At 30.7% G+C, this 71,026-nt stretch overlaps 4 protein-coding genes across 13 annotated transcripts; 2 read left to right on the top strand and 2 right to left on the bottom strand.

Annotated features, from left to right (window-relative positions):
• The first annotated feature begins 2,122 nt into the window (after positions 1 to 2,122).
• Positions 2,123 to 17,382, top strand: LOC130800784 (aminodeoxychorismate synthase, chloroplastic). 2 transcript variants are annotated; one of them, XM_057664453.1, is made up of 14 exons: positions 2,123 to 2,471; positions 4,262 to 4,603; positions 5,150 to 5,281; positions 5,941 to 6,008; positions 9,591 to 9,655; positions 9,826 to 9,892; positions 10,784 to 11,065; positions 11,201 to 11,318; positions 11,563 to 11,831; positions 13,844 to 13,923; positions 14,171 to 14,258; positions 15,378 to 15,460; positions 15,545 to 16,159; positions 16,545 to 17,382. In XM_057664453.1, exons 2-14 carry the CDS (start codon positions 4,267 to 4,269, stop codon positions 17,035 to 17,037), a joined length of 2,697 nt encoding a protein of 898 aa, XP_057520436.1. In that variant the 5' UTR covers positions 2,123 to 2,471; positions 4,262 to 4,266; the 3' UTR covers positions 17,038 to 17,382. The 2 variants fall into 2 exon arrangements, with proteins under 2 accessions (XP_057520436.1, XP_057520435.1); XM_057664452.1 differs by having other exon boundaries at positions 4,234 to 4,603.
• Positions 17,383 to 41,994: 24,612 nt separating this feature from the next.
• On the top strand, positions 41,995 to 44,617 carry LOC130800782 (uncharacterized). 2 transcript variants are annotated; one of them, XM_057664448.1, is made up of 3 exons: positions 41,995 to 42,172; positions 42,264 to 42,780; positions 43,617 to 44,617. In XM_057664448.1, exons 1-3 carry the CDS (start codon positions 41,995 to 41,997, stop codon positions 44,128 to 44,130), a joined length of 1,209 nt encoding a protein of 402 aa, XP_057520431.1. In that variant the 3' UTR covers positions 44,131 to 44,617. The 2 variants fall into 2 exon arrangements, with proteins under 2 accessions (XP_057520431.1, XP_057520432.1); XM_057664449.1 differs by having other exon boundaries at positions 42,264 to 42,654; positions 43,617 to 44,232.
• Positions 42,057 to 57,435, bottom strand: LOC130800783 (UDP-glucose 6-dehydrogenase 2-like). Of its 8 annotated transcripts, XR_009039493.1 has the most exons (5): positions 57,035 to 57,429; positions 55,866 to 55,944; positions 43,774 to 43,961; positions 42,518 to 42,617; positions 42,067 to 42,188 (listed from the first exon to the last, which is right to left on the bottom strand). XR_009039493.1 is itself a non-coding variant. In XM_057664450.1 (3 exons), exon 3 carries the CDS (start codon positions 50,442 to 50,444, stop codon positions 49,344 to 49,346), a length of 1,101 nt encoding a protein of 366 aa, XP_057520433.1. In that variant the 5' UTR covers positions 50,445 to 55,164; positions 55,866 to 55,944; positions 57,035 to 57,429; the 3' UTR covers positions 49,038 to 49,343. The 8 variants fall into 8 exon arrangements, 2 of the variants coding, with proteins under 2 accessions (XP_057520433.1, XP_057520434.1); XR_009039495.1 differs by lacking the exon at positions 42,518 to 42,617 and having other exon boundaries at positions 42,086 to 42,188; XR_009039496.1 differs by lacking the exons at positions 42,518 to 42,617; positions 43,774 to 43,961 and having other exon boundaries at positions 42,057 to 42,188.
• A 6,636-nt stretch (positions 57,436 to 64,071) lies between these two features.
• Positions 64,072 to 65,172, bottom strand: LOC130801739 (UDP-glucose 6-dehydrogenase 2-like). The gene has a single exon (XM_057665620.1). It carries the CDS (start codon positions 65,170 to 65,172, stop codon positions 64,072 to 64,074), a length of 1,101 nt encoding a protein of 366 aa, XP_057521603.1.
• Between the last annotated feature and the right edge of the window lie 5,854 nt (positions 65,173 to 71,026).

Genomic DNA, 71,026 nt, shown 5'->3' with positions numbered 1-71,026 from the left:
ATAATGGGCAAAATGTCCACCAATAATGAAATTCAGAATACAGGTGCAAACTCAGCAGTCAAACACATCCACAATCCACAAGTGGGTTATTTTCAACTTGACTCGTTAAGGTTTTTTTCGAGCATATATTGAATAAACCTATTTATATACATTTTAACAATAACACATCCTCTTTATCTTCTTATATTATAATATTAAACCTTTTATTTCGTTCTAGCTAAAAATTTATTGTTCTTGTTTTCAGATCGCAGTGGAATAATACAATTTTTCGTTAATTTTCTTACAATAATTCCGACTTTGGTTAATATGAATAATACCGACTTAAGGGGTCTTTTTCCTTGGAATAATACCAACTTTAGTTTATTAACTAATTTATCAATTTTTTGCCATATAATCTCATGTAATTTGAATTTTAATGTGTTAGGGTTTTTTAAAAAAAAGACCCCTAAATTGATATTATTCATAGTTAATTAAAAATTAGTATTATTATTCCTGATAATTTTTCATAAATTATATTACCAAACATCTTATATACTTCATTGAAGTGTAATAGGATAGTAATAATGCGTTATAATGGACTATTATGAATTTATGATGAATGATGTCCAAATTCCCATTGAAAATATGATGATGGTCCAAAATCTAAATTAGATGAAACAACCAATGAAAATTTGAAATACATAAGAGAAAAAATAAAAAAAATTAACAAAATAAACTAAGTTTTAAACTTATTCCAAAAATAAGTGTGAAATTCTCATACTTGAGGTTTGAGGCTGTTCGCAGTTAGTATCTGCGAACAGGTCAAAAAAGACAAAATAGTTGTTCGTAGTTAGTAATTGCGAACAACTATTTTGACCTGTTTTTGTACAGCATGCTATTCGCAGTTTCTAACTACGAACAAGTCAAAACAGGTCAAATAGTTGTTCGCAGTTACTAACTGCGAACAACTATTTTGTCTTTTTTGACCTAACTGCGAACAGCAGTTACTAACTGTGAATAGTCCCAAACCTCAGATTAGTAATTTCACGTTTACTTTTACAATAAGTTTAAAACTTAATTTATTTTGTTAATTTTTTTTATGTTTTCTGTTATGTATTTCAAATTTTCACAGCCAATCACATGTTGTAGATAGCAGTCCTTGGCCCGGGCCCACGTCAGTCTACCTTAATCTTTAGAAGTACTCTTCACTGTTCGGTGTAGCACCTAACATTTCCAGTCCTTTTTGACTGCCTAACCAGCAACATTACCTAGTACCCATACAAAATGGAAAGTTTCGGTAGATGATGACGGTAAGAGTACTATTTATATTAAATATCTTATTTTATTTTGTTAATTTTTAATAAAAATTAAAAAATTAATAACAAAAAAATACAAATCAAACAAAATCTCAATCAATTAAGTTTTAATTTATAGTTTAAAAATTATTTAAAAAAAATATTTATACAAATTAATAGTGATTATTGAATATTGTAAAAACAAAAATGAAATATGGCAAACTAGTGAAACATATATAGATTAAAGATTGATACTACCATAGTACTTTAATTCATTTTTGCAAAAAATTATTCTATTTAATTATACTATTAAAATAAATTTTATGGGCTAGTGAGAAACAAAACTTAAGCATAACTCATAAGAGGCAAAGGAAAACCCTAAACCATTTAATCTAAAATTGCTATATCAATAACAAAGTTGAATATAGGTTTTGTTGTAAACTTGTAATACATATAGATTTTTTGCATTTATTTATATTTGTCTCATCTTAGTAGAATTTAACCATAAACTTCTTCAATTATTTTTAGATGACTAAACTTATTTTTATAAAAATAAACTAAAAATATTAGAGTTACAATATTTTTTAAAAAGGTGTATTAAGTGTATCACTATTAATGTTAACTTGTAGTTTTATACATCTTCAGCTCATAATTACTTTGAGATTATTACATTTAACGTTAAATATTTTAATATTGATTTTTGTGTGAAAAGTAAATAAACAAAGATTCAAAGTAATTCAACAACCTATAAATTCATTTCAATTATTATTTGACTTAAATAATTTAATTTAATATTCGTTATAAAAGAAAAAGTATTATGTAACTCAACAATTTAAATTTCAATGTATTGTAAATTTAATGTTAGATATTCTTTAACTGATATTAGGAAGAAAGTGTATGAAGTATAATATAAAAAGAAATTTAAAGTAGCAAAAACATCCAATGAGTATATTAAGGTGTAGGAACTTTTTAAATAGAAAATAAATATAGAAATAACTAAAATTTCATTGTAAGAGAAGGAGCAGCGCAAAAAACACATCTTAAAAAGAGCGACGTATTTCAGTTGTTGTGCTGCTCGTTTTTCTTCTTCACCGCCATCTCCGCCGCCTCAACAGTCACACTCTTTCCCTTTGCCTTTCGTTCCTCTATTTCGCTCAATCCCGCTATCTTTTAGCGTCGCTAAATTTCTCCTTTGCGGTACATTTCTCTCTCTTCTTCTCCTTTCGATTTTTAATTTGTAAACAAGTATGAAAATTTTCAACTAAGGTGCTTGATTGACTACTTCTGAGTTATTTTTCATTTTTGTATGTTACTATGTGATTCTTTTTCTTACGAATTTTTGTTACTTTCATACAGAGGAAAACTGAACACAACATATTGCTTGATTTTCTCATACTGATGTTAATTTTTTACACATTTTTTTATTTTCAAAAAATTGTTCTTCGTTTTTCTGAGGTTTCGACAGTTAAAGTGTATTTAGTTATAAATTGAATAATTGAATGAGGCGGTTAGAAATGAACTAAGTCATGAACATGTCATTTGTTTGATTTTTGCATGATTAATGTATCTTTTTATATAATTGTTTTCATTAGAAAAAGGCAGAGTTAATACACTTATGTTTTTTTTTTCAAAAAATGATGTTCTTTATTTTGAGGTTTTGATCATCAAAGTGTAATAAGTTCTAAATTGAATGATTGACTGGCGCAGTTAGAAATGAACTTAAAGTCACGAGCTGGTTATTTGTTTGATATTTTTTTTTTGCATAATTGATGTGTTCTTTTTATATATTATTGTTGTTTCTCGTTTGGAAACAGTAGAGTTTTAATAAGTAAATATCAATTTTAATCAATAAAAATCAGTTATAGTCATTAAAAATCAATTATAGTTAGTAAAAATCAATTTTAATCGGTTCAGCTCAAAATCAATTTCAAGCAGTAAAATCAGTTTTGATCAGTTGAATCATCGGTTAAAATCAATGTTGATTAGTTGAACAAGTAATTATCAGTGAACGTTGTTATTTGTTTGCAATTTGAAAAATAGACACTTGAATACCAAAGATGGTAACGATGTTAGCAGTTTATATTGATGTGTTCAAGCTTGAGTTCGGAATCGGCAAATGTTGATTTTGTGTTTTTTTCTTGATACTTTCAGATTCGTTGTGTTCAATTTTTTCTTTCTAGTTAAGGTTCATTTCTGTTTGTTAAAATGTGGTTCTTTTTTTTTTTTTTTTTTTTTTTTTTTTTTTTTTTTCCTGAGAGATCTTTATTAATTTTGTCATATTGAGGAAGAAAAGGACACATAATTTTGCTTGACTTCATACTGCTGTTAGAAACTTTGCATATTTTTTTGATGCTTGTTGTTGTTCTTAGTTAATTATTATGTTGAGGTTTTGTTGATTTAAGTGTATTTAACTATAAATTGAATGATTGATTTTACTAGAAAATCACAAATAAAACTTCATGCTCATGCTTGTCCAATTTCATCACAATATTGGTTTCCATACATGTGGATGACCACTGATTTATTAGTTCATATGAAGTGTAGACGACCTTATTCTTTTGAGATTAAGGCTTTGGCATTGATGTTGTATACCAAGTGATACAAGATGGTAATGAAAATTTGGGAAGAAAAACCCTCGAGGATGAAATTTTATTCACGAGAATGACATGCTACTTTTTATGAAAATTTACAATACAAAAGTTAACACTTATCACCAATTATGCCTTGTAATCAAAGATCCAATTCAAAATTATATACTGGTAAATTTTTCATAATTAATGTACTTTTATGTAATTGTTGTTTTTTGTTAGGTGAATAGCAGTTTATAACAGATTCATTTGCAATTTGAAACTTAGACACTTGAATATTGGCAATGCTAAAGCTATTAGCGTTCATATTAATATGTAGTAGCTTGAGTACTGAATTGGTGATTGTTGATTTTTCTATATTTTATTGTTAGTTACAAATTCAAAGTGATTGGTGTGAAGGAGAAATGAGCTGCAGTTTGTGGTGCTGGTCATCTTTGGAGGGCAAGATTCCTTATCCAGAAGTTTTTCGTTCTGACAGAGCAAAAGTTCCTTTGCCAAAGGCTTCTATAAAGGCAATTAGGAAGGATGAGTTCCAAAATTGCCGCTATAATGTTGAGGGAATGTTAGTAGCCTCATCTTGCCAATTGGTACCCGAAGGATTGCAGGACAAATCCAAGAGTAAGAAGAAATGGGGAGAGATGAATGTGAAGAGGAAAACGGAGTATGTTAGGACTTTGTTGATTGATAATTATGATAGCTACACATTCAACATTTACCAAGAGCTGTCTGTTATCAACAAGGGTATTCCTTTGTCAATGCTTTCCTCTCTTTAGCTTACTTTGTACTTCATTTTATTGTATGACATATAGATCTTTCGTGGTGCTTGAGTTTGTGCTATTTCTAACATGTTGATAAAGATGAATTATATTCTGTCTCTAATGTTGGTTCTCTTAAATGCTCGTGAGATGTTATCATGCAGTTTGTCGTCTATGAAGAGAATGATTTGTATACAGAGTCTTTCTGACATCTGATTGCTGTGGACATGACTTTTCACAGTGCGTTCCCATGTTGGCTTCTTATGAAATGTGTACCAAAATTTTAAACAATTGTTTCTCCCTTTTTTTTTCAGCCTGCAACCTTGGTATTTTGTCTTTGTTTTCGTTTTTTCTTACTTAAATGAGCATCATTATATCTTAATAATACATGATTTTGGTGGACTCACTTCTTAGTATTGAAAATGTGGGCACCCAAGTATGATTGTCCTTTCTTGCTGAACTATGATTACATTCCCCATTTGGAGATGATATCTGCCAACTGTTTTGACTATTTTGTTCATTTTAAAACCAGTACCTCCTCTTGTGGTGCGTAATGATGAATGGACTTGGGAAGAAGCCTACTATTATTTGTACCAAGAAAGAGCTTTTGATAATATTGTTATATCTCCTGGCCCTGGTTCGCCGATGTGTGCTGCTGATATAGGTGAGGGCATATATCCCTACATACTAGCTTTCTTAAGAGATGATGAAATTTGAGTGATCATACTTTTTTTTTACCTTGCTTATTTTTTTGAATTGTAAATTCTTACTAGATTATTATGTCCCAACTTCTTTGTTATTACAACGGTAAGGTTGGCTCCCAAACCTTTACAATGTGGGAGCCACTTGATGGCATAGGCGTAACATAATTCTGTGTTGTGTCCAAAATCCGACAAAAATTTTCGAGAAAAGGAAACTTAAAAAATTTGTGATAAAATGTCTCTAAATTTGATTGATGCTGCAAAAGGTGATCTCTTTTTCGAGAAAAGGAAACTTTGTAAAAAGGTGATCTCTCTTTTTTTTTTTGTTATAGTTTATTATGTGTTTGTGGGAATATTAAAAGACATGGATTACGTTTTGGTGAAACCTTAAGAAGAGTGCATTAAGATTTAAGAGCATCATTCCACTCTTACTATGTGTGCGTTGAAAGTTCCTTTTAATGCAGTTCCTTTGACTGGTTCTCTACATAATTTTAATTTTTTTATGTTGTTCATATGCATGTATTCGGTACCGTGTGTTGCTATTTCTTCTCTTCCTTTGATTCTCGACACTATTTTAATTTGTTTTTTTAACCTGAATTTGATCTGACTTTTTTACTTTCAGGGTTATGCCTTCAGCTTCTGCTTGAATGCAGGGATATACCTATTTTGGGTGTTTGCCTTGGACATCAGGTAGATTTGGTGCTTGAAATATTTACGAACTATTCTTTTTTTGCTCTTAGAGTATCTTAAGTGTTGACTTGTTGAACAGTGCAAAAAATCTTTGGTCAACACCTTAAATGGAAGAGAATTAAATGTTACCACTAGAAATCTGCTTGATTGATCTTTTGACTGATAAGTTGTTGACTGACGAGGGTGTTTGAACAGAGATGATGGTCAAATATGACACAATATATTTTTTACTCTAAAATATTAAAATAAATGTCTATTCTCGATGGAGCCAAAGTTTTATAGTTCTATGCTTTTGTTAAAATGACTCATCAAAATCATTACCACTTCTTTTCACTGTGAAATTGATGATTTTTGCAATCAAGGGTCAATTGGAGCTACTTTGCATTGGGGTAATATGTAGTGACATGTTGTAATATATTTATATACCAAGTGACTTGTAAGAAAGAGAAAAAAAGGCAGCTCATGTGACTCGTGTTTGGATTTACTAAGCTCTTATGCACTTATAGGTTATTTTGTTCGATTGACCTTAATCTTTGTACCGGCTTTGCCTTGCCTTGCCTTGCCTTGCTATTTTTCTTTCCTATGCTGATTGGTGGGTTTAGGGTCTTTGTATTTCCTTGCAAGGTTTTCTCGAGCCGAGGGTTCCATTGGCCGGAACCTCCTTATCTCCTTTGATAAGGGCATGGTTTGCCGTCTTCTATCTTTCCCCAGATCAGAGCTTCTATGAGCAGGATATACTAGGCATTATGATGATGAGAATTTCTGACGGTGTTATAGAAACCCCTCTTTCATAAGTTCCATCTGCCTCTTTAGTATTCAGTGCCCTTGATGACTGGTGCTGTAGCCTGTAGCATAAAAACCACCAGAAAATAGTAAATCCTCAAAGAGAATCAATGTGAATCTGAATTTTTTTAAAAATTTGACCTTTAAATATCACAAGTACACTTACTGATCCTTTCACCACACATAATAAGGCGATAATTGAGCCATTTATATGTAAGCTATACCCATGCTTTCCATAAGTATTCCTATATTTTTGACGGTTTTATAATTTTAGAAGCTTCAGATTTCTTCAGAAGTTCCCATAATATGAAGATTAAAGCATATCATTTTTAATATGAACACTAATTTTCTGCAATTGTATCATTTGTCTGAATGCCCTACGAATACCTCTCTATTCATTGCCTTTATTTTCTAGAGAGCTTAGCCTTGGCAGTTAAGAATTTGTTGCAGATTGTGGAATGTGCTCTTTATGATAATGGATCATCAACAGTTAATTGTGTACCAGTAGCTGAAATTTAATCACTAAAGCCAGGCTTTTATTTTATTGGATCTTAGCTTGGGCTTGAACCATTGAGGGCAAGTAAATGTGGGGAAGATGGAATGAACGAGAATAACAGATATGATAGGGATATTGGGAGGTAAGAGATGATCCTTGACAGTGCAGGGGAACACAGACAGTGGTGTATTCACCTGGAGCAAGTTTTTGGGTTAAGTTCACCTAACAATTTGTTTGGTACCTATTTAGAATGGAAAGAGAGGGAAGGGAATGGAGCGCAGTACGTGTTGAGAGAGAACTTGCAGGTAGAGGGGGGAAAAGAGGGCTAGCTTCCCTTGTTTGGATATCAATTATAAAGTGAGTTAGCTAAAGAAAGGGAGGAAGAAGATTGAGAGAGAGTTTCTTTTCTTGCTTAATAAATAAGATCCTACCCAAGTTGAAAAGATTTGGCAGGAAAATAAAAAGTCATCAGCCTCTTGTGGAGAAGAGAATATTTTCTTGCTTCTTGTCCCCTCCTCAACTGTAACATTAGCTTACATGTGTCGTCATTTTTGTTTTATTTTATTGGGTGTTTGATTTCCATGTGACTGGTGCACCACTCCTTCTACCCATTTTATTTTTCCAATCAGGTGCTCATAGAAATGTACTTCACATTACTTGAGGATGCGACATGTTCTAAGAAGTTTGGCTAAGTGTGTTCAGTGCTTAGTAGTTTCTAAGTTCTATAGTATTATTTCTTATCATTTTCTCCCTTTCCTGTAATGGTTATTTGAACAAAGGAAATTAAATCACTTCAACCTCTTCCCTTTGAAATTCTTTCATCACTATTCACTGGATAACTTTCACCGAAGGGAATAGTTTAGAGGGGTGAGGGGCCTAGTCATTACAGACAAATATTACATGTGACAGATAAAGAATTCAAGGAACTCTTGAGTATCGAAATTTCTCATGCTTTTGTGATTTTATCCTCCCGGAATTGTTCATCCTGAATTTGCCTATGGACTGAAATCTGTCTCTATGTACCTTATCTTGCCTGAGAAAGTTATTGTCTTTAAACTTAGTGTAAGTGTGTAATACTTTTTTTTTGTTTTGGAAAATATTTGGCGTTGGGGCAATTGCATGTTCTATAGAGATATAGACAAGGTTCAATCCACTATGGGTACCACCCCAACATGAATTCATCAATTAAACTGGTTCACATTAACAATGGTTTATCACAAGTGATAGTTTATATTATGACAACGTATTGGATCACAAGAAGGATTTTTAAATATTGAGATTATGCGGAAGATATATGGTGGAACCACATGGACGTTGATGAATGGGTTATGATTACTGACTTTTAAATCTGAAAGACAGCTCTATTCCTCTTCCACATAGTTCTCAAGCCTCAGATGTGAACATTCATTGGTTGTCTTCTTTACTATTCATTGGATTGCTTTTTTTTTTTGGTAGTTATAAAAATTCAAGTTTCTATTTGAACTCTTTTCCTTCCGGACCAATTAAAACTCCTTTGTTGGCATTTGTGTGTGTTTAATTCTGCAATTTTATTCCAATATTAATCGATTTACTTATAATAATATTGTGGTCCAAACAATACTATAAATCCACTATAGCACATATGGCCATCTTTTGCTTGCAGGGGACAATATAATGAAAGTTATCATACTTGAAGTAAGTGGTAATGTGAGTTTGGACTGAAATTGTCAGGAGAAATGAAGGGAAGAGAGGGAAGGGAGAAGCAGGCTGTATTTTACATATTCATTTTTGTTCTCTTCTTCCAATGCCTTTATAAACAAAGGAAAATCCTCTTATAGAGAGGCACTGTTAGGGATTTAGGATCCTTGCATCTCTTTGTCTTCAAGACTCAAGCAATCCTTGCATTGAGATGAAGGAATGTTTGCTGGCGCCTAGTGTAGTTATAGGAGATTGATAAGATCTTCTCATACAGAGGCACTGGTTGGGGTTTAGGATCGACTAATTACTTGCGTCTCTTTGACTTCAAGTTAGAAGCGAGATGAAGGAATGTTCGCTGTTCCTTAATATAGCTGTAGTGGATAGATGAGATCCTTGACTAGGACTTCTGATGGCCAGGCTACTGTAACCTGTAAGTTTTGTACCAGTAGTACTTTACATATCCCACTGGAGATTATAAGGGCTTAATATGTGCTTGTACATGTTCATGCTGTTTATATTCTGGAGCTTCTCATTAGAAACTCTTTGAGGGCATATGGCTATCATATCTCTCTTCCTCACTGTCAGTCACTCAGACTCTGTTTTTAAATTTTACTCTTATCTGGCAGGCCTTAGGATATGCTCATGGTGCTCAAATTGTACATGCAGCTCAACCAATACATGGGCGTTTAAGGTACTTGCAATTCTGAGATGCTCAAACAAGGGTTTAAGATAGATTTTTATTAGAATTAGAAAACAAAGTTTACGTGTAATGATATAAGTTTTTCAATAGCTCCTTAAATTTCTATTTCCTTTCATCACTGTTGATTTGCCTCTAATTCTTAGCTGGTTGTATTGTGACAGTGAGATCGAGCATGATGGTAGTAAACTATTTGTCAACATCCCTTCTGGTAGAAATTCTGGTTTTAAGGTTAGTTGAACTAGAGATGTTTATTGTGTTCTGTTAAATTGACATCTGTTGTAGAATAATACACTCACACTTGCACTCACTCACATTGACACTCACACATTCATAATTTTACACTCAATCTGCCTGTTACAACTTACATACGCACACCCACTCACCCAAAGTCATTTGACAAAAAGAATCCAATTTGTAAGAATTGGTTATTGTATTTAACCTTGTCACATATATGTTTCAATTGGTTTATCAACTTAGCGGGATCCAAATTAGACTGAATTTTTATCTGAAATGTCAATATGGTTGGAATGACCGTTTAAATGTTTCAAAGCATGCAGCAAACGGAAACATAGATGCTATCTGTGAACTTATTTTTATTTCGAGTCACTTAGACTTTAGAGTTACTCACTCAGTTCTTGTGTGTTTGCTCAACTTGTTTCTTTTTTTACTTTTTAAAGAGAGAAAGGAAAGTGGTGGGGGTTAAGTCAAGAGGAGAGCAATAGATCAAGTGGTCCAAATTTCCCTAAAATGGAATTGGTGCAAACTCACCAGGACACCCTTAAAGGGAAAGTGGAGCAAATTGACTAGAACAGAGGGAGTATTATCCAATTTTTTACTTTGGTGCCTTACATGATTATTTACTGCATACCTTACATGAAGGCTAAATGATGTTTAGTATTGAAGCTCACTCTTACTTTTCACATTATATATTTGTAACTCAACAAATCTATCTTTTTAAGGTGCAATCAATGGTTGCATGGCCATGTTAAATGGTTAGAGTAGCATGGTCAATAGTGGAAGTGGAACACATGACAAACAAAATTAGCTTGCTTCAGCTTATCTAGTTATTCTTTGCTAAGATGTTAGTTCATAGATGCTCTTTGCTTGGGGGTGTTGCAGGTTGTTCGTTATCATTCTCTTGTGGTGGATGAAAATACATTACCGAAAGAACTTATTCCCACAGCATGGACCTGTTCTAGTAATACAAATTCCTTTCTTAAGACTTCTTGCTTGAACCCTGATGCCTATAATAACAAGGGAAGCCATCAAATAAGAATGAGATCTTCCCCTGCTTATCTTGGAGAGGGAAGTTCTTTGCTCTCTAGTCATGCTGATTGTGCTCAAAGTGAAAAGGTTCTCATGGGTATACGGCATGTCAGCAGACCTCATTATGGTTTACAGGTGCTTTCTGCTAGCATTACCATTAATATGTCCCCCTTATCTATCTTTATATTATGCTGATATGTCTTTCCTAATTGTAATATATAACTTCCTAGTTGTGACTTTGGCCTGCTGAGATTATGTATTTACTTTCAGTTTCATCCTGAAAGTGTCGCAACCAGTTATGGGAGGCAGATGTTCATGAACTTTAGAGACATCACTGTTGATTATTGGAAAGGATTGGGTGCCTCATGTTCTAATGGCAAGTTAAATGGTATAGTGACCTTCTGAATATTATATCATGGTCCTTTGAAACTGTTTAAGCTTTCGTTTTGATCTTGGTGTTTAATGTTATGCTATAGTGATGTACTGCTTATTGTTTGTTTGAATTTCATTGCTTGCAGTAGGCACTTGTCTCTTGGCTGTGATCTTCTGAATAGAAAATAGTCGCCTAAAATTTCCGATGAGGAAAATTAATACTAAACTCTTTCTCTATCTGAGCAGTAAAGTTTATTTAGCATGCATGCAGGTGCCTGAGACAGGACAGCTCCCCAGGAATTTGACAAAGAGACCATTTTCTAACAAGGAGAATCACATTTACCGTTTTAATATCACCAATCTTTTTAGTATTCAAAAGAGCATGAGAATGCAGCACCTGAAATTAAAGTGGAAGAAACTTGAATCTTTTGCTAACAAAGTTGGTGGAGCAAGTACTATATTTTCAGAACTTTTTGGAACTTGCAACACTGAAGAAACCTTTTGGTTAGACAGTTCATCTATTGAAAAGGTTTGTTCGAAATATTGGACCCTTATTCTATGCTTTCTCATATGTTGATATGATTTCTTAGAGACATGCATTGATACAGCCAAATAGTCAAGTTGCTAAATAATTTTACTTACAATAGAAATAATTTGAAATTAGACGAGGTTTCTGGTCAATTAGCAATATGTTATTATGTATGCTCTGGCTTCTAGGAAGTCAGAATGCTGCATGATAGTGTTTGCAATGAAAATGTGGTTTATAACTGAATTGGCATGAATGATACTTTTGTCAATGTCTTAATTCTGAAATTTCATGCAAAGTTTCCTTAAGAATTATATATATATATATATATATATATATATATGTATATATATATGTATATATATATATATATATATATGTATATATATATATATATATGTTAGAGTAGGCTAACGATGCGGAAGCGTGGGCCTAAAGGTGGCACGAAAGGTTAATGACCATGACTTGAAGGTGCACTAATGAACCATGGTTATATGCAAGCATTAAGGTGATTTAAGCAATAAAAAATAATGTAAATAAGACACCAAGATTTAAGGTGGTTCACCATTAATGAGGCTACATCCACCATCCTAGGCTAGTATATCATTATGTGTTTAAAGGATAATAGGAGCTTGAAAGTTCATTATAATGTTGAAGGAATTACATGAATGGAGTTTGTGTGTGTGAGCATTAAATTGAGTAGAGAATTAAAATTAGTATGGTAAGGATAATATGGGAGGCTCAAGCTCTTGGCTTGGCACTACACAATACAACAAAGCACTACACATATATATAGGCCAATGGTAACATTGTGGGGCAGCAACTAAAGGCAGCAGGTAGGCTGTAGGCTCGAACAGAAACAAGCAGCAGGGCCGCTCGACCCCTGGCTCGGGCGAGCAGGCCAGTCGAGCAGCAGCACAGCAGGTGGCTGTGACTTCTGTTTCTTGCCTTTCCTCTTCCATGTATGTGCACGGTCTCCTATGCTCTTACACTTTGCATTTAGGACATTTTATGCACTTCATACCCTTCACATGTCAAGCTAAAAACTCCAATAGCACAATGTACTATCGATTTCCAACAAACCAATCAAAAATGTGATGTGTCCTTATCATCCATTTATAATACATACTTAAGGTCTAGTAAACATTTTGTTATTCCTAAGCTTTAAGCTAAATTTCTTCTACACTTTAATTGTTATTTAACACATGACTAATTAATGTAAGACTCAAGTCACACATCTTTCAATATATATATATATATATAGGAAGAAGTTCAAGTGAGAACCATTCTTATATGATAACCGTGAGAACCAATCTGCCTGACCAAAAAGTGTTACTTTTTTACTCCAAAGGTATGTTACTGTTAGGCAAAAAAAGTGTTACTTTATTTTCTAAAAAAACGATATTTTTAGGCAAATAAGTATTACTTTAAGAAAAAAATTCTGAAAAAACTCATTAAAAAGTGTTTTATATAAAAAGATGTTACTTTTCCAAAAGAAACGTGTTACTTTGTATCTATATTTTTTTCTGAAAGTAACACTTTTTTTACTAAAAAGTACCAGATTTTTTAAAAAACATAACAGTTTTTTGTGCAAAAGTAACACCTTTTCTGTGAAAAAGTAACACATTTTATCGGAGATTTTGATTCTCAAGATTCTCATATAAGTTTGGTTCTCACTGGAACTTGACTACATATATATATATATATATATATATATATATATATATATTTCCTAATGGAAGTTTTCCTGATGCTGTGACAAGATTTAGGTATCATGTAGTTCCTTAAATTTGACTTTCAATTAATCAGGTTTATGTCCATGACTAGATAATTAAAAACTGGTCTGGTTACTTCCAAATTTTTCACATGCATTTTACCGGAGCTTGGTTTTTAACACTTCAGATACTTCATTCTAAGATCCTATCTTTTCTCATGATGGAGTTTCTTGTAGTACCTGGAATCTAATTGGATTGGGCTGTGTTTTCTATTAAAAGTTTTTGTTGCATCTATGTCAGGGAAGAGCTCGCTTTTCATTTATGGGAGCAAAAGGTGGATCACTATGGAAGCAACTGACATTCAAACTGTCAGATGAAAGGTCTAACTTGCTCTTAAAGTATTTTGTTATGATTTTATTGATACAAATAGTTTGTAAAGCATATCTAATATTTGTTGGGTGACTTGAATTCTATAGCTTGCCTTATCACTTCCAAAGTGAGTCTGAAACTATAAAAGGTTCTATAATTTTTGTAGTTGATTGTGAAGCTTAAGTGCTTCTCTTATATGTTTTTTCTTACATTTCTTTTGGAAGGTTAAATATTCTTTTGTACTGGTCTGATTTTCAGAAATGGAGGTTGTCTCTCTATTCGAAACACCCAGGGCAATGTTACGAGCATGCATTTGGAAAATGGTTTTCTTGATTTCTTAGACAAGGTGTGCATGATTGTTTTTATATTCCAAGCCTATTGAACACTCTTTACTCGGTTATACAAGTTTCTGATTTGGATCTATTCTTGTTTATAGTCTGGTTGTAGATTCACTTGGGTATAGTGGTTTGCTTCTTCGTTATCAAATCCCAGCAACATCTCCTCCTCTCCTCCCCAATAAAAGAAACACAAAAGAGAAATTTTAAAATGTTGATGGGAACATGTTTTTTTTAAAAATTTTTTATTACTTTTCCTCCTTTACATTTAGTGATTTTAGCTTTAATGTGAACCATGTTCTTATAATATGTAGCATGAAGAAAGGTTTTTGATGTCTTATTTTTTAATCAAGTTCTAATGGTTGACTAGTGTGTGAACCCTGAGATCTCAACTGGTCGAGGTCTAGGATTATATCCTAGAGGTCACATGTTTGTGTCCCCTTAGGGCCGCTGGAGGTTTTCCCCTCTGGTTGTTTTTAGGGCCCCTGGGAATAGTTGGTGTCGTAAGCACCCAGATACCTGGACACCCAGGTTATTGAAAAAAAGTTGACAAATGTGTGTGGATTATACTTCTATATCTTGAAGGGTGTTCTGTGAGGTCCGAGGTGTATGGGTCGTATGGTTTTTTTCAGTCTCTCAATGGGCTAATACATGAATAAAATATGTTACAAATATTTTTCTTTTGATGCTTGGTTCAGGTTCTCTTGACTTCAAAATTAAATATGTTCACCGTGGCTGATCTTTTTGAATGCATTGCAAAATTTCTTACCAAACTGCATGTGTGTCGGTGTGATCCAAGTTCAAAACATGAACACACCCTCCAAACAAGCCAAGAACATGTTCTTCAAAATCAAACAAGTCTGGTATTGCTATTAGTAAGCAAAATGTAGCCAGATAAACACTTGTTGAACCTAGATATGTCAAAAATAGAAAAGGATAACCTACTTGACAAAAATTAATTGAAGAACCCGAGACCTGACATGAAGAGTCTTCTCTGATGTTTGCTCTTACTTGAAATATGATCTTATATGATTTGAACTTTAAAACTTTGGCTTACATTTCATTGCTGTACGTAAATGACATTTGTTGTTTCAACTGCAAATGATATGTTTGCTATTTCCATACAACAGGAACTCCAGTCAATTCATTGTAGCAAGGAAGATTATCAAGGGCTGCCATTTGACTTCTGCGGTGGTTATATTGGTTACATTGGGTATGTTTCATAAGTCCTTAATCCTTTAATGCATTGACATCTGGTATTCAAGTATTTCAATGTGCTTAAGTTACAACTTTGCAGGTATGACCTAAAAGTTGAGTGTGGATCTACATCTAATTGCCACAAATCTCGAGCTCCAGATGCTTGTCTTTTCTTCGTGGATAATTTTCTTGCCATTGATCATCAAAATGATGATGTTTACATCTTGTCATTACATGACAAAATCTCAACTCAATCATCATGGCTAGATGCTATACGTTTGAAGCTTAGAAGCTTGGAGGGTTCCATTTTAGAGGTTATAAAGCAACAAACTTTGCCTTCTGTTTGTTCTCCTCTTAAAGCTGGATTCTGCGCTGAAAAATCAAGAGATCAGTACATACAAGATGTTGAGAAGTGTCTTAGATACATCAAAGATGGAGAAAGCTATGAGTTGTGTCTCACAACTCAGATGAGGAAGAATATTGAGGAGGTAGATCATCTAAATCTTTACCTCCGACTCAGAGAACAGAATCCTGCCCCATATGCAGCGTGGCTGAATTTTCCAAAAGAGAATTTATGTATCTGCTGTTCTTCTCCAGAAAGATTCTTGCGGTTAGACAGAGATGGTATCCTGGAAGCAAAGCCAATTAAAGGTACCATTTCTCGAGGTTCAACTCCAGAAAGAGATGAACAGCTTAAAATGCAGCTTCAGTATAGGTAACATTCTGCATCTAAGAACCTGTGAGTAGCACATCACTTCTTACATAATTCATTTAGAGGTCAGTGGGCAGACGCATTATGGGGCTGCGAGTGCCCAAGCCCCACTATAAATTGCAAAAAAAATGTTGAATATGTAAGTACAAAATGTCATGACCCCTTCATTTTCATTTTGTTTTTGTCTAATTATTATAATAACTCCCTCCATAGTTAAATCCTGGATCACCACTGGTAGAGGCTATAGAGAAAGATCATATTAACTTAATTTCATGATGTAGTGCTAGTTTGTGCTTATAAATAACAGAGTGAACTTTGAAGTGCCATAGTCCTTTTCCGTTAGAAAGTTATACGAGTGCATAACACTTTCCTGATTATGCTTTGACAGTGAGAAGGATCAGGCTGAAAATTTGATGATAGTTGATCTGCTCAGAAATGACCTTGGGCAGGTTTGTGATCCTGGTTCTGTTCACGTGCCCCGTCTCATGGATGTGGAGACTTACAGTACTGTCCACACTATGGTAAGCACAATAAGGGGGAAGAAGCATGAACATGCAAGTCCGGTCAACTGTGTTCGATCTTCATTTCCTGGTGGATCCATGACAGGTGCTCCAAAGCTTAGATCCATGGAAATTCTTGATTCCCTCGAGAGTTGTTCGAGGGGCATTTATTCAGGTTCGATTGGATATTTCTCAATTAATGGAACATTTGATTTGAACATTGTGATTAGAACGGTTGTTATACATGAGGGTGAAGCTTCGATTGGTGCTGGTGGTGCAATTGTTGCTTTATCGAATCCTGAGGATGAGTACGAGGAAATGATTCTTAAAACTCGCGCTCCTACTAGAGCTATTGTATCATGCAAACGAACTCTTATTTAGTGGAGTAGCCATCCATGAAACAGCTAGTTAAGTTATGTTATATTCATTTCCAACACCTCCAGTTCCCACTGGTGTTTTCAAGCCCTTACAAGATACAGAAAGTGGTGATACTCAACACATAAACACACACAGAGACAAGTTCGGTTCACTGGAACTGAACTATATAAGCAATGTTTTCAGCGTTAATATTATATTGTACTATTTCTATATCTGTACATCTAAAAAAAGTTTAAAATGTAGGGAACTATGCCCGATTTATTTCCTTATACCGAGCTGTAGGATGATGTTTGGATTCTTTTGAATTGATACTTCTTTCATTCTTTTGAGCTTTTTTAGCTCAAATTATGTGAACTTTTTGCGTAAGTTCTGAAAAGTGAAAACTAAAAAAGCCGAAGGATGTACAATTTGAATGTAATTTGTGTTATTAGTAATGTGTATACATCAAAAAATATATTGGTTTCTTTTATATGTATCCTATTTAAAACAGAAGTGACACAAATAAAATAAGGGTGTGCTTCTGTAGATCCTCTATGAGATAGTGGTAAATAATTGGTAATATTGTGTGTTTCGGTGATTTCATATTAATTGGAGCGGAGTGTATTCTTCGTATTGAATTTCTTTTGTCAACTCTACTATGGTGACCTTTACTACGTTTTTTCGTACTCATATCCCATTTAGTGTTTTTTTTTTTAATTTTCCTCTACAGGTATCAGTTGTCATCGTTTTTTCCTTTTTAGACCTTGCTCATGGTTTATCTATGGGCGGAATACCCTTGGTATAATAATAATGACATCATCTTAATTTTTTAAAAATAATTAGTATTTATTATGGGAGAATCGGAAAAAAAATAATGTTCTATAAAAAAGTGAATGTAGACGAGATAAAAATAACTAATTGTGTACATAAAATTTAAAGAAAAAAATGTAGTTATGGCAATATATATATATATATATATATATATATATATATATATATATATATATATATATATATATATATATATATATATATATATATATATATATATATATATATATATATTAAAAAGGACTTGTAGCAAATTCTTTAAAATGCATTCAAAATAGAAAATGTTGTAAAAGTCGTGGAATGTGAAGGAAATTAAACCTAAAACTTAAGGTTAGCCTAATTCACAGTTGGGTTGGATAATATTAATTTGAAATAAATCCTTATTTTTGTAATATAATATTATTGGCTAAAGGCCAAATTAACTTCAAAAACATACGTCAAGATCTCAGACTCACAGTTAAATTACTCGATTGTGAAGCTTTAATAAGATAAGAAATTCTACACAAAAATACAAAATAAATATAAGTCTGGGAGATGGGATCAAAAGCCATATTTTTGTGATTGAAATGGTCAATCCATCTTTTAATAATATTTAATTCTTTATATCTTTTTTTTAGCCATTTAGGATCTTCATCGCTTGTTGTAATCGCTTGTTGTAAAGACTAACGAGTCCATACAATACGTACCTAGATTTTTTAATAAAATGAAATTATATATATACATATACAAAAATTTTCGATTAACATTAGTGCAACGATGATCTCAGATAGATCATGTAATATCCTACATTAATTAAAAATAAATGTATTTGTTGATTAACCATTTTAAAACTTGATTAGGATATTATATGATTTATCTAAGACCATTGTTGCACTAATAACAACTGAAGGTTTGTTGCACTAAAAAATTTAGGTATAAGTTGTATGGACTTCATTGCAACAAGCTACGTCAATCCTAAATGTCTAAAAAACAAACCCAATCCTTAAATATCGCCACCCTTTTCATTTTATCGCCACCCCTCCAAATGAAATTACGAATTTGTCCTTAATTTTTAAAAAATTACAATTTTGCCACTCTCTACAAATTTCTTATTTATAATGATAATAATAATAATAATAATATCAATAACAACAATAATAATTAACTTTTTTATATTCTTCAAAAAGAATATAAATAAAATTAAAAATTAATAATAATAACAGTAATAATAATTGGGCAATTGGGCAATTGAAAATAAAATAGTTATTTCTTTTCAAGAGTTTCATAAACTTGTTATTGATTGAAAGATCATGTTCTCCCTAATTTTAGCATGAACAACAGATTTAGAGTAAAGTAAAATGTTATCGTTATAAGATTGAAAAGACTTAAATGCATTATAATTAAGAACAACATAATTTCATATGATCATCTATATAAACCAAAATAAATTCATAAACACGAGATATAATGATAATAAAGAGTACATTTTGTTCTTTATACGACCATATCTAATATAATTTTTTTGTTGTTTTACTTGTATATATCATTTGCACTTTTTACTATTCAACATCCAATGTTATAGGAGTATTAATGTAATCTATAACTTAAAATTATGTGAGAATTAAATTAATTTTTCAAATTGCAGATGTTCATAAAGTTGACTTAAATAATTTAAATTTTAGTTATATGAGTATTAAATCAAGATATAGAAGTTCAAAATAATTAATTGAAAAACGAGTGAAGATGAACTCGTGAAAGTAAAATAAAACGAAGGAAGACCCAATTTTTCAATAAAGCAAACTATCCAATGAGTATGACTGATCATACATATATATTAATAATTCTATTATTAATTAGAATAATAAAAATTAATTCCAATAGTCATCCCATGAAATATTTTTTTTGTTTACATAAATAATTTATTTTAAAAATGTGACTATAAAATCAATTTTAGAACTTTGACAAAGAGATATAAACTCTTAATTTAAAAAATTGAACAGAAATTATAGTGAGTTCTGAAAAAAAATAAGGTGAAACAAAAAAATTGAAAAAATTGAGAAAGTATATTAAAACGAACTAAAGTTTGAATTATAATCAATTTTGACTTTTTTTGTTTTATTTTTTTAGTTTGGGTCATTTTCAAGTAACCGGTCTCAGTTATAGTAAAATATTAGATCAGCTTGGAATCTGATCATAAATCGAGAAATCAACTCTTGATGTAAAACGATAGTGAAATTGTAAGTAAATAAGCTATCCATTATCCAATAACAAAATTGTAGTACTTTAAATGCATAATGTTCCACAGGACCACAACCCAGTCTAAGACTACTCATAAAGCCGTAAAGGTGTTATGTTATCTAAAGTATTATCCTATTACAAATTTCAAAATTTTTGCAATCTGTAAATTATAAATTTTATTTACAAATTTTTGTGAAGACTCTAATTGGATCGGTCTATCACATATTTTTTTTAAAATATTGTAAGTAGGCATTAAAAATAATGTAAGTAGACATTTAAGATATTGAAAGTAGCCATTAAGGATACGATAAATAAGCATTAAGGATAATGTAAGTAGGAATTAAAAATACGATAAGTAAGCGTTAATCTTTTATGGGCTGAATATATCTCTTAAAAAGACGATTTCTCAAGAGACTAACTGTTGTTCATGAGAGGGGGACGCCAATGTTGAGCAAATAGACTATGTCAAGGCTAACACCTTTAAGGCTTCATCATTTGTCTCGAACTCAATTGTGACCATATAGCTAGTGCTTGGATCGCATTAATACATTCTTATAATTCCTTTCCCTTTCAAAGTAGACTTGCCAAACTTTTAATCATACACGACTAAAACTAATCTGATTAAAAATAATTTATATAAGAATTTTGTATTTATATTAAGAAAAGTGAATTTTTGTGAGGAGAAGTACATTTTAACCTTAAAATTTACTTGGGTTTAGAGAAATTTAATTAATATAAAAACGTAAAATTTAATTAATTTAAATGTCTTTATTAGAGGTCTAGAATTTAGCGTGTCTTGACTCTTGAGCATATGTACTTAAAACAAACTTTTTGCAAAATACAACATGTGTGGGAATGGGATGTTTGTTCATAACTGTGTCTACCATATTGAAGTTTAATATCATCATGGTCATGGATATGTTTGGTAATATTGATTTAATTTCATTGGATATAAATATTAATAATTAATTGTTAATTGATGTATGTATTATTATTATGACTAATTTAGTGGGCTTGTTTAATCTAAAGGAGAAGTGAAAGTGATTAATTTCACGTAGAAATTGGATCACTACACTCAATACGATGAGCTAAGACACTTCACTCTCCGGTTGAGGTTGGTAATAGACGATAGTAGGAGGGCTAGCGGAGGAACGGCTAGGGTTCTTATCTTTGTTTTGTTTGGAAATGAATTAGCTACAACATTTGACCCGAAAGAATATGAAATCTCAATTTAAGTGCTACTTCCTTCAATACCATGATAAATCATATTGGGGTCGGTATTAGTATAATGCCAGACCATTAGAAGTATTTCGAATATATGATTCTCTGTTTTGTTTTGAACGTTTGATAATTGACTAACTGTATTATTTAAAAAATAACTCTCACATCTAAATAATAGTGTAACTATTAGAAAAACAGATGTAATTTATTTTTAGAGTTTTTCATAAAAATTCTGATAATCAATGTTTTTATCGTTTCTTTGCCTTTCATAGAAATTAGCATCGCTTTTATGGCGATTCAATACCGATGAGAACAATTGAACTTGTCATAGCTAACCATCAAATTAGGGTGGTCTAACAATTGATCAATATTTGAAATATTATGCAAATATTATCCAAAGCTTGAATGGAAATGTATCTGCATATAACTCATCATGGGATATAGCTATATATGGTAAAGATATGAACATTTTATTTATTTCAATTTAACTAAACCTAGAAATTGTGGCGGATCCAGAACTCAAACTCAGTCATAGCACAATCATGACAAAAAAAAATCAATTAAAAAATTTAAAAATCATAGATTTTATGTTAAAAATTAATGTTTTAAATTCAACCCTAAAAATAAGATTCTATAATCTATTTCGACAAATTTTCATATTAGAATATTAATTTTCCGAATTATGAATTAATAAGAATAGTAAGAGACAAAAGTTAGGCCGAAAGTGTCTAGCTCAACTAGTCATGAGTGTTCATCAACACTTCAATACAAAAGGTCTTAGATTTAAATCCTACAAACAACAAATTCTTTACAAATTTCAGTGTCCTTACATACAGACGCGAGATCCAGTAGGATCCGCCTATTAAAATTACTACTCAAACGACAAATTTTTTATTAAATTAATTTTTGTGATACGGTTTGATAATGAATAGGAGTATTCTTTCGTCTAACAAAACAACAAAGATGGTTAGATGGGTTTGGATGCCTGGTAGCCGCTTTAAATTTTTACCATTGTTATTGTAAGGAGGTCTAAATTAAATTTTATTACCTTTGTTTTTTTGGTTCCACCATTAACTCGACGGTTAGACACAAATATTTTAGATTTAATGTCAACTACAACAATCATTTAATTTTAATATCTAAGGTTATTAACTGATAATAAATAATATTTATATCAAATGAAATTAAATTAATGCTACCATACATATCCAATTATCCATGACCATATCGTATTAAACTGCATTATGATTAACATATTTAAAAACAAACATACCATTCCCAAGCAGTTGTCTATGGAACCCCACGTGTCTATATGGAATCCATTTGCAATGTAATTTTAATTTTGCAGAAAAAGATCTCCTGTAAATTAAAACAAATCCTGAAAAATCCTCTTCTTACATACATTAATAAAAGAAGTTTACTACTCTGTCCTATATAAATTGAAGCAAAGAGAAAAAGTTTTGTTTTAAGAAAAAGGTAGATAATGGTGATAAATAAAGAAAGATAATAAATTGTATGGTTGAAATTAAAAGAGAATTAAAATGTATATATAAGATTAAAAGAAAGTGATGGGCTATATAGTCTAAAAATAGAAATGATATAAATTAAATAGGATGGACTAATTTAAAAAATGCTACAAATTAAATGTGACGTGAGGGAGTAATTTTGTTCAGATATTTTCTTTTATGTCGCTTTTTTTTATAGTCCAACTCCAATCTATATTTCTATATTTACATGTAATTTCTTGTATGTTATCTTATATTATTTATTTATTTCTCTTTTATTAGAACTCTATACTTAAGGTTTAAATTAATAATGTGTATTTTACATGCCCTCTATTTAGGGTGTACGACTATAATATGTGCACAACCTCTTTCCCGAACTCTCAATTCTATTTTTCTTATCGGTCTCTTTTGTCCATTTTCTCGTATTTTGTCTTGTACTTCAATTTTAGAGCAGATATTACAACAATTTCAGTGGCACATACGGATTAAAAAACAAGAGTATCATACTTAAATCAAGTTTTTGCTTATTCTTTTTATAAGTAATTGAAAAGAAAATATTGTTTTTTATTGGAGTAATTTTGCAGAAACAAAGCATATATAAGTATAAAATATTATTTTAATGTTACATATGTACCTGCAAGTATTAAAACGAGGCTGAGTTGTGGTAGGGGAGTGTCGTCAATTGTTCTCCAGGATTTCTCGAATAAATCGATAATATTTTTCGTCCAAATCCTGAGGAGCAAAATATATTTAATTATGCCACATAAATCAATTTTACATGAGTTGTAAGAGAAATCATTTCTTACCCATCATGGAGATGAGTTGTAAGAGGGCACTAGAGATGGTTATGGGTCCAGGATCCTATTGGACCCGATTCGGACCCGCCTCTTTTTTAAGGGTCTGGTTCTTATTTTTTGAGACCTATCGAATACGGTTGAATTTGGATCCAGAAAATTTCTGACGGGTCTGGGTCCGGGTCCGTGTCTTCATCTTAGGATCCGGACCTTAAACTTTTAAATTTTATTTGAATCTCATTTAGTCTTTTTATATTTGACTTTTAATTATGTATTTAGATAAGTGTTTTTACGTTTTAGTAATTATTTTGTATTTGAATTTTATGGACTCGAACAAGTGTTTGTAATACGATAATAAGTTGCTTACAAAAATACAAAAAGACTCGCAAAAGGTTCAATTTTGATAAATCAAAGAGGCTTTGTGTAAAACCCATTAAGAACCCTAGACCCGTCAGATCTGTAGGGTCCAGGTCTGGGTCTGAAAATTTTAGATCCTTAGGGTCCGAATCCGGGTCTAAATCCATAAAAATTAAAAGGGTTTGGGTCCAGGTCAAACCCACTCCAGAACCGCGGCGTGACCATCCCTAGAGGGCAATAACAACAAACAACAATCGTGCAATTAAATTTTTGGTAATTCTGTCAAGTACATCTTAATCTCAAGTCACTCCCTCTTAGCTAAATAAATAATTACATTAATTAAATATCTCAAAAAAAGAAAAAAAAATGCTAGACAATGCTATAAAGAAATTAAATTAATTATAACCAAAAAAAATTAGCATATATGGTGTAAGGTCAAATCCTCTACAAACAACCCATAGTCTTCCTCAAACGGTCAAACCCCATCCCCATGTGCCAAACAACCCATAGGATATGGATTTAAAATCCATATCAGTTTCTAATAATTTGGTTGAATCTTGTACTTTAAATTAAAGCCCGTTCACCATTGTAATGTCAAATAAATTATTTTTTATTTATTGTATTATCTATAAAATTATAGAAGTAATATTATTTTTAATAATTACAATATTTGTTCTTCCCATTTTTTTTTCTTTTACAAATCCTAATATAAACTTAAAAGTTAAATAATTTTTTGTATGTTTTTAGGAATTCTGAAAAGTTAATAGTTAAAAAATACTTCTTCCAATTTAATTTAGTTGTCTCATTTGATCTAGGCACAAATATTTAGAAAATAAGAAAACACCTAAAATAATAGACTCATGTGTAATATTGGGTGTTTTTAATATTAATAATTGGAGGAGACAGCCTAAAATAGTAGACCTATGTGCAATATTGGTTATTTTTAATATTAAGAAAATAAGGAGATCACTTATAAATGTATATTTTAAAATAGAAATAGGACAAATAAGGTGAACTTAACTAATAAAAAAATGGGACAACTAAAAAAATTAAAGAAATATATATTAAAACAAATCAATCAAGATCCCACATAAATATATTATTTATTTAAACCGATGAAAAATTATAATTTAAATTAGAGACTAAAATTTATAAATTATTTTTTTTTCTTTTCTATACTTCCGCAAATTGATTCCTATAGGACAAAACATTAGGTCATCATATACGAGAATTGTCAATCATTCTGTAAGATCTTAAAGGCTAAAGCTACGCGTAGATTAACTTATGTACTAGTCACGTGTAAAAAGGCTTTGCTGATGGGTTGAAAAAGGCTAGCTATACTAGAATTTTGTACTTTTGTACTTTATGAAATAGAAGTATATCATGAAGATAAAAAGTACTTCTATATGGAGAAGAAAAAAATATATTTGGAAGACTATTGAAATTAAATTTTATAGTTGTAATTAATAGAATTTTATTAAATATTTATAAGTGTAACCGGTTATTAATTAAATATAATTTTTGTAATTGAAAATTTAATATTTTAGTTTTTTTATTTTACTTGTATCATTTTAACCTTAATTAAGTATTATTTAATTCGTCTTTTATGATTATTCTTAGGATTTTTATATTACTTGTATCATTTTAACCTCTCTTTTTAATATTCTTATCAAAATAATCCGTCAAATAGGTTTTAAGTTGAGTCCTAGGCTAATAGAAATGGAATTTTGCACCTAACAACCATAGCTTTATTCCTTTATTTAAAAGGTTGTAACTATGCAAACAGCCAAACACAATATGTTACCCAATGTAGCCTCATTTATTGTTGAGCCTTAATGTAAAATATAAAAAGAGTCCTTAAAAATATAAGGCATAATAAATAAATTAATACTTATTTTTATTGTTATATTTTAAATACTTTATAAAAAAATATTAATAACTCACATTACTTAGATAAAAATGTAAATTATATCTAAATTAAATTTAAGTTAAAGCAACCTTATACATAAAAATAAATATTTTACACCCTAAAAAGAATTAAAATCTTGAGCGATAACCAGTTTTGTCCTTACTGATGTAGCGATATAAATACCGTATCAGACATTACATTTATATGCATGCCTTAATTATGAGTACTATTGACTCGCTTTTAAAAAAAATTATGAGTATTGACTTGTCTAGACTATATACCCATTATGTATGCCTAGCCTTAATTATGAGTATTGTCCTATTACAAGTTTAGAAACATTCTCAAACCCCAAGTAATTAAGGAAAGCATTTTAAGTGTCGTCTATTTACAACAAAGGGAGCATATCATGAGCAATTGTTGTTCATGTGAAGATGAGTACATTAAAATGATTCATAGTTTTTTTTTTTTTTTTTTTTTTTTTTTTTTTTTTAACAAAAGGTGGGCCATTTTATTAATGAAACGAAATGTTTGATAGATGAATATGATGAAAATGGAGTACAATTTTCTTAGCCACAAGCCCACAAGCTTAGCCACCAAGATATACTTGTAACTTTATGAAGTTGGTGATTCCAAAATTTTTTTGTCAAATATCATTATTATTATCTAAGTAAAGCACTAATTGATACTAGATGAATCAGCTCGATAAAGATGTTACGGAAATTAATTATAAAAGGCCTGAGTACAATAAAATATTGATGAAACGTAAAAATACTTATCTTAGTCACAAAGATACTTAATTAATTTTCATTATCATTAACATATAACTAAGGCTTTTTTTGTCATCATTCTAGTCAATTGTCATCATCATAAGGTCTATTTGAGAGTCTTTTCATAAAACCTTCTTATGTGAGTATATTAGCTCCCATCAAATTTATGCTTTTTTTTTTATACATCATTTCTTTTAAAATCTTTCTCATATTATAACAAAGAACAAATGTTTTTAGAGATAAATAAAATTAAAAAATACGTTAGTAAATCGTAAGTCTTTCACTTATTTCTAATGTCGAATCATGTATAAAGGAATCACTTATTAAGATGTCCAAATAAAATAAGGTTAAAGGTTCCTTAGAAAGAACGTGTATCTAACTATAAGGATAAAGAACTTTTTATTTATTTTTTAAAATCTTGTTAAAGAATGTTCATTTTTGGTTTATATTTCATAAATAGCATGTACTCCTTCCTATCAAGTAGTCTGTCCCAAGACTCCCAACTAATAAAAATTACCACAATTGTAATTGTTACAAATACTATAGGACAAGTGATATACATTTGCATCTTAGTTATAATAATATAATACTCTATAACATAAAAAATAAAAAATAAATAAAGAAAAAAAAACAAAATTGGGTAAATGGGTCAAAATATCAAGTGAAACATTTAAAAATAAAAGAAAAAATATACAACAAAAATAAAATTCTATATTTGAGTTGTGTCTCCTTTATTCCATTAATTACATAATATAATTAATGGTCCTAAATTTTTTATAAAAAGTTTTATTCGATGGTGAAAGCTTCACGGCTAGCTAGTTTATTTGTTCATGCCAGTGGCATCCTTGACAGCATCAACAGCATCAGATGCCTTGTCCTTCATTTGTGAACCAGCCTGCATATATATTTTCTCACGTTTTATTTTGTTGATTATGATTTGAAAAAATTATATTAAATTTTTAATTTCAAAAGATCGAAGTCGGTTAAAACTGATCAAAATATATTATATTATTAAGAAAAAAACAAAGCAAAACCTCTTGCACTGATTCCTTGGCTGAATGAAGCATATCTCCGGCCTTGTTGGTCATTTGTTCGGCCTTATCGGACATCTGTCCGGCCTTTTCCTGTGTTTGAAAGAAAAATATAATTAATTTTTAAAAATACATATGTCCAGTCTTTTTCTGTGTTTAAAAGAAAAATATGATTAGTTTTTAAAAATTTTATGGTGACTGGCTTTAAAGCCATCTACTATACTAAAATATAGAGTTACAAACTTTTTTATAACTTTGTGTTTAAATATTACTCCCGCCAATTCTTTTTAATTGTTCCATTTTCTTATTTGAGCAATTCACTTTAATTGACTCATTTCTATTTTAAAACATAATTTTTTGACCAAATTATCCTTATACCATTCATGTAATTACCAAAACACCCTTATTTTTTTTAGTAAACTACATTATTTAACCTCTCTCAATACCCACTACATCACATGGTCATACTATTTAATGTGGTTCCCTCCACTTTCTTAATATTCGTACCCAATCCAAATAAATGGGACAATTAAAAAAAATTGGAGGGAGTATTATTTAAAGTCATTTGCTATTACTTAATATTATATTTAAGTTTTATTAAGAAGAAAAAATTGTGGCTTTGATTTAATAATAAAGTAATTAACGCGGTTAGTTAACAATCGGGTTAAATTTAATCAAATGTAATTAAAATATGAATGCAGAATTGTTGCGTTCTTTTTCAATGCATTCGGATTGTAGAGACTGTATATACTACTCTATTCTTTTGAATTTGCTCTATTAGAACATATAATTATTTAAGAGTTTTTCTTATTAAATGGGGCTAACTTTAAAAAACGGACAGAGTGTATTAAAAAAAAAGACTCGAAAGAAAATACCTCGGTGGTGGCCTTGGCCTGACCAGCGTTGTAGCTTGCGCTCTGGGAGGCGTCCATTGTTGGATATTTTAAGGATGTATAATGTATTTGATTTGCTTATGTTAAACGAACAAACTGCATGTTTATATAGATCACAAATGAACTTTAATTGTATTTTTAGTGTCCGAAAATTAGGATTAACCATGATTTATTTTTAACAAGCAATTTTAGTGGAGGTTTTGAATCATATTTTGTTTGAATTTGTGGTTATTAGTGTTTATTTTTAAGGAATTAAAGGTGGTTAGCATTTCTCTCTAATTCTTTTTAAGGATGATAGAGTACGACTTTTTTTAGATTAGTGTAGACCGAAGAAACAGAAGAACTAAGTGAGAGTTAAACCTAAAATCTTATCTAAAAAGATTAATACTTATATCAACTGAAACAAGAATTAATTCTCCTAATATAATTCTATTATTTCATAAAACCTTTCAATTTTCATTCTAATGGAATTTTAAGTTTATACGTCTAATATTTTGAATGAGAAAGAATTGTAAGATGGTATATTGTCCTATTACAAAATTAAGAAATATTTCTCATTCCCAACAAGGTATGAATGAGTCGTATATCAAAAAAAATATATTAATTTTTGAATGTGATATTATAATTTTTTTACGAATAACATGTAATTGCATCTTTATAATTAAAATTTGGTTGTTAAATATGTTTTAAAGCTCATCTGGTTGTTTGTTTTAACTATGCAATTTAACTTCAATCAACATAAGCAAGTTGTCCTCAACATAGACAAACCCATTAAGCAATGCCATAAGGTTCAATGAGTATTGTCCTAATATATATACATATTTAGAAACACTTCTCAAACCCTAAATTAAAATAGAAAGCATTTTATTAAAGCATCGTCAATGTTGAGCAAAGGGACCATTTCTTGAACAAACTACATTGAAAATGTAATGTAAGAACAAATTCACCAACATTATCATCCTCCTCATTTATTAATCACAGACAGGTAATTGTCATTTAATTGCTCTAAATGTCATGATATGCTTCAAGTGCGTATTTTTGTTCTAATCAACGTTTCACCTTTTTACAAAACTGCTAAACTCTGAATATAGCCAAAAAAACATTAAATCCTACCATATTACTTTCTTTTTTTCTTTTGTATCGTCTTCATTAGAATATTAAAAATATTTCAAATATATTATTTTATTTTTCATATAATATTGTATATATTTTTTGTGTAATATTTAGGGGAAGTATTATGTTGTTCCATAGGTCCAAGTGATTGTATATATTTCCTTATTCCTTATGAAATACATGCTAATCACGCTTATTAATACTATTAATTTTTCAAGCTTATTTTACATATTGTGATTATTATTTAAGAAAAATTATAATCAAGCGAAATCTTATTTAAATCATCTAATCACATACTATTAGTATTAGCTTCATAATTGTTATATGTAAATAATTTAACATATAAATAATTAAAATATGGCATTATATAGGGTAAAAGGTCAAATAAACTAAGTATAATGGAATGGAGGAAGTACTTGGCAAAAATATTGATCAATAATTCAGTCCATAATCACTACTGTCTCTGCCGCAAAGAGATTGTTTTGCTTTCAATTTAGTTGTCTCTTTAACTTTACAACATTTTAATTTAGATAGTCTTTTTATTACTTTTTTTATTTTCAAGTATCCAAACATTTTCTCTCCTTTTTTCTGTTGATTGTAATATTTTACCACACAAATTAAAGATAATATTTGTAGAAGTTGATTATGAAAAAAAGACAAACCTAATGAAGGAAGAAGATGAAGTTGGAAGACAAGATGATGTGGCCACGACACAATTTGTAAAATTTGAGTATTTCTCTTTTTTCTCACTATGGATGTTATATTGTTCTTTATGAAGAAGAAAGAACCCACTTGGAATAACAAGTTTAAGGGAAAGCAAAATTTATATGTGACTTTTTTTCTAAGGTGTTGGTTTGGGTTTATATAGGCATCCAACCAAAGAGATTGATTGATGATGCCTTAGCAATGGAATCTCAATGACTCTTTTGTCCCATTAAAATTACAATATTATATATATATATATATATATATATATATATATATATATATATATATATATATATATATATATATATATATATATATATATATATGTATGAGCTTTTAAAAAGTAAATGTTGTAATTTTAGTGGAACAGAAGAAATATTGATTGTTATTTTTCCCTAATAACTTGTCCTTAATTTCATCGTACTAGCCTACACACTTAAAGACTATTTGTGTTTTTTTCTCTTTAAAATCAATGTGGCTTTTTAATTCAAATGTTATAATATGGTTATAACATTGGAGTAAATTTTTTGAAATTTCTTGTCATGTAAATACTTCGGTCCCCTCAAAGCATCAATCACCGAAAAGAATTATTGGGATAAATATTAAAAATTATGAAAACAATAAAATAAATTGTGTGGATGAAATTAAAATTAAGAAATTACGTGCATCATAATTAAAGAAAATAGTGAATTTATTATCCAAAGTAGAAATATTTTAAAGTAAAAAATAGACATACCAAAAAAGAATTTGGTGCCAAAGTTATGGAGAAAGAGAATAAGTCTAAGGAGTATACTTTTTAGTAGCTAAAAGGAATAAGAAGAATTAATCTTTCTTTGTAAGTGGTGAAAAATAAATTCTTATCATTTGGGTGAAACGGAAATTAAAGGCAAAATCATCAACCACGAGATCAACTTGTGGATTTCAAAATAATTATACAAAATATTTAAAATTAGTAGATTAGATAACCAGTTAAGTTTAATATGTAAATAAAAAATTAGAATAAAAAAATATGTAAATAAAAATTAAAGAGAAAATATAGAGTAGTATAAAGGTTATAATCAAAATTAAAACATGACAAATGTCATACAACAAACTAAAATCAAATAAATTGCAAATTGAATATGAGGGAAAGAGTAATATGAAAAAAATATAGACATAATATAGACTAATTAAATATAGTCATACTAGCAACGCACCTTGAACGGTCTAAAAAATATGCATCGGAAATCATCATATGGACAAGAGTACCTTTTTTTTTCACCGTAAGACGCACTATTTTGAAATTCATTGTACGAATTTTTTTAATTAGCTAACAATTTGGACTAACACAAATCTTATCAAATAGTTTTTCTATTTAAATGTTATTAAATTTTTATTATTTAATAAGTAATTACAATTTAATGGGCTAATATATAATACTATAATAAGATGATAAAGTAATTTTGGAAATATTTAGTTAATTTACTATAAAAGTCTCAATTATTTACCATTATTCTTCCTACTTGGTACCAGAAGGGGAATACTATTTTAGGGTTGAATTGGCAATTGGTAATTGTTGGTTCATGATGGATTAAGTTGAGTTGTTTGATCATTAGGTACTTGCTAGCATTTTTTATTTTTATAGAGCTAATAAATTAAATATCATTTATCCCAATACAATTTTTAACTATTTAACCAATAAATAAATTAAAAGTTTAAAATCAAAATATAAAATCGATCAAAAAGTTTTTGTAAAACATACTCATTATATATCCTTTTAAATATTGCCCAATAATTACATTTTATTCACTGTTTAGTTTGTTTTTCATCACAAAACAAGTATTCCAAGTTTATATTGACATCAGATTACTATAATCACTCCTCATCTCCTTTTAAAAGATGAACTTCTATTTATGATCCATAATTGAGTCCGAAACAACACATGAACCCTTAAATATCATTTGCTTCATTTGAATATTAATTTGTAGTTAGTGAATAAAATAATTAATAAGTAAATTAGACGAAAATGATAAAAATCGTTGACAAAAGAAAAATAAGGGTAAAGTAAGTAAAATAATCCAAAATAAAATTTGATTTCTAATTAAAAAAACGTAGAATCATTAGGATGTAACAATTTATTAGAGTTACGTCAATGTTGAGCAAATAATGTAGCATGTGAAGGAAAATTATTCTACCCAAAATCAAATAGTATATGTTTCCAAAGGTAACAATTTATTGTGAACCACTGGTATTGTTTTATTCATTGATTTGGGTCAGTTTATAATAAATAATATTTTTTCCTTTTTTGAGTTTGCTAGAACTTTTATTATTATTAATTCAACTAAATTTGTTGTATTTTTTAACGCAAATTATTACTTTTAAATTTTTTAATGTCATTTACATAATTTTAATTTATTTATTTTATATCAGCAAAACTATCTCTTAATATTCATGTCAGCTTCTAGATAGCAAATTCAAAAACACAATGAATATTTGATTTTGAGAAAAATTTTAATTGAACCAAACCTTTGTAATGATCTCCAATTCAAAAAAAAGTTTAGTTCTTTGATCTATCTTTTATTATTTCTTTAAGTTTCATTATCTTTAATTAGTGATCATTTTGGTTAATTAAAGATTTATCTCTATAAGTTTCACATTGTGGTAGTGGCAATTCAATTTTGTCAATATCTTTAATTTTTGAAAATTTATAAATAATAAATCAAACAAGAAATGAAATGATTTTTTTCTATATCTTGTAATTTTGAAATCAATCTACACCATTTAAAACTTAATATTTTAGATATTTCTTTTGTTAAATATATGGTATTTGCATATTTTCTTTTTAATTGACCATTTAACTTCCTAAATTTTTAATATTGCACTTTTACTCGACTAAATATAATTTTTTAAGAAACGCCAAAGCATTGTGGTGGTTGTTATTGCATTAAACTAAACACATCGAAGAAAAAGAAAAGCTAGAGCTAAAAAGGGGAAAGCAGCAAAAAAAACGACCCAATAAATTATTTCTTAGTTTAGTAGACTTCCAAATGTTAGCATACTTTTAAAGAGTGACTCGGCACAATTACTATTTACTATGTCTTATTATCTTTTTCGAGCCGAAAAACTTCTTTGGTCGCGCTTTTCTTTATGAGTATGAATTGCCGTCGTCCTTTCCTCCTCAGACCCTGTCCATAATTTTTCTATGAGCGGAATACACTGGATAGGATGACGATGAGTTTAAGCAAGTGAATAACTCTAAGTTCTATGTTCTACTATGGTGGGCTATAAGCCTATAATAATTATCCTACCAGAAGATGTATACATTAATAAGTTTGTGTCATTAAAAAATAGGTTTGTGTCTTATTAAGAAAAATAGTTCTAAGTTCAAACGTTAAAAAAATTGAGCAAAGGCCTTAGTATACCATGCATGGGCTGTTTTAAAAATATTTCGAGTGCTTAAGTCCCTTAAAAATAAAAAATTCAAATATTAAATTAAGCTTTTAATACTATAAGAAAATAGAAATTACGGTTGACATGACTCCTTTGAATACAAAGACCAAAATTTGAGTTAAAAACTTGTCACTTACTTTTTTGAATAATTAAATGATTTAAATATTTTCTAATAATTGTCTCCTAAATTTAAAACTCAAATATATTTTCTCATCAATATGTTTAATTTTGTACTATTCCCAAATCACATCCAGGTGCGTCTTGTGGGTGGGAATGAAAATTTAAGGATAAAAAGTTAGGATTAAAATTAAAAATTGATAGTTGGAAGTTGTTAAAATATAATTCAATCCCTTGTTTGGTTTGTTAATGGGAATAATTTGAGAATTATAATATCACTTATTTTGATATTTGGGAATAAAATTGAAAATAAAATAAAAATTTACTAATTTACCCTTTCTAAAAATAATTTAAAAACTTCAAAAAAAATAAATAATGAAAATTCTAATATTTCTTGTTTTGTTTGTAAAATTTATCAATTTATAAGGATATAAATATCTTTCATATTTTTCCTTCAATTCCCACCCATCTAATACCAACCTCCTTGGCCCCTTAGTAATGAATGCATGGAAATTGATCAAAATTTAAACCCATTATCAATCTTAATTTTAATCTCATTTCCATAAATCAAACATGGAATATGTATATTCGAATTTTAATCCTATTGCCAACCACTGATCCCTCTTACCAAACCCTAGGGTTTGTTTTTCATCTTTGCCATCAGTCTTCCCCTGATTAAAAAAAATAAAATCCCTATCATTTTGCCCAAATTAAACCCTAAAAATCAAATATAAATTTTTTGATTTTCCCTCATATGTTCTCAATTCTTAAGCTATCAATCAATGTTGTGCCATTTATCATGCACTGCATTTGTATTTATGATACAAGAGAGCCCTAGAAAAGACAAACTAGGAAAAAAGATAAATTAGGAAATACACCTAAATTACCTTAACCAAATTAGGAAATACTCCAAAATTATCTTAACCCCATTCTATGAGATATTTACACAATAATATAAAAAATATATCGCAATAATTGGGCTTCACATATATTTTATTTGTTCTCTTGTCTGAAATAATATCTAAAATCAGTATAATCAATTTGAAAGTTTGGGTGAGCATTTTATTGCTTTATTCATTTTTTATATTCATTCTATATTTCATTGCTTTATTTGTTCTCTTAAGTGTCTCAACTGCAGATTGTTGTCGATAATAATATTCATGTTTGTGTTGTTTTTGTGTTTATTTCTGTGAAGAATTTTACATCTCTTCACATGCCATGCCATTTTTCATGGTTGAACTGACAGCAACGTACACTAAATAGGCAATAAGAAAAGGAAAAACTAAAGCTAAAAAAAAAATTAACAAATTGACAACCTAATAAATTTCTTAGTTTAATAGACTTTCAAATATAAGCTCACTTTCAAAGAGTGGCTCACCCAAGGATATCAGGATCGGAATTCTACCTAAGATTGTTAAAGGGGTAGAATCGAAATCGATAGAATTGAATTGTAGGATGGTATAATCCTACAAATATGCATTAATGTATTTGGATTATTGATTATCAATTATATATTTTTTCTCTTTTTAAGTTTTAAGGTGTAAGTAAAAATTTATTTGACTTCATATATTAAGTTCTGAAAAACAAATATTTTTAATAATCATTTTTAAACCGCAAATTAAGAAAAACATGATTTTTATAAAGGTATTGATATAATATTTTAAATATATATTTACACGTAAGAGAAATCTGTATTGTATGAAAAATATTTACAAATTGAATCTACCCACGTAGGATCGGATCCCTGGATCAAGGATTATAGAATCGTGCTATGATTCTATTACCTAAATTCTTGAGCTAAGTAGAATCATACGATTCTACAATATTAAGATCCTACTCACGATCTAGATCGGTCACCTATTTTTAAATTATAAGATTATAGAATCTTAGATTAGAATCGGAATTTCCGATAACTATGGGCTCACCAACCATTACTAACAAATCGTTCTAGCTTCTAGCTTGTAAAGTGTTTCAATGAGATGATTTAGACAAGTGAATAACTCTAATTATGGTGGGCTATCTATCTATCTATTCTACACAATATACTAATGAAGAAACGATTAGGACACATGTCGACTTTACAATAAAAAATTTTCCGCTCCTTTCGTTTCCTTATTAGGAAAATATTTTTTAGCATATCATGTCATATCTTTTTGATTAGATTTGTTTAATTGATTAGTTACAAAAGATTTTAAAACTTTACCTTATTTACTAATTTTTTATCATATACAATCATCTAAAATATGTAATATCTTTAATTACAATGGATAATTATCGAATAACATATTAATTATGTCTGTAAATTATTAATTTTCATTATAATAAATTTCTAATAAATTAAGAAAACATAATAATTTTGAAAGTTTTTCATAGATAATCCTGTATATTACTTACATGGCTATATTAAAAAAAAACTGCACAAATTAAATAGATTACACATTAATTATTTAAGTAAATAAAAATTAATAATTAGCATAAGATATCGGTGATATAAATTTCAAATGATAATTTTATCACCTATATTTGACAAGTTTATAATACATAAATACTTAAATTAAATTAAGCTATATGTTAATTATTATAGTAAAAAATATGTTATTTAGGCTTAAAACTTATTTTAAGGTTTTTCATAGATATTGAACATTTTTATTTTTATATTATTTTTTAGGAAAAATTACCCAGAATAATCCAATATTTTCACAATTTTCCTATAATAATCTCACTTATTAATTAACCATGAATAATTCGAAATTAGGTGGTCGTTGCTTTGGGTACACTTTGGTTACCTACTAACTATAATAGCAAGTCATTGTGAATAGAAAAAAATATAAATTACAAATTATAAAAAAAAATAAAAAAAATAAACCTTAAATCACTTTTCAAAAGATAGTATCCTGCTTTCTTTGTGATTAATCTGTGGGTGTTTAAATTAGGATTGAATTGTAAAGTTAAAAGCCGAAAACATGGTCAATTTATGTGCTTTTTGGTTTTCGTTAGATGTGGGTTGTACTGCTGTGTTTGGGAGACTTTTTTTTGGAGGTTTCAGGAAGATCATGCTACTCTCATGATCATAGTTTACTTGAGAATATTTTAGGTTTTGGCTTCTATCAATTGATAGTATAAGATTTTAGGGTCCGCTTTTATTAACACAAGAGTTCTTGAGAGGTTTTGAAAGAATTTGCTGCTAAAAAATTCATATTGGATAATGAACTCATTATGCATAAAGGGTGGGGACGGAAAGCGGTGGCCGGTCGGAGTGCGAGATTGGCTGAGGTAGGGTGTATGAGTGGTTAGTATTTGATTTTTTTGTTTTTTTGTCAATATTTTTGTAATTTTATTTTATTTTATTTTTTTAATGTAAGTTTACCTATAAAAATAAGTCACTTTTTGAGGAACAACACTTTTGGGTAAGTGACTCAATAATTGGGATTATTTCTGGTTAATCAATAGGTGAGATTATTGTAGAAAAATTATGAAAAGATTGGATTATTCTGAGTATTTTTTCCTATTTTTTATGTGTAGAAATTTTCTATTATTTTATGTAAGTACTTATAATCTATATTTTAGTGCATAATTTTATGATTATGTGTTAAATAATAATATATTAATAATATATATCTCAATCTAATAGTAATACTTTCCAGTTTTTAAAACAAATTAATTTATAGTTTCAATATACTTTAAAAGTTAAGAATCATATAATAACTTAATTACACATGTAAGATTACTAATTTTTTATTTAAATAATTCATAAAACAAGCTTACCACGGAAATCTATGTAATAAGCCTATAATAATTTTTTTACTAGAAGGATTAATTGTTGAGTATTAATGACTTTTATGTTGTACTATTATGTATACAATTAATATGTTTCTTTTGCTTGTGTTTTTTACCTTATTTTTTGGTATTTTTTTCAACGTTAAAAAAATTGAGCAAAGGCCTTAGTACACCGTGCGGCATGCATGAGCGGTATTAAAAATATTTCGGATACTTAACTGTTTAGATACTTTAAATTAAAAATTAAAGATCTAATTATTAAATTAAGATTTTATATAATGAAATAGAAATAACAATTGACACGGTTTCTTTTAAATGCAAGGTTTGAATTAAAAACTTATCACATACTCTACTTTTTTGAATAATTCAATGACTTTAATTTTTTCTAATAATTGTCTCCTATGCAATTTAAAACACAAGAATATTTTCACATCAAAATGGTTAATCATACTATTAACTAAAAGAATTGAAAATTTTCATGTGTCATCTTTACAAAGATTTACCACATGAAATAATTAAATTAATTAATTACTATATTTATTAAACTAAATAAGTTAAAGTTGATTTTATTTTAATAAACTAAAATAAATCCCCTTATTGTTTATAACCATCTTCAAAGCTTATCTGTAACCAAACTATCATAGACTCAATTAAAAGCTGAAACATTTCATGTACCATCCTCACAAAAATTTGACACATGGAATAATTATAATATTAAGTAAAAAAAAAAAAACTAGAAAATTTCATGTGGCTTCATCAAAAAGATTTGTCACATGGAATAATCAATTATGTTATTAACTAAAAGAATTGAAAATTTTAATGTAGCATCCTCACAATGATTTTCCATATGGAATACATTAATTAATTAATTACTGTATTTATTAAACTGAATTAAGTAAATTTGATCTTAATAAATATCTCTACCATTAAAAAGCTTGAAAAAATTTACTTTTAGCATAGACACGGTTTATTCTTATTTCCCACAAAAAGTTTTTCAATTTCTCAAAATAAATTTACTTTCTCTAGTATTCCATTTCCCATAAAAAAATCTTTTAACTTTCCCAAAATATAATTTACTTTCCTTGTTTTCTACATTGAGTTGAATTCACGTTCTAAATTGCCCATCATCTTCTCTAAAATTATATTTCCCCTAAAATTACAAAGGATTGAAAACTCAAGAAATAGCCATCAAAGGTGAATAAGTGAAGGTATGTTCATCTCTTCTCTATAACTTTATTTATTTTACTTTTTTTTTCTTGTTTGTAAAATTTTAAAATTTCTAGATGGGAAATTGATGGAGATTGGGCTTTTAACTTTGTAAAATTTCTGAAATGTTTGTTTGTTTGTAAAATGTAAAATTTCTGAATTGTTTGTAATTTGGAAATTTCTAACTTTTAAATGTGAGTTCAAGAAATTGTTTGTAAAATTTCTTAATTTTAAGAGGAGTTGTGGGTGAACAGCAGAGTAGGAACTTACGGGGCTGGGTGGGAATTGTCGATTGGAATTGTCTGGGTGGGTATTGTCGATTTGGGGCTGGGTGAGAATTGTCAATTGGGAATTATTGATTCCAGGAATTTTGTAATTTGTTGGTTTAATTATTTTTATAATTTTATTAGTAATAAGACTATTAAAAATGATATTTATTAATAGTATAATTTTTATTTGTAGAATTGTAGGTGGAAGATTAAATTGTACATTGTCAAAAACTTTCAAGTGATGAACATTTAAGTTTAAGATTTAATTATGTATTATAAAATTAGCAATATACAATAATTTCATTCATCCATATAATGATATAATGGCGCATATTTGTTATTAAAGAGCCCATATTTAATTTTTCGCTCAGGGCCTCTAAATTATCGGAGACGACCCTGAATTGAAGAAAGTAATTTTGTTGTTTGTTGTTGAGGGTACGCATCCATTTTCCACTGTGGAAGAAATCGAGTGTAGGAGGATGATGCTCAAATCTAACCCTCTCTTTTAGCTTTTAATTAATAGAACAACTCTTCCTAGGGATCTTTTTTCAATGTACTTTGAGGATAGAAAAAGACTTAAATCTCTGGTTGAATAGTTTGACAACGGATAACTGGAAATCTAGGCATACTTGGCAACACTACATTTGCATTGTCGACCACTTTGTTGATCAAAATTGGAAGTTACATCAGAGGCTATACGTTTTGAATAAGTGGAATATCGATGATAAAATCCTAAGTGTAACAGTTGGTTATGCTTCCTATAATGTCTCAATGATGAGCCGTCTTAAAACCCACCTTAGTTATAATGTTAGTGTGTAATGGTCAGTTCTTGCATATGAGATGTCGTCGATAATGTAAGGATGCTTGCTGATAATGCTATTGCACAATATTAGACTGTTGCTGATGTTTTATTTCATTGTGTATGTAACGGTTCTTGCTGCATGTTTGTCCATGTTTATGCAGTAGGGAGGCGTTTTATAATTGTAACCTCCATGTCCCTTGATCTCCATAACTTTGCAATTTAGGGGTGTTCATTAGTGGATATCTGGCATTTCGGCTCGGCTACTTGGAAAGCCAGGTACCTGGTTAGTCGGGTATTTTTTAACAGCCCGTGTCTTGACCCAATTAATGCGGGTACCCGTTTACCCGCTTCATTTAAAAGTCTTAATTCTTGGAGCAAGCTCGTCCACTGTCGTTTAGTTGTTCTTGTTTCTTGTACAAATTGAAGTAGTACATTTTTGTAATGTAAATCATTAATTGATTAATTCATTGATTACTTCATTTTTGTAATTTACATGAGGTATTTGTTGAAATTAAGCCTTGTCATCCAAAATATCATCTCTATCATGGTCCAGTAAATCCCAGGATTTTAATGAAAATTAGAACTCAACCAGCCAATAGAAAGAGTTTTAACTATATTATAGAGCCTTGTCGTTTCAACAGGTAAAAGCTTAGTTTTTAACTATACCAACGGTGTTTTTTTTTTTTAAGCAGGTCACCGGGTACCCACTTCATTTTAATTTCGGCCCATGATCCCGGTTAAGACGGGTCGGGTACCCAACCTGTAGTTTTATGATTTTTTTAGAAATTGACCCGCCATTTATATTGCGGGTCGGCAGGTCAGGTTAAGCGGGTCGGGTATTTTTAAACAGCCCTACTTTGCATGACCTCCTAACATGTTCTAACCTTGCATAACATCCCCAGAGATGGCGGCATTGTAAACTTCAAGGCTGGCGGCATTTTACTGAATTCCCTCATGCCTGCTTTTGAAATAACTTCCCACTCCCTATATCTATATGTGATCCTGAGATAACTCCCCATTTTCATGCTTGAATAACCCTCCATTAACCTGCAGCTTTCTACACGTTGGCATGGGTTAATTCCTCCTTGAGCAGCACAAGCTAATCATTTGTAAAAAACCGCTAAATTGCCATGTTGCTTGCATACCACTAATTGACTTGGACTAAGTTAGTCTCCTTGCACACTTGTGTCTTTGTCGCTTGCACTTGCATTCTTGTAATTTTTCCCATTGCTAGTTGCTCCTTTACAAACTTGTATTAGTATTCTACATCAAAATTAAGCTAAACCTAGAGTTTCTTAAAAGTCTAATTTCAACTTAACACACAAAGTTTTAAAGTTTTAAACACACAATAAAGTCTATAAACTACATAAAATAAACAATGTTTCTTGGTTCAAAATTAAGTAAATTTAACTAAGAAGTGCTTGTAGCACCTTTTATGACTTCATGGGCTAAGCTTGGACTTGAGATTGAAAGTGAGGGTGGATTGCCATAGCTAACAAGCTGTGATGTTAATGTTAAACAACTAGCCTTACTTTTTGTCATTTGCTTAGTTTGTTCGAGCATTTGTATAAAATGGGTTTTCAGGGGGCTTTTTCCCCCCTTTTTTTTTATTTATGATGTCTTATCTTCATTTACCTTTGTGGTTTTCATTGTAGTGTTTTTAAAATCATGGAATGGAAGAAATTGAGTGCTATTTGTACTAGCTAATATATTGTTATTTCTATTCTTGATTTTAATCTCAAAACTATTTGATGATGTAACTAGTAAGATATGAACTTTAGATAGATAAGCTCAAATGTGCATTTTCCTAGAAAGATAGATGAATTTCATGTCAGATATCTTTTTTTAAGCTCTCTATGCATTGAAGTCACTTGCAAAATTTTAAATCTAATTTAGTATTGCAAATCTCAATTGCATGTTTGGTAATGTTGTAAATGATTGTATAAGGTATAAATTTCCGAGGAAAAAGTTCATGCTAATATCCTTTTGTAATGCAACGCCTTGAGGTGCAGGGTGTGTGAATTTGTGGACAGTCATGGATGATTGGAACAAACCCTTTACAACTGAAGAATTGGTAGCCATTGATGCTGCATTTCAAGTAGCAGTTACTTCTCATTCTTCTAAAGCCTCACGGCGTCAAAATCCCAGTTTCGGTCCGAACTCGGTTTCATCTTCCTCAACATTGTGCTCCATTAAACTGCCATTTCATCAAGGTAATTCTAATTCATCCTGAAATTCAGCAAAGGAAATGTACTTCACCTAATTTCTTAGCGAAATCTATGAAATTCTTTGTATACATTGTAGAGCAAAGGAAAAGGATGGTGTTGCATGGGATATCTAAGAACCAATCGTCAAATAGATATATTTATTCTTCTATGTACACACTTCAAAAGAAAAGGCCAAAGTTGCCAATTGCAGTAGAGAAGGCATGTATGGTGAGGAAATGGAATGATATGGACCATGACATATTAGTGAACATAATGAACCGCCTGAGGGTCCCACCCCCTATGTTTTGGAAAGGCTGGCCTGATTATGATGATGATGATGGTTTTACATACCGGGAGTACTACATGAAGGGCGGTGAGATGTCAACTCTTTACAACTCCTTCTGTGTTTGTAAGTCTTGGCGGTTAGCTGTGTTGGATTCAGTCTTCCCTCCTGCAAATGTGCTGGATCTTCACTTTCTTAAAGGCAGGTATTCACGTGAGAAATATTGCTATCTATTCTACTTGAAAGCCTTGCTTTGTCGTCCTCACCAATATACCAAACTATATTTTCCCGTATGCAGCAAAATAGTATTGCTTACAAAAGTTGCACAAAGGTACTATCCCTTCAACTTTAAAGCACCATAGCACTATATTTTTGCTGATTTAAACTTTTGGTGATTTTTATAATTATTTGTGTGGAATCCTACTGTAATTTATGCGGCCATTCATACTTACACCATTCTTAGCAATTCCACCTAATATCTACGTTATTGTTCTTCTAGAAAATCTTAATCGATCACAGTTTTGGGGATGATATTGGCTTTTATAGGAACATTAGATGGTAGTAGGTTGAGGGAGAAGATAGTGGTTTTTCTGGGTAGAAGCTCTATAAAGAGGGCAAATCATCGAAAGAAAAGCATGTTGACTACTGTAATTTGGTGAACTTTACTTTGATTTTTCAGTACAGTAATTAGGTGGTTATTGTAAAAAAATCTTTATTTTAATGGAAAAATTATCCTGAATCTACTGTGAATACTGAATAATGCATATTATTGATTATTTCTAAATAATCCAATCTTTGTATATTTTTTTGCTGACATCATTCCTTGCCACATTTTAACCGACTACCGTAAGCACCTACCACCAAAGAGGAGTAGGGGGACCAACGATGAAGCATCAAGAGGAAGAAGTGAGTGTAATGGCTATTAGCAAGTACCTACAATAGTTTGGTTAAATGTGACAAAGAGTACTATTAGAAAAAAAAATTAAAAAGTTGTTTGATTATAGTTAATAGTAGATATTATTTACAACAGATGGTAAATAGGTGTGATTATTCAAGACAATTTTTCATATTTTTATCTAGTTTTTATATCATGGCTTATGTGATGATTCAAAATTTCATATGATTCCAATTAGGTTCTGCAGGCTAAATTTTGGGTGATAATTTCAGGTTGCCTAAATTGAAGTGTCTAGTGCAAACAAAAGATGATATAACTTGCAATCTTTTTAAGTTAATTCCTTATTGGCCGGAGCTTAATGAAGTACATTGTACTACTGCATTGATTCCAACATTGAGCAAATATTGTAAGAATATAAAAAGGATGGACCTCTATGGACGCATCCAAGATCGTAGAGCATGTATCCTTGCTTCAGACTTTCCTCAACTCATGCATCTGAATATCCAGGCATGTCTTCTCTCAAGAAATGCTTTATCGATAATTTTGCAACGCAGTCCAAATCTTACTTATCTTGATACTCGACATGCTTTCTCCGTCCGAGGTTCTATTTTTGATCCCTTGGAAGAGAATGTGATTGAATGGGATAAAGATGAGGTTAGTAGAAAAGCAGTTGGTATCAAAACATATTTGCACTGTGCTCAGAGATATTGCTCTTATTGTGCTCCACTCTATTCAACAAATATTTCCGTTGCTGATTCAGTTCGTTTTGTTCCGCCTTTAGAATAAAAGTTTTGTTAATTAAATTCAATTTATCGTAGGTACGTAAATGTTTTGGATTGTACTTTTGGAAATTGTAATTAAAATTAAGATATTGAATTACTTTGTTTTCGGTTGAGAAATATAATCACAATAAATAAGGTATATGAATAGTTAGATATACTGATCGAATATTCAGATCCAAAGCTTCGGACAAACCAGGGTAAATAAATTATAGTGCAATGTTTAAGTTAAAAACTCTCATATTTAAAGAATCACAAATTTTAAATGAGATGGTTTCATGGTGAGACCATCTCTATTGGAATGACCGGTTTTATATTTAATATGTTAAAAGTGATCATTTACAACTTTAAAATTATCAATTTAGAAAAATGGGCTAATTATATGGATCCGTCTCTTGATGAGATGGTCTTAAACGAGCTGTGACTTCTGTTTCCTCACGCAGATCCTACTTTCGAGCGGAACATTGGGTAGGATAATGTTGATGGTGAGTAATTACGACTATTGTTTTATCACTTGTTATATATATATATACATACATATATATATATATATATACATATATATATATATATATACATATATATATATATATACATACATATATATATATATATACATACATATATATATATATATACATACATATATATATATATATACATATATATATATATATATATATATATACATATACATATATATATATTCATATACATATATATATATATATACATATATATATATATATATATATATATATATATATATATATACAGATATATTTATATATATATACATATATATATATATATACATATATATATATATATTTATATATACATATATATATATATACATATATATATATATATATATATATATATATATATATATATATATATATAATGAAAAAATTTTCATAAAATCACATTGTATTTTTATTTTTGTTAGTAATAGAACAAAACGTTTGAGACATAATCACATATTTGGACTTGATCTTGAACAATTAGTTAGACAATTATTCTATTGTGAGACGACCTTAGCCGTGCAACTGGCTCAGGTCTAATAATTTTTTAAACATATTCTAGCATACTAATTTTAAGACTTAAAAAGACAAATCCAAGACTTAAAAATTTAATTTTAAGATTTAAAAGGTCAATTTCAAAGTTTTTAATATCAACGTTAATATTTGAGTCATCCTATTTTAAAGTTGAAATGAAAATTTAATGATCTTCAATTGGTCTTTTAAGTCTTAAAATTGATTTTTTAAGTATCGAAGTTGACCTTTTCAAGTCTTAAAACTGTCGAATTGCATGACTTAAATGTCAATTTCAAACCTTTGAAATTGGTCTTTTAAGTCTTTAAATTGGTCTTTTAACTCTTAAATTGACATTTTAATTTGTAAAATTGGTAAAAAAAATATATACAATTGAATCGGCCTAATAAACCGGCCTAATAAGACGCGTCTCGGTCTCACCCAAGTTTTTGTGTTAGTTATATTGTTACTAGCAGACGATCTCTTAATTGCTGAATTGCATAAAATTTGGATGGACACAAACATTCACATGAGCTGAACATTATAAGATGAAAAAGCGATGGAAGCATGATCCAGTACACTTGGGATTCTTGGAAAATTTGAAAAAAAAATAAGATTATTTAACAACTTAATTCCAAAAATAAGCTCCGTGAAAACTTATTTTCCAAAATAAGCGTCCGTACATCCAAGCCTAGGATCGGCAAGAGTCGCTGTTAGTAACAGCGAAAGAGAAAAAAAAAATTAAAAGCCCAAAGTCGCTGTTACTAACACCGACTTAAAAAAAAAAATTAAAAGCACAAAGTCGTTGTTACTAACAGCGACTTAAAAAAAATAATAAAAATAAAAAAAAAATTTCTTTTTTTTTTCTTTTAATTCGCTGTTAGTAACAGCGGCTTAATGCGTTTTGTAAGTAAATCACTTGTTACAAATATTTTTATTTTTTTGTGAACTTTTCTATAAAAATTAATGAATATCAGCGATGATGATGACGAGCGTCCCCGATTCCAATGGAGTCCACCAGAAACTGTGCCTGTTTGTTTGTTGGAACACATACAGTTGATTGCAATTAAATGCTTTGTAGGACAAGAAGATGAACTACAAGCTGTCGAGTATTTACTAAATAATGGTTGTGGGGCCAAAGTTGTGCTTGATAGAATGGTGAACAGTTCATCAAGTAGATAAATCAGGTGAATTCTCAAAATTCAAGAAATTAAACATCCTTGTGCTTATACAAAAACTGCATATTATATACATATGAAGTGAAGTGAAATGATGAGTTTCTGTGAAGCCAAACAGATCCTAAGTCTCTAAAACTCCCCTATAAAAGTTAGCCTGAAATAATGTAAAGCCGTATGGCAAGAACAATGATTTTACCACAATATGAAAGAACATACTCTTCAAAACAAAAGATGTAAATCTCACACAGGAACACTCTATTGTTTATTTTCTGGTTCACAGCTTCCAGTACTGGGATTCACTTGGTCCGGGCCTGGACCAACAGGATTATCGTCAACCGCATTCCCAGAAGTTTTTCCTAGCTGTGATGTGGAGCGAGTTTGCTACTCAGATGACAAGCTCGTTAGGCCATTCTGCTTCATATAAGCCTCCAGTGGGAGACTTGCTAGCTGGAGAAGATTCGTTAAACTCGATTCAGAAGTCTTCAACTTGAGGTCTTCTTCACGCTCAGGGTGAAAATTTAGGTTGATGCTCTTGCCACTTTCAGCTAACAAGCTGATTGGAGTTTGCCTTTCACCTTCATTAATTTGCGGGGGACCCACGCCTGCCTGCAAGTTATTTTCAGTTTAATGTCGAAGTTGAAGGTTTAAAACACATTAAGTCGCTGTTACTAATAGCGACTTTGGGCTTGTAATTTTTTTTTCTCTTTCGCTGTTACTAACAGCGACTCTTGCCGATTCTAGGCTTGGATGTACGGACGCTTATTTTGAGAAACAAGTTTTCACGAAGCTTATTTTTGGAAATAAGTTGTTAAATAATCTTATTTTTTTCAAATTTTCGGATTCTTGCTTGTTGGAGGCCCAATAAGTTTTTTGGTTTTCAATTCAGAAAAGTATGGATCAAATGTAATTGAAATCTTGTTGCAAACTGGACAAACAAGTGTAGACTTGTATAGTTGTATTGACCCTTTGCATTTACCAATTATCATTTACCACCAGAGAATATGTTAAACCCACATCACATGCTTCTAAAATATATATATATATATATATATATATATATATATATATATATATATATATATATATATATATATATATATAATCCTTTGGTTTTATCACTAACAGAAGTGAAGGCAAATCACAACAGTAGGTGAGTACCAATTTTGGACTTTATAATTATACCATTGTTTGATAATGGGCATCAAGAGAAAAACAAAAATTATCAAATCCCAAAATAACATCTCCAAAATACCACTATTGATAAAAATGAATACATCTAGCATTTGGTATACATCTTCGTACAAAATTACAACTTGCTCTACTTGTACTACCCAAACAACTATCGACTGACGTCCACTGCTATAAACATCATGGAAGCCCATATGTTCCAAATCTACGAGATTAAAAGCATCATTCCCCGTAAAATCAAAGAAATATGTAGGATTTCTCATCAATTGCACGATATGTTGATACGGTAAATTTATGGGGAGGTACTCCTGAGCTCGTGTCTTAATGCATATATAACATCTGCATCTACAAAAAGTTGATCACGCAACGGCAATATATGCAAATTTTGTTCTCGTGCTCCATTTGCTTTTAAACATCACTTTATAATCTCATCAGATACGATAGGATCATGAACACGAAGAGTGACATCCTCATTTCTCATTAGCTGCTCGCATATGTAAATCAATGGAGAATCCGACATATCTTCAGTTCCTTCTTTGTAGGCAAACCCAAGAATAACAATTGTTTTGCCTCTGAGAGATTGCATACATTTATTTCGAACTTCTCTTTTCTTTTCTTATTTACCTCAATGAACCCCTTGAATAAGCTGCAATTTCCTTGTGGCCACCTTCTTCGGCCATATATGCGATGTAAGCTTATATCCCTCTGAAGAACAGAACCACCAACTGCTACATTTGGTTCCAAAAAACCATGTCTCAATTTGTCTTCACTATCGACAATCCGAAAAACTTGATTAATATAAATCTTCAAATCATCGGCAAAAGTGGAACCAATATTCGCCAAAGTCCCCATGCAACCCAATAATGCATTGCAGTATATTTTTGCGAAATCCACACCTTGCATTATTGAATACCAACCTATTGTTCTCAAAATCCAAATTGTAAATATGGTGCAACAATGTTAAATTGGCGTACGGTGTTCTATGTCCAAATACAACTCTTCTCGGATTCAATAAAGTATCAAACGCAGACCCATGACTAAAAAACTCAGAATTTGTGTAGAATTATGTACCACCTGAGTTGGTTGTATTACATCCATAATAGTGTTTCCAACGTCAAAAGGGACGTCTGATTTGTCAATGATGTATTTTGAAACAGTTGCATTATCTCTAATAAGATGCACTGCTTCCATCCACTTATCAATCTCGATTCTCCCTTTTTTCTTAGTTCTCATTTCAATTGCTATAAAGATTAAAGGACTTATCAATTCATGGAACCTGTGGGCCGGTTCACCAGGACCGGTTCCAGTTCCGGTTCCGACCCGCGGTTCTTAGGTCCAGTTCAAGCAGTTTTTTTTCCGGAGGTTTCACGGTTCCGCGGTTCGGAACTTGTCGCAAACAGTTCCGGTTCCGGGACGGTTTCAAGGGGTTCGGCACCGGTTCGGTTCCGGGTAACCAGCTCCGTGGCCATCACAACTTGGACCTATGGAACAACATAATACTTCCCCTAAATATTACACAAAAAATATATACAATATTATATGAAAAATAAAATAATATATATGAAATATTTTTATTATTCTAATGAAGACGATACAAAAGAAAAAAAGAAAGTAATATGGTAGTATTTAATGTTTTTTTTGGCTATATTCAGAGTTTAGCAATTTTGTAAAAAGGTGAAACATTGATTAGAACAAATATTGGTGAGGTACTCCTGAGCTCTTGTCATAATGCATATAGCATCTGCATCTACAAAAAGTTGATCACGCAACGGCAATATATGCAAATTTTGTTCTCGTGCTCCATTTGCTTTTAAACATCACTTTATAATCTCATCATATACAATAGGATCATGAACACGAAGAGTGACATCCTTATTTCTCATTAGCTGCTCGCATATGTAAATCGATGGAGAATCCGACATATCTTCAGTTCCTTCTTTGTAGGCTAACCCAAGAATAACAATTGTTTTGCCTCTGAGAGAATGCATACATTTAAGCATTTTTTTTTCGAACTTCTCTTTTCTTTTCTTATTTACCTCAATGAACCCCTTGAATAATGCTGCGATTTCCTTGTGGCCACCTTCTTCGGCCATATATGCCATGTAAGCTATATCCCTCTGAAGAGCAGGACCACCAACTGCTACATTTGGTTCCAAAAAACTATGTCCCAATCTGTCTTCACTATCGACAATCCGAAAAACTTGATTAATATCAATATTCAAATCATCGGCAAAAGTGGAACCAATATTCGCCAAAGTCCCCATGAAACCCAATAATGCATTGCAGTATATTTTTGTGAAATCCACACTCCTTGCATCATTGATTACCAACCTATTGTTCTTAGGAACAAAATTGTAAATATGGTGCAACAATGTTAAATTGGCGTACGGTGTTCTATGTCCAAATACAACTCTTCTCGGATTCAATAAAGTATCAAACGCGGACCCATGACTAAAAAACTCATGATTTGTGTAGTTACTATGTACCACCTGAGTTGGTTGTATCACATCCATAATAGTGTTTCTAACGTCAAAAGGGACGTCCGATTTGTCGATGATGTATTTTGAAACAGCTGCATTATCTCTAATAAGACGCACTGCTTCCATCCACTTATCAAGCTCGATTCTCCCTTTTTTCTTAGTTCTCATTTCAATTGCTATAAAGATTAAGGGACATTGTTGTATGAATTGTTGAATATTGTTATGAAAGTGCAGTTTTACATTTCGGTGAGCAAGAAGCAAATCGGGTAGTTGAGGTTCCCAAAAGGGTGGTACAGGTTGATTCCATGGAGCAAGTTGATCTACTGTGTCGACTACATAAAATTGCTTATTTGAGTAGTGATGAGCTAGTGCCACTATGGAAAATGCTCCGATACAACATATGCTATTCATATTAGCAAAAGTAATTGGTTGTTCCATACTTTTTGTAAATTTCTTTTCTGCTTATTTTTCATTTTATTCTTCAACTTATAGACTTATTCTATATTCAATTACCAACAATTTGAGAGGTCTTGTGATTTGTGGGTTTGATGATTTGAGGTATTATAGCTTTGTCTCAATCACCGTAAATAAAAAACCCATATTCCCAAAAATCCAACATTATAATTATAACATTTAAGAATATTTCCAAATATTTAATTGAACGTAATATTTGATAAATCCTCGTTTCTCTTCCTGATTAGGAAAGTTTTTAGATTTGAGAATCATTAAAAAGATTTGAGAATATTCGAAAATACTTGAAAATATTTGTGATTCTATTTTCCGTTACAAATGTTTCAAATTGTGAAATCTTTACTTACATGAACGCAATAATAATGGCAGTGATTAATAATGCTATGATTTATTTAAAGTTTTCAAATTACAACTTGATTTATCCAATATTTTAAAGGATACTCTTAACACATGGTCATCAAACTTTATAAATTCAATTTACAAGTCGTAAATAATCATGGATTACATTTGAGCATATATTTTCATAAATTTTAAATTTTGTTAAAATCGTGCATGGGTAGCTAGTTTCATAAATTTTAAATTTTATAAAAATCGGCACGGGTATATAACTAGCTAATAAATATAAATAGTCATAGCATTATTAATCACTGCCATTATTATTGCGTTCATGTAAGTAAAGATTTCACAATTTGAAACATTTGTAACGGAAAATAGAATCACAAATATTTTCAAGTATTTTCGAATATTCTCAAATCTTTTTAATAATTCTCAAATCTAAAAACTTTCCTAATCAGGAAGAGAAACGAGGATTTATCAAATAATACGTTCAATTAAATATTTGGAAATATTCTTAAATATTATAATTATAATGTTGGATTTTTGGGAATATGGATTTTTTATTTACGGTGATTGAGACAAAGCTATAATACCTCAAATCATTAAACCCACAAATCACAAGACCTCTCAAATCACAAGACCTCTCAAATTGTTGGTAATTGAATATAGATTAAGTCTATAAGTTGAAGAATAAACTGAAAAATAAGCAGGAAAGAAATTTACAAAAAGTATGGAACAACCAATTACTTTTGCTAATATGAATAGCATACGTTGTATTGGAGCATTTTCCATGCTGGCACTATGTCACGCATGGCTCGTAGCCCCTACACAAGACAGAGGCACGAAACTTGGTGTCCGGGTGTCTTACATCAAAAGAAGGTTATAGAGACTTCCGGAATCATCAAGAAGCTTGTGGAGCATGTGGGTCTAGAACAACCCACACTAGAAGGTTCCGGAGAACTCTAGAAGGATCTAGAAAACTCTTGAAGGATCTTTCTAAATATCCAATGTCTAGAATTCTCTAGGAACTCTTGTACATACTTTAGAGTATCTTAACACTTGTAATTGTGTAGAATTCTCTAGAGAGAGGTAATCTAGATCCCTCCATTTGAGGAGGTTCGAATGTTCTAGAATTAGAAGTAGTAAGGGGTGTTGCCTATAAGTACCCCAAGGCATTCATTTGTACACAACAATTGAGAGTTTACTTGTAAAGCTTTCCTTGTGCAATACATAAACCTCACTTATATTTCCCAACTCTTGTGTTCCTACTTACTTCACATCTTCTCAAAGTCTTAGCCAAATCCACACAAACACACCAACTACATCATTTAGCAATACACCTTTGGGGTTTGGCTGACTTGTCTTACGACGGGAGTGTAAGCAAGTGGCACACGTAAGACTAGGAAAAGAGTCGACGCGTGACAACTAGCTCATCACTACCCAAATAAGCAATTTTATGTAGTCGACACAGTAGATCAAGTTGCTTCATGGAATCAACCTGTACCACCCTTTTGGGAACCTCAACTACCCGATTTGCTTCTTGCTTACCGAAATATAAATCTGCACTTTCATAACAATATTCAACCATTCATACGACAATGTCCCTTAATCTTTATAGCAATTGAAATGAGAACTAAGAAAAAAAGGAGAATCGAGATTGATAAGTGGATGGAAGTAGTGCGTCTTATTAGAGATAATGCAGCTGTTTCAAAATACATCATCGACAAATCAGACGTATCTTTTGACGTTAGAAACACTATTATGGATGTGATACAACCAACTCAGGTGGTACATAGATTCTACACAAATCCTGAGTTTTTTAGTCATGGGTCCGCGTTTGATACTTTATTGAATCCGAGAAGAGTTGTATTTGAACATAGAACACCGTACGCCAATTTAACATTGTTGCACCATATTTACAATTTTGTTCCTGAGAACAATAGGTTGGTAATCAATAATGCAAGGAGTGTGGATTACGCAAAAATATACTGCAATGCATTATTGGGTTGCATGGGAACTTTGGCGAATATTGGTTCCACTTTTGCCGATGATTTGAAGATTGATATTTAATCAAGTTTTTCGGATTGTCGATAGTGAAGACAGATTGAGACATGGTTTTTTGGAACCAAATGTAGCAGTTGGTGGTCCTGCTCTTCAGAGGGATATAGCTTACATGGCATATATGGCCGAAGAAGGTGGCCACAAGGAAATTGCAGCATTATTCAAGGGGTTCATTGAGGTAAATAAGAAAAGAAAAGAGAAGTTCGAAAAAAAAATGCTTAAATGTATGCATTCTCTCACAGGCAAAACAATTGTTATTCTTGGGTTTGCCTACAAAGAAGGAACTGAAGATGTGTCGGATTCTCCATCGATTTACATATGCGAGCAGCTAATGAGAAATGAGGATGTCACTCTTCGTGTTCATGATCCTATCGTATCTGATGAGATTATAAAGAGATGTTTAAAAGCAAATGGAGCACGAGAACAAAATTTGCACATATTGCCGTTGCGTGATCAACTTTTTGTAGATGCAGATGCTATATGCATTATGACACGAGCTCAGGAGTACCTCCCCATAAATTTACCGTATCAACATATCGTGCAATTAATGAGAAATCCTACATATTTCTTTGATTTTACGGGGAATGATGCTTTTAATCTCGTACATTTGAAACATATGGGCTTCCATGATGTTTATAGCAGTGGACGTCAGTAGATAGTTGTTTGAGTAGTACAAGCTAAAGTTGAGGACAAGTATTTGTTCGTTATTATTAACAGAGGACAAATATTTTAATTTTTTCTTTTAAATTGTAAGAGTCTATAATATAATTTTGGTATAGGAGCCCAAAATTTACGACACGGACCTGATCCAAGTTTATATTGGCATCAATTAGTGGACTTTTGCCTCAGATTACTATAATCACTCCTCATCTCCTTTTAAAAGATGAACTTCTATTTATGATCCACAATTGAGTCCGAAACAACACATGAACCCTTAAATTAGGTGCTAGCTAGCTTGTAGCATTGTCTAATTAAAAATTTATAGGTTGTTAATCCTCTCAGACCATAAACAATCATCAAAAACGAATGAATGCCACCGAGCATGCATATAACACAGTGACTTTAGACGTTTAACAAAAGCTAAAGTCATTTTTTCAGAATACAAAATTTATAGGAACTCATGAAAACAAATCAGCATTGGGGCTTCAACATCAAAACAGAACCAAACCATCAAAAAATAAGAATGATCTCAGCTATGAACATCAAAACAGAACCACATTATCAAAACAGAACCAAGCATCAAAAAATCATTGGGGCTTCATCATCAAAACAGAAACAACTATGAACATCAAACAAGAACAAGCCAAAAAATCAGAAAAACTCAAATTCGTCCAATGGCAAACAGTTTCCAGAATTCACCCAAAGATTAAATGACATCCTAAAGCCCAAATCTCCAATTGTTTTCAACTACGAAATTAAAAAACATAAACATAAATGCCTTACAATGATCAATAACGTCTCTTCATGGACTTTTGATAGGCCTCAAGTTCTTTCTTAGACCACCTTAAAATCTCATTTGAATATGAATGTGGCCGGCCATGTAAGAAACACGGACATAAATCCCCATAATTACAAAGGCCATCATAAAGATAACTAGAAATTGATGAACAACTAGTAGATCTCTTGTTTTCCACACTCAGAAATCAAATTAAAACAAAGCTTTGAAGAAACATTAATGGCGGTTGAAGAACAGGGGGTTGATTTTGGAGATGAAGGCCAAAAATTATGAAACTTACCTCAAAATGTAGAGAAAAAGCCGATCTTTATTTTAGTTCAATAAAAATGAACTGAAGTTAAGGGATTAACAGGGGGCAATGGTTCAAAGAAGAAATGAAAATGGCGAGTGAGAAGACAGAGACACAATAAAAAAGAGAGCAGAGAAATGATGAAGGGGCAATTCCCAATTGACAATTCTCACCCAGCCCCAAATTGACAATACCCACCCAGACAATTCCAATTGACAATTCCCACCCAGCCCCGTAAGTTCCTACTCTGCTGTTCACCCACAACTCCTCTTAAAATTAAGAAATTTTACAAACAATTTCTTGAACTCACATTTAAAAGTTAGAAATTTCCAAATTACAAACAATTCAGAAATTTTACATTTTACAAACAAACAAACATTTCAGAAATTTTACAAAGTTAAAGCCCAATCTCCATCAATTTCCCATCTAGAAATTTTAAATTTTTACAAACAAGAAAAAAAAAGTAAAATAAATAAAGTTATAGAGAAGAGATGAACATACCTTCACTTATTCACCTTTGATGGCTATTTCTTGAGTTTTCAATCCTTTGTAATTTTAGGGGAAATATAATTTTAGAGAAGATGATGGGCAATTTAGAACGTGAATTCAACTCAATGTAGAAAACAAGGAAAGTAAATTATATTTTGGGAAATTTAAAAGATTTTTTTATGGGAAATGGAATACTCAGAGAAAGTAAATTTATTTTGAGAAATTGAAAAACTTTTTGTGGGAAATAAGAATAAACCGTGTCTATGCTAAAAGTAAATTTTTTCAAGCTTTTTAATGGTAGAGATATTTATCAAGATCAAATTTACCTAATTCAGTTTAATAAATACAGTAATAAAACAACCGGACATAATCCAGTTAAGTCACGCCAGCTAATCATAATATAGTACCTTATCAGATGGGAATAACTTCCACTCTCAACTATTAATGAGCGCCCTGGGATAGCAGCGCGCCAAAACCCACTGAGCCACTCAATAGAATATGAAATTTACCTATAAAGGAGTCATTCTAACTCCAATTAGGCATAATCTAATTCTTAAATAAATAAGGGATAGTTCTCGCCCTCTATTAACTCTCATTCTCTAAACTATTCTAAGTGCAAGGATTTCATAGTCGATAGCTCTTCATGTAAAATGTACTAAATAGTATCTCATAGTTTCAATGCAATGTATATTATCACAATAAACAATAATGTCTTAAAGCAAATTGCACATAAGGGTTAGTTACTGCGTGTACGTACCTGAAACTGCTACAATACGACCAAAAGCCACAATAATTAGCCAAGGTGAGGTTTTACGACCCTCTTATATACTGAGTACCTATACGAGTTTGAGATAGAAAACTAAATAAGCCTTTTTGGTCTTATTTAAAAGCTACTTACTTTAAAAGAAATGACTCTACTGCCATACAAACGAGTTTCAACTTGTGCTAACAAATACTTTAGCCACACACAATGACTTTAATCCTAAACTAGCTTATGAACTAAAATATCATATTACAAATCTAACCACAACACAAAATTTATACTCAACTCTATATCAAAGTATGATCTAATAAGAAAGCTTCTAATTATATACTTTTTGCACTAGCATAACTTTTAGAAATTAGTAGACTTAAGCTCTATAATGCAATGTATTACACCAAATAATAATGAAAACACTCATGATAGTATTACTTTATATTCCTACATTATTCAAGTTTAAGGTGGTAACAATGAAAAAGAAACAAGTTATTTAGATAAATCATAAAACTAAGTTTACGCAACTTACGACAACGATACACAGAATCAACAATGTCAATCACTATTAACAACAATGACACCATGTTACTAAACAAACAATAACCACACGACAACTAACAAATTCTACTAATCATTTTACAACCACCACAATCACTATCATAGTCAGCTACAATCATCACCATTACTGGTTATCATAACAATAACCAATCGACTAAGTCTCAAAACAACTTTTAAGGTTATTAAATCATTCATTACACCACCAAAATATAGCATAAATCCACATTATTAGTAATTTCACCTCTAAATCCAAATCCTAGTCATTTCATGTTCAAAAATAACACTTTAATTTACTACCCATATTAAGACTCAAGAAACTAATACAAAATCAACACACAACCCATAATTTCAAATCAACCTTCAAGTCATGAACATGTTTAATTCATCAAACACTCTTACCCACAAAAGATTCAATGAAAATAACACAAGTTCAACACTTTTCAGTCACATTTCAAAAACCTAATCCATAAGTACATTCAAATCATCAATCCAATTCTCACTCATTACAAGATTCAATAACAATCATACAAAGTTCAACATTTTTCTCATAAACTTTATAAATTTTAATTGGAACAAAGATGAAATCAAATAAGAGTAAGGAGATGGCTCACAAAATAAAACTAGCAAGAGGATGGAGAAGTGAGAGGAGGTTGCGGAGGTGGTGGCGCAGAGCCAAAATCGGCTGCCCAGCAGCCAGTTGCTGGCGGCACAAAATGCTACACGGTTGTTTAAGGCTCAGCTGTTGTTGGTGGGGAAGAACGCAGCCTATTGGCGGCTGCTGGCGGCTACGGCGGAGGCGTGGCTGGCGGCATTAGGGCTGCTGCTGGGGCTGCTATTTGCGAGAAGAAACGCAGCCCTTGCTGCTGCTGCTTGCGAGGGAGACGAGGCGGCTGCACCGGTTGCAAGAGGGGACGGCCGCTGCTTCTGGTCAAGGAAGAAGAAGCAGCGCACAGCAGAGAGGAAGAAGGAGCAGCGAGAGAAGGGAGAAGAAGGAGAAGGGAAATGACGGCTCAGCTTTTGTTTTTAGGGTTTTATGGGTTTTTATACTCGTTGCTATATCATTATTTTTATTATTATTATTATTATTATTATTATTATTATTATGTTTATGTTTATTTATTTATTTATTTTATCGCGGTTTATTTTCTTGCGAGACTCAACTAAGAGACTCACCTTTGTGTGCTCAGACATTTAAATAAAATAGTCGTTTTGACTCGAACTTCTTTATTTAAGAAATCGTAACTATATTTCTAATATATATATATAAATTAACATTTACATTCATGTATGCAAGAAATTTATTAAACTAATTCAAAAATAATTTAATATAATTGTAAAATCTTTAAAAGTTATTAAAATATTAAATAATTTCATTATTAAAATCTTGGGGTGTTACATTCATTTCTTGTTTCATTTATTATTTATAAATTTTCAAAAATTAAAGATATTGACAAAATTGAATTGCCACTACCACAATGTGAAACTTATAGAGATAAATCTTTAATTAACCAAAATGATCACTAATTAAAGATAATGAAACTTAAAAAAATAATAAAAGATAGATCAAAGAACTAAACTTTTTTTTGAATTGGAGATCATTACAAAGGTTTGGTTCAATTAAAATTTTTCTCAAAATCAAATATTCATTGTGTTTTTGAATTTGCTATCTAGAAGCTGACATGAATATTAAGAGATAGTTTTGCTGATATAAAATAAATAAATTAAAATTATGTAAATGACATTAAAAAATTTAAAAGTAATAATTTGCGTTAAAAAATACAACAAATTTAGTTGAATTAATAATAATAAAAGTTCTAGCAAACTCAAAAAAGGAAAAAATATTATTTATTATAAACTGACCCAAATCAATGAATAAAACAATACCAGTGGTTCACAATAAATTGTTACCTTTGGAAACATATACTATTTGATTTTGGGTAGAATAATTTTCCTTCACATGCTACATTATTTGCTCAACATTGACGTAACTCTAATAAATTGTTACATCCTAATGATTCTACGTTTTTTTAATTAGAAATCAAATTTTATTTTGGATTATTTTACTTACTTTACCCTTATTTTTCTTTTGTCAACGATTTTTATCATTTTCGTCTAATTTACTTATTAATTATTTTATTCACTAACTACAAATTAATATTCAAATGAAGCAAATGATATTTAAGGGTTCATGTGTTGTTTCGGACTCAATTGTGGATCATAAATAGAAGTTCATCTTTTAAAAGGAGATGAGGAGTGATTATAGTAATCTGATGTCAATATAAACTTGGAATACTTGTTTTGTGATGAAAAACAAACTAAACAGTGAATAAAATGTAATTATTGGGCAATATTTAAAAGGATATATAATGAGTATGTTTTACAAAAACTTTTTGATCGATTTTATATTTTGATTTTAAACTTTTAATTTATTTATTGGTTAAATAGTTAAAAATTGTATTGGGATAAATGATATTTAATTTATTAGCTCTATAAAAATAAAAAATGCTAGCAAGTACCTAATGATCAAACAACTCAACTTAATCCATCATGAACCAACAATTACCAATTGCCAATTCAACCCTAAAATAGTATTCCCCTTCTGGTACCAAGTAGGAAGAATAATGGTAAATAATTGAGACTTTTATAGTAAATTAACTAAATATTTCCAAAATTACTTTATCATCTTATTATAGTATTATATATTAGCCCATTAAATTGTAATTACTTATTAAATAATAAAAATTTAATAACATTTAAATAGAAAAACTATTTGATAAGATTTGTGTTAGTCCAAATTGTTAGCTAATTAAAAAAATTCGTACAATGAATTTCAAAATAGTGCGTCTTACGGTGAAAAAAAAAGGTACTCTTGTCCATATGATGATTTCCGATGCATATTTTTTAGACTGCTCAAGGTGCGTTGCTAGTATGACTAAATTTAATTAGTCTATATTATGTCTATATTTTTTTCATATTACTCTTTCCCTCATATTCAATTTGCAATTTATTTGATTTTAGTTTGTTGTATGACATTTGTCATGTTTTAATTTTGATTATAACCTCTATACTACTCTATATTTTCTCTTTAATTTTTATTTACATATTTTTTTATTCTAATTTTTTATTTACATATTAAACTTAACTGGTTATCTAATCTACTAATTTTAAATATTTTGTATAATTATTTTGAAATCCACAAGTTGATCTCGTGGTTGATGATTTTGCCTTTAATTTCCGTTTCACCCAAATGATAAGAATTTATTTTTCACCACTTACAAAGAAAGATTAATTCTTCTTATTCCTTTTAGCTACTAAAAAGTATACTCCTTAGACTTATTCTCTTTCTCCATAACTTTGGCACCAAATTCTTTTTTGGTATGTCTATTTTTTACTTTAAAATATTTCTACTTTGGATAATAAATTCACTATTTTCTTTAATTATGATCCACGTAATTTCTTAATTTTAATTTCATCCACACAATTTATTTTATTGTTTTCATAATTTTTAATATTTATCCCAATAATTCTTTTCGGTGATTGATGCTTTGAGGGGACCGAAGTATTTACATGACAAGAAATTTCAAAAAATTTACTCCAATGTTATAACCATATTATAACATTTGAATTAAAAAGCCACATTGATTTTAAAGAGAAAAAAACACAAATAGTCTTTAAGTGTGTAGGCTAGTACGATGAAATTAAGGACAAGTTATTAGGGAAAAATAACAATCAATATTTCTTCTGTTCCACTAAAATTACAACATTTACTTTTTAAAAGCTCATACATATATATATATATATATATATATATATATATATATATATATATATATATATATATATATATATATATATATATATATATATAATATTGTAATTTTAATGGGACAAAAGAGTCATTGAGATTCCATTGCTAAGGCATCATCAATCAATCTCTTTGGTTGGATGCCTATATAAACCCAAACCAACACCTTAGAAAAAAAGTCACATATAAATTTTGCTTTCCCTTAAACTTGTTATTCCAAGTGGGTTCTTTCTTCTTCATAAAGAACAATATAACATCCATAGTGAGAAAAAAGAGAAATACTCAAATTTTACAAATTGTGTCGTGGCCACATCATCTTGTCTTCCAACTTCATCTTCTTCCTTCATTAGGTTTGTCTTTTTTTCATAATCAACTTCTACAAATATTATCTTTAATTTGTGTGGTAAATATTCCCTCCATCGCTAAGAAATTGCACCACCCACAATCAACAGAAAAAAGGAGAGAAAATATCCTGATACTTGAGAATAAAAAAAGTAATAAAAAGACTATCTAAATTAAAATGCTGTAAAGTTAAAGAGAGAACTAAATTGAAAGCAAAACAATCTCTTTGCGGCAGAGACAGTAGTGATTATGGACTGAATTATTGATCAATATTTTTGCCAAGTACTTCCTTCATTCCATTATACTTAGTATATTTGACCTTTTACCCTATATAATGCCATATTTTAATTATTTATATGTTGAATTATTTACATATAACAATTATAAAGCTAATGATTTGATTCAAATAAAATCTCATTTAACTATAATTTTTCTTACATAATAACCACAATATATAAAATAAGCTTAAACAATTAATAGTACCAATAAGCATGATTAGCATGTATTTCATAAGGAATAGGGAAATATATACAATCACTTGGACCTAGGCATGGCCACGGTCCGGGTTGGGCCGGTTCCATCTGGTTCCGGTTCCTGACGATTCCAAATGGTTCCTTAGCGGTTCATGAGGCGGTTCCAACTCGCGGGACGGGCGGGTCGGACCATCGATTCCATTTTTATTTTTCCTTTAAATATTTATATAATATAAAAATACTATAATATTGCGGACGTACCTTTGATGATTACTTGATTATTAGCGAAATTCATTACTTGTCAAGTTGTAATCATTATTAAAATATTTACTAAAAAGAATGAAAAAAATAAATTAATAAGAAAAATCAACGATAATGTCGATAAAGGCGATTAATAAAAAAAGAGGGAGAAAATGGACTTGAACCTAGTACCCAAAGGAATACTGAGCTGCCTATGTATCTTGAAGGAATCAAAGCCCACCTAGTTCTTTGTCATACATTTTATTTGTAGTTGTTGAATGTTGATTTATCGTTGTCCGATGGATTCTATTCGTCTTCGTCATCATCATCTGGTTGGTTAGATGCTTCCGCTGACTCTCCTCCTGACGATGATGCAGATGTATCCATCATCATCCATGGATCATCATCATCGCCTTGATCATCATCATTCCTTAGTCCTTGTGTTCGAATCTTCGCTTGATCCCAATCTTTCTTGCAAACACATATTTAAATACTATGTGAAGCAAGACGAGATCTCTTTTCGTCTAAAACTCTTCTACATGCACTAAAAGCAGACTCCGACGCAATCGTAGAAGCAGAAATTGCAAGGATATCCTTTGCGATTCTCGATAATATGGAAAATTTATAGATTTTTCTTTCCACCACTCTAAAATATTATAGCTACCTTGGTCAATTTCAAAGTGATGTTTAAGATAATTATCTAATTCTAAATATGCAGTGGAGGGTGAAGAAGAAGATGATCCTACAAAACTATCATCTTGGCTCATTATATTAGCTATTACGGAATTATAATAAGAGGGACGTGCTAAGACGCTAGCACGCCTAGACGTATCGCGTTTTGGGTTATGTAGACTAGCATAGTAATCATAAAGTTCTGCTACAAGTTTTTTACAAGTTTCAACATAATTATGTACATCACTAGGCGGGCGATCTAATGATTGGTAGAACAACAAAATATCTTATCTAATAAGTTCCATTCTTTACATATCTCTACTAGTCTGTATTTTATGTTTTCACCTGCATGTCGTTTAAGAGTGTTCCTAGGGATTGCTCTATGTTGTGGTTGCAAAGTATTTTTCTAGTGTAATGCTCGTATGCCCTACTTTCACCATGGTTAAATGGCAATTCATCACAAATTACATATTTAGAAAATTCATCAATCATATCATTACGATTATATTTAAAAGGCATACCTGTGCTGGAAATGTCCCACTATAGGCTTCCACTTGTGGTCCCGCTGCCGCTTGCTGCATGAGTTTCTTTTGTAATTCCATGCTTCTTTGCCAAATGTTTTTTAAAAGATCCCGTACCACCACCTAACACGTATTCACAAAATGCAATAAATGAATTTTTAATACATTCTTGATTTATAAAATATGAATATCGTGTATGTATAAAAAACTTAAAAAGTATTTACCTCTGGTGAAATTGTATGAAACTAAGGGATTTACTCCTTGACTTTCACAAATTTGTCTTACTGGTTCATTTTCATCTAAATTAAAATATAAAGACATACTCGAATACCACAATATATAAATAAATAATAATTTTAAATTTAATCAATTTGAAGAATAAAATTATAAAACTAATTGATAGTTTGGAAATTGACTCGTTTACCACGAGCTTGTCTTTATTGTTGTTGTAGTAGTTGTTTTTCATGTGATATTGTTGATGACTGTCGAGAACTATGTATCCCAATAGGGGTCGTTGGTTCCTCTTCTTGTTCTTCTTCTTCATCAATTTGTATTTCTCTTTCCACTTCTTCTGCATAATCGTGTAATTCTTGGTCGTACCCTTCTGGATAATTTAGTTCATAATTATAATTACTAATGGGAGGTGTTGTTGATATGGACGGAGTTGAAGTGGGCATTCATTTGGAGCTAGAACCTCCCAATAATTTTGCCACTTTAGTAACTTTTTTAGAGACTTTTTTTAAAAAAGAAGACATGATAATATTGAAATAATAATAGAATTAAGAAATAAAAAAATAATTAATAGACTAATTATGTAATTAACTAAATTAAGAAATAATTAAAAGACTAATTATGTAATTAAGAGAATAATTGCGTAATTAAGTAGATAGAGTAAGTAGTGAGAGTAGGAGAAGAGATGAGTTGTAAATGAAAATTATTGAAAGTGATATATATTTATAGTAAAAATCACAACGGCTAGTTAACGACTCTTTTTCGAACGGTTCCAAAGAACCTGTGGGCTGGTTCACCCGGACCGATTCCGGTTCCATGGAACCTGTGGGCCGGTTCACCAGGACCGGTTCCAGTTCCGGTTCCGACCCGCGGTTCTTAGGTCCAGTTCAAGCAGTTTTTTTTCCGGAGGTTTCACGGTTCCGCGGTTCGGAACTTGTCGCAAACAGTTCCGGTTCCGGGACGGTTTCAAGGGGTTCGGAACCGGTTCGGTTCCGGGTAACCAGCTCCGTGGCCATCACAACTTGGACCTATGGAACAACATAATACTTCCCCTAAATATTACACAAAAAATATATACAATATTATATGAAAAATAAAATAATATATATGAAATATTTTTATTATTCTAATGAAGACGATACAAAAGAAAAAAAGAAAGTAATATGGTAGTATTTAATGTTTTTTTTGGCTATATTCAGAGTTTAGCAATTTTGTAAAAAGGTGAAACATTGATTAGAACAAATATTGGTGAGGTACTCCTGAGCTCGTGTCATAATGCATATAGCATCTGCATCTACAAAAAGTTGATCACGCAACGGCAATATATGCAAATTTTGTTCTCGTGCTCCATTTGCTTTTAAACATCACTTTATAATCTCATCATATACAATAGAATCATGAACACGAAGAGTGACATCCTTATTTCTCATTAGCTGCTCGCATATGTAAATCGATGGAGAATCCGACATATCTTCAGTTCCTTCTTTGTAGGCTAACCCAAGAATAACAATTGTTTTGCCTCTGAGAGAATGCATACATTTAAGCATTTTTTTTTCGAACTTCTCTTTTCTTTTCTTATTTACCTCAATGAACCCCTTGAATAATGCTGCGATTTCCTTGTGGCCACCTTCTTCGGCCATATATGCCATGTAAGCTATATCCCTCTGAAGAGCAGGACCACCAACTGCTACATTTGGTTCCAAAAAACCATGTCCCAATCTGTCTTCACTATCGACAATCCGAAAAACTTGATTAATATCAATATTCAAATCATCGGCAAAAGTGGAACCAATATTCGCCAAAGTCCCCATGAAACCCAATAATGCATTGCAGTATATTTTTGTGAAATCCACACTCCTTGCATCATTGATTACCAACCTATTGTTCTTAGGAACAAAATTGTAAATATGGTGCAACAATGTTAAATTGGCGTACGGTGTTCTATGTCCAAATACAACTCTTCTCGGATTCAATAAAGTATCAAACGCGGACCCATGACTAAAAAACTCAGGATTTGTGTAGTTACTATGTACCACCTGAGTTGGTTGTATCACATCCATAATAGTGTTTCTAACGTCAAAAGGAACGTCCGATTTGTCGATGATGTATTTTGAAACAGCTGCATTATCTCTAATAAGACGCACTGCTTCCATCCACTTATTAAGCTCGATTCTCCCTTTTTTCTTAGTTCTCATTTCAATTGCTATAAAGATTAAGGGACATTGTCGTATGAATTGTTGAATATTGTTATGAAAGTGCAGTTTTACATTTCGGTGAGCAAGAAGCAAATCGGGTAGTTGAGGTTCCCAAAAGGGTGGTACAGGTTGATTCCATGGAGCAACTTGATCTACTGTGTCGACTACATAAAATTGCTTATTTGGGTAGTGATGAGCTAGTGCCAGCATGGAAGATGCTCCAATACAATATATGCTATTCATATTAGCAAAAGTAATTGGTTGTTCCATACTTTTTGTGAATTTCTTTCCTGCTTATTTTTCAGTTTATTCTTCAACTTATAGACTTATTCTATATTCAATTACCAACAATTTGAGAGGTCTTGTGATTTGTGGGTTTGATGATTTGAGGTATTATAGCTTTGTCTCAATCACCGTAAATAAAAAAACCCATATTCCCAAAAATCCAACATTATAATTATAACATTTAAGAATATTTCCAAATATTTAATTGAACGTAATATTTGATAAATCCTCGTTTCTCTTCCTGATTAGGAAAGTTTTTAGATTTGAGAATCATTAAAAAGATTTGAGAATATTCGAAAATACTTGAAAATATTTGTGATTCTATTTTCCGTTACAAAATGTTTCAAATTGTGAAATCTTTACTTACATGAACGCAATAATAATGGCAGTGATTAATAATGCTATGATTTATTTAAAGTTTTCAAATTACAACTTGATTTATCCAATATTTTAAAGGATACTCTTAACACATGGTCATCAAACTTTATAAATTCAATTTACAAGTCGTAAATAATCATGGATTACATTTGAGCATATATTTTCATAAATTTTAAATTTTGTTAAAATCGTGCATGGGTAGCTAGTTTCATAAATTTTAAATTTTATAAAAATCGGCACGGGTATCTAACTAGCTAATAAATATAAATAGTCATAGCATTATTAATCACTGCCATTATTATTGCGTTCATGTAAGTAAAGATTTCACAATTTGAAACATTTGTAACGGAAAATAGAATCACAAATATTTTCAAGTATTTTCGAATATTCTCAAATCTTTTTAATAATTCTCAAATCTAAAAACTTTCCTAATCAGGAAGAGAAACGAGGATTTATCAAATAATACGTTCAATTAAATATTTGGAAATATTCTTAAATATTATAATTATAATGTTGGATTTTTGGGAATATGGATTTTTTATTTACGGTGATTGAGACAAAGCTATAATACCTCAAATCATTAAACCCACAAATCACAAGACCTCTCAAATCACAAGACCTCTTAAATTGTTGGTAATTGAATATAGATTAAGTCTATAAGTTGAAGAATAAACTGAAAAATAAGCAGGAAAGAAATTTACAAAAAGTATGGAACAACCAATTACTTTTGCTAATATGAATAGCATACGTTGTATTGGAGCATTTTCCATGCTGGCACTATGTCACGCATTGCTCGTAGCCCCTACACAAGACAGAGGCACGAAACTTGGTGTCCGGGTGTCTTACATCAAAAGAAGGTTATAGAGACTTCCGGAATCATCAAAAAGCTTGTGGAGCATGTGGGTCTAGAACAACCCACACTAGAAGGTTCCGGAGAACTCTAGAAGGATCTAGAAAACTCTTGAAGGATCTTTCTAAATATCCAATGTCTAGAATTCTCTAGGAACTCTTGTACATACTTTAGAGTATCTTAACACTTGTAATTGTGTAGAATTCTCTAGAGAGAGGTAATCTAGATCCCTCCATTTGAGGAGGTTCGAATGTTCTAGAATTAGAAGTAGTAAGGGGTGTTGCCTATAAGTACCCCAAGGCATTCATTTGTACACAACAATTGAGAGTTTACTTGTAAAGCTTTCCTTGTGCAATACATAAACCTCACTTTTATTTGTGATTCTATTTTCCGTTACAAATGTTTCAAATTGTGAAATCTTAGAAACATGTGGCGACGAACCAACGACGAACTCTTCCCTCGCCACAGTGTCTGACATGGCAACCACTCAGCTACCTAGAGTTGTCGTCGCTGAAATGGCGACCACTTAGCGACCAACATCCTCTGTCGTTGAAGTGGCGACCACTTAGCGACCAACAGTTCGTCGCCGATTTCGTATTGAAATTTCTGGGCATATTTAATATTTATATTTATTATAACAATATATTTATATATATTAGTAAATATATTAATAATAATAATATGCATATATTATATTTATATATATTTTATATTTGTTGTAATATTAACATAAAATTAGACACATAAAACAAATAAATAAACTTAAAGAAATAAGACATATTATATATAAAAGAAAAGTTTATTTACAAAGTTACAAAAATTACATATAAATTATTGCTCAGGAGGAGGGGGAGGAGGAGGTTGAAACAAATTGAAATGCGATTGAATAAATTTCAAAAACTCTTCTCGTTGTCTTTGGATTTGTTCAGTCAGCCTTTGATGAGTCTCACAGGCAGTTTGAGCATTTCCCATTCTTATCGCCTCCCATAATCGATTGTTGAACTCCATTTGTCGTGCTTCTAAATCCGCAAACCTTTGTTGAATTATGGCATCATAATCAGGTTGCGGAGGTTGAGAAGACGGAATATTCGTTGGCTTGGGTGGATAAATAATATGGGAGGCGGACCCAACCCCTAATACCTCTTTCTTTTTTTTGTTTTTTGTGCTTGTCCCGCTTTCTACATTTTTAGTAGCATCCAAACAAATTTGACTTGGGTGGTGGGTTGGATGCTCCTCCATTAAAGCACGATATTCATCCTTCAACAAAACAAACAAATGAATTAGAAATAAACAATATTAATTGATACTTTAAAAAAATTAAAAATAAACCTTTTGCATTAATTAAAAAATTAAAATAAATAAACAAGTTTAAAAGATAGTTACATTAACTTTTTGTGACTTGGTATTAGTCCATTGGGAACAATTTCCAGTTTCATTGTCAAAGACCTCATGTGTTCGTGTAAATATTTCATAGGGTGTGGGTCTTTGACCTTTCGATTATTCCTGAAATATAAAAAAAACGATTTAAATTTAAACAAAAGTTCATAAACCAATTCAATATAATGGGAAATTAATTAACTAAATACTCAACAAATCTTGCATTGTTTTGGCGTGCGGGACTGAGCCACCTATATGGGTGGCTTTTGCTTTGTCTCTTCCTCCACATTGGTTGGAGGAATTCCTAGCCGATACGGCTTTATGATCAGGGCGTTCCCAATCAGCTTTCCATCGCGCCCAAGTGTCATTATCGATGGAAGGGGGTTTAAAATTAGGCTTGCTTTTCAACGTTTTGCGCCATTTGTAAAGCATATCCAAATAGCGCTTTGCCGCTTTTTCCTCTCATGCCTTCCGAATGAAAGGTTCGAGGCCAGAATCCCATTTGTATTGTTTCTAAATACCAAAAAGTGTCATCAAAACAAATTCTTAATAATTGTACCTTAAGTTCATTAAAATAATAATTGTCTGTAAAAAAGTGTAAAAATAAACAACTAGATAATAATTTTACCTAAAATTCATTAAAATAAAAGTCTTTCGTCGATTTGTTAACACTCTTCCAACTACTACCTTCAACATCATGTCGATAGTTAAAGGTAGCCCTTACTTTTGAAGCAATAGTATTCCCGTATGTCAGATCAAATCTTATAATAATTAACAAAATTAGTTTACAGTGAAATTTTAGTAATGAAAAAATATTAATGATAATAAGATTATAAAAAATTTACATGTTTGTGGTTGGTAGCCATGGCAGATCGGGACGAGGATCGTCTCCATTGTGCTCTTCCATATTATTTATGCAATCACTTAGAGTATTTTCACTACTTCCATCAACTCGTTGGTTGTTTTCTTCATCACTATTGTCCTCGTTGTTAGTTGACATAATATTCAAAAAGATGTCGCTAGACCAATCTTTAGGGTCGCTGCTCATTTTGCCTATAATATTTATATCAAACCCTAATATTATTTTCAACTAAAATCAATCTCATTTATACCATAAAATGCCCCAGTTGACATATTCTACAACTAATATTCAAGTAAAGTACTCCGTAATAACATCCCAATTCCTAAATTTGTCATCCATAATTCCTAAATTACATTTTAACCATAATTTGAAAATTACATTGAAAAATAACATGCTCAAGTAATTAATACCATAATTCAAACAAATAAAAAAAAATTCAAAAATTTTAAAAATATTAAAAAAAAACATAAACAAACTGAAATAACATAATAATAAAAATCTTAAATTAAAAAACTCCCTAATAAAAAAAATCTCAGATTGTAGCATAATTCAACTTCGAAGGTGTTCTCTTTAACTTATTTTTTTGACTTATTACTTATTCTTATTGGAATCAGATCAGATCAGATCAGAACTATTCAGATCAGATCAGACCAGACCAGACCAGATCAGACCAGATCAGACCAGACCAGATCAGACCAGACCAGATCAGATCAGACCAGACCAGATCAGATCAAACCATACCATTATTATTATTATTATTATTATTATTATTATTATTATTATTATTATTATTATTATATTATTATTATTATTATTATTATTATTATTATTATTATTATTATTATTATTATATTATAATTATTATTATTATTATTATAATGATAATAATAATAATAATAATAATAATAATAATAATAATAATAATAATAATAATAATAATAATAATCATTATAACTATTCAGATCAGATCAGAAAGTTTCAGATCAGACCAGACCAGATCAGATGAGATCAGACCAGATCAGATCAGATCAGAAAGATTCAGATCAGACCAGATCAGATCAGATCAGATCAGACCTTAGTAAATTCAGATCAGATCCAATCAGATCAGACGAAGAGAACATGTCCTTAAACATCATGAAATAAGATGAAAAAACATGTTGAAGACGACCAATTAGTTCATAATTCGAAGTCAAACATAAAATAAAATAGCATACAAACATAATTCATCATTATAATCATCAAGAAATAAACAATAATCACTAACCTTTTAGTAAGAAGTTGAGAATTGTATTAGTTGGAGATGAGTGGTACCCACAAAATAAAATTAGCGACAAACCTCCCCGCCGCTGGTTCGTCGCTAGCGGCGTTGACATGACAGGATTTGACTTTTTGAAATTAGCGACCTCGGTAATCAGCACCTTTGCGTCTCACAGTAAGGAAAATCAGTCTCTGACTAATGGGCGACGGGACACTGGTCGTCGCCTATTCGTAGCTTGTTATTATAATTATTATTATTATTATTATTATTATTATTATTATTATTATTATTATTATTATTATTATTATTGTTGTTGTTGTTGTTCTTAACATCCTCATCTTCGGATTCTTCATCTTCTGACAGTACAAGATCCACATCTTCTTCAGTATCTTCATCATTATCGTGATGCACCTGTTGAACAATTTCGCCAGATGGATTAAGAAGCGGTGTCTGAAAAACATCCTATTCAATTTCAATACGGTTCCTATTTTCTTCTTGGAAAGCAACATCTTCGGATTTTTGTTCTACTGCCTTGTCAAATTTATTTTGTTTGACTTTGCAAACCGCTCTCTAACCTTTTAAATTTTGTCTTGTACTCGGATAAGGAAGATAATATACTTGACATGCTTGACTTGCCACACAAATGGATCGTATAAACGATATGAACGACCCTGATGAATGTCAAATAACTTATATTGTTTATGAATTTTTGTTCCGTGGTAATTTCCAGAAGTAGTTGGGTCATACCAACGACATTTGAACAACGTCACTCTTTTGATAGGTATTCCCGGATATTCAACCTCTACAATTTCAAGCAATTGCCCGTAAAAATCATCTTCGTCAAGACTGTTGTCAGCAGCTTTGACGCATACTCCACTATTGTCTGCATATTTATTTGTTGCATGAAGTACTTTGTGGAATCTATATCCGTTTGTGTAACAGACATTGTAGCTCCGAGCATGTTTAATTGGCCCTTCAGCCATCTGCTTCAAAACAAAATGTTACATATCTTATTATTAATTTTAAACTTAAAACTATAAAGGTGTGAGAGTACACGCACCTATAGGATGTAGTTCTGAGCGTATACCAAGTTCACGCAGATCGTGTCTTCCCT

The sequence above is a fragment of the Amaranthus tricolor genome, chromosome 15 (genome assembly GCF_026212465.1).
Source record: "Amaranthus tricolor cultivar Red isolate AtriRed21 chromosome 15, ASM2621246v1, whole genome shotgun sequence".
NCBI lineage: Eukaryota > Viridiplantae > Streptophyta > Magnoliopsida > Caryophyllales > Amaranthaceae > Amaranthus > Amaranthus tricolor.
This window is presented reverse-complemented; position numbering and strand designations above follow the sequence as displayed.

Coding starts and splice junctions, on each gene's coding strand:
- LOC130800784 (XM_057664453.1), top strand. CDS start 4,267: ATGAGCTGCAGTTTGTGGTGCTGGTCATCTTTGGAGGGCAAGATTCCT. Junction 4,604..5,149: donor GCTGTCTGTTATCAACAAGG/GTATTCCTTTGT, acceptor TTTTAAAACCAG/TACCTCCTCTTGTGGTGCGT. Junction 11,066..11,200: donor GACCTCATTATGGTTTACAG/GTGCTTTCTGCT, acceptor ATTTACTTTCAG/TTTCATCCTGAAAGTGTCGC.
- LOC130800782 (XM_057664448.1), top strand. CDS start 41,995: ATGGATGATTGGAACAAACCCTTTACAACTGAAGAATTGGTAGCCATT. Junction 42,173..42,263: donor TAAACTGCCATTTCATCAAG/GTAATTCTAATT, acceptor TATACATTGTAG/AGCAAAGGAAAAGGATGGTG. Junction 42,781..43,616: donor CTTACAAAAGTTGCACAAAG/GTACTATCCCTT, acceptor TGATAATTTCAG/GTTGCCTAAATTGAAGTGTC.
- LOC130800783 (XM_057664451.1), bottom strand. CDS start 50,444: ATGGAACAACCAATTACTTTTGCTAATATGAATAGCATATGTTGTATC.
- LOC130801739 (XM_057665620.1), bottom strand. CDS start 65,172: ATGGAACAACCAATTACTTTTGCTAATATGAATAGCATATATTGTATT.